Raw genomic sequence first — 72,089 nt, 5'->3', positions numbered from 1 at the left:
TTTGTGAAACTAAAAATACATTAAGAAATAAGAGCTGGAAAGAAAGGATAGAGAATGAACAAACAAAGTTTTTACGTGGTTGGGGCGTTAATGAGCCTTAGTCCATGAGTCTATTGTATTATATTTTAGAGAGCTTTTGACAATGGAGTTTTCTGCAAGTTTTAGCAGAGTAATTGCTTAAAAGAGAAAATCTAGATCCTCGCTACAGTGCACAACTGACCTTATTTATAGGAAGTCAGATGCAGTGGGCTTGGGCTGGACTAATCCGAACCCAATAGGGATATAATTACGGCCTGCTCACTAATGGAGTTTTAATACAAAGAATGATACATAATAAAATGTAATAATCTGGGACCATTGGGCTGACTTGGGCATAGCCAAGCCTTATAGTTGGCCATAGTACGTTAGCTCAGACTAGTCCACGTGGGTTTCTAAGGAGATCCTGGGGACAGGATCTGTCGGAGTAGTGGCAGTACTGCTTCCTAGGAATAGTGTATGTTTTATGTGTACCCTTTTCTGCAGGTTAGTTGAGGAAACCAACTTCTGTGTTTCTCGGGGACATGTCAGCATCAGGGAAGATAAGGCTTACACTATCTGGAAGTCTGGTCCGGGTTCGTTTACTAATATCCCAATTTATTTACCGGAGTCTTGGTTCGTTCACCAAGACTCAGGTTCGTTCACCAAGACAGACATTGTAACACTGAATATCTCCCCTAGATTCTTGACCAGGTCTATTTCCATCGACTAGTTAGTCTGCCACCTCTATTGGCATCTCGGAGGATACAGGTAGGTTGGGACTTCTTCCTTGGGGGCTATCAGGACTTCTTCCTGAGCACCCATCGAACGTTGTGGGGCTCGATGATGATTGGGCTATCAGGACTTCTTCTTTTCCCATTCATTGGGCTCAGGATGGGCCCATACCTCTTTAAGGGGGCCCGCGGACCCATTGAGTTAGGCCACATGTCACGGGTGGAAAATAGAGATAGCAATAGACATGTGACGACAAATGCAAATCTAATGTAAAATTATATTTTTTAAAAATACAATTTAATATAAATATTAATAAATTATAAAAATAAACATTATTTTACACACAAATAAATTATATATTTATTATTAAAATAATTTTATTTGAAACAATTATTAAAATAATTTATATATGTTAAAATATATAATTAAGTAAATAGTATGATAGGTCGGTTGTACAACCGACCTACCATATAATTTAGAAAATTAATATTGAAAATAGAGATATAATTTTCTTAAGTTTTTTTTTACTACTCAAATTGTAAATATTATATACATTTTATTAAATTCTTTTCATTTTTATTTAATATAAACATAAAATATATATTTTTTAAACTTATTTTTATTCATATATTTATTAAACTTAAAAAAATTACAATGTAATATTATATTTAAAAAAAAATACAAAGGTAATTAATAGATAATAATTAGTATACTTTTAAAAAAAACATATCAAGAAATATAGCATGGTATGTTGGTTTATAAAACCGACCTACTAAGTAGCATGGTAGGTCGGTTCTACATCCGACCTACTAAGTTGCATAATAGGTCGGTTATACAACCAACCTACCATGTCATTTAGAAAATTAATATTGAAATATAGATCTTATTAATTTTTCTTAAGTTTTTTTTTATTATTCGAACTGTAAATATTATATACATTTTATTAAATTCTTTTCATTTTTATTAAATATAAACATAAAATATATATTTTTTAAACTTATTTTTATTCATATATTTATTAAACATAAAAAAATTACAATGTATTATATTTTTGAAAGGATTACAATGTAATATTATATTTTTTAAAAAATACAATACAAGGTAATTAATAAATAATAATTAGAATACTTTCATAAAACATATCAAGAAAATAGCATGGTAGGTCGGTTCTACAACCGACCTACCATGTCATTTAGAAAATTAATATTGAAATATAGATATAATTAATTTTTCTTAAGTTTTTTTCGAATTGTAAATACTATTATATACATTTTATTAAATTATTTTTATTTTTATTAAATATAAATATAATATATATTTTTTAAACTTATTTTTATTCATATATTTATTAAACTTAAACAAATTACAATGTATGTAATAATAAATAATTAATATACTTTAAAAATATTATAAAGTAAATAGCACGGTAGGTCGATTCTATGTATATCAACCTACCATGCTTATCTTTGACTCACATGGAAGGTCGGTTCTGTGTACACCGACTGAGCATGTCTTCGACAAGCATGCTAGGTCGATTTGCGGGAAAACGACCTACCATATATGCATGGTAGGTCGGTTCCTTAAAAACCAACCTGCCATGCTTCTCTTTGACTAACATGATAGATCGGTTCCCTCAGTACCAACTTATGAACATATGTTAAGTCAGTTTCTGCAGAACCGACCTACCTTGACCGATGTTTGATGTCTAGATTGTAGTAGTGATTGAAGAAGGGAGAAGCTCAAGAGAATATTTGTGTAGAGTAAGTTTCGAAACCTCCTTCATCTTTTCTTCTCTTTTCATCTTCAAACCTGAAACCCTAAGGGTTTATTATGCATGCATGTTATCTAATAGTCATGCATGACATTGATCTTGTGTTCTAGGGTTCAAGAGAAGCTTGTACTAGTTGGATTTCAAGGATTTAACACTTTGGTGATCAAGTAAAAGTAAGGTAAGAGATCTTCGTAGTTTGCATGTTTTGTACCTCATCTAAGTCTTTCTACCCTAACTCTCTCTTAAAAATCTGCATGTGGGACTTTGGGGCTCTGTTTGAGAGTGTAGAGCACAAGGGGGAGTTTGAGAAGCTAAGGAAAAGCCATCTCCAAGCTAGAACTATCAAAAGGTAGAATTTTATGGTTGTTCTTGAGTTTTGTGATTTATGTTGGTAGATCTGGTTATATAGGTTATTTTAATGGTTTTTTTGAGTTTATTTTATGCTTAAGGTTGAGGTTGTGTGATTTGATCATTTGCATGCATGCATGTGGCTAGGGTTATGCTAGAAATGCTTATTGTTGTTAAGTTACGTAAAAATGCATGCTGCCAAAAATGGGTCAGATTGCCCTCTAATTCTTCTGTTTGTAAAAATAATGTGTAGTTGCATAGTTATTTGTGAGTACTTGATGATAGGCTTTGGAAAATCATAAAAATATATTTATAAACCCAAGTTATGTACTTTTTGGCATTGTGATGCAACTGTAGAAAATTCTGAGCAGCATGGACTTCCCATATTGTTTTGACTTTTTAATGGGTTTTCCTGAAACAAAAAGCTATGAAATTTGGTAGGGTGTTAGTATAAATATGTATAAGGGTCACTGTAAAATTTTAGAGGAAAATCTGTTATGGTATAAGAGATATGATTTTTCAAAGTTTACCCTAAAATCTAGAAACAAAACTTCTGGGCAGCAAACACTGCCCAGATTTCTTTAGACATTTTGATGAGTTTTATTATTCCAAAAATTATGAAATTTTGAAAAACTATTTTATACATGTGTAAAGATCTCTGTAAATTTTCAGAAAGAACTGGGCTACGGTGTAATAGAAATAAATTTTCAAAATTACCTCAAAATTTGGAAAAAACTTTTGGGCAGTAGGCACTGCCAAGATTTCTTTAGATATTTGAATGGGTTTTTCCATCCTGAAAAATTGTGAAATTTTGAAGGAAATTGGTTAAGATGTGTATAAGGACTCCTGTAAAATTTTAGAGAAAAAAATGTCACGGTTTAAGAGAAATAATTTTTCTAAGTTTTTCCTAAAAACTGAAATGTAGCAATTTTGAACCTTAACGAAAAGTGATTTTTGGGAGGTTAGTTCTCTTAACCTAAAACAAGTTTTGACGCGAGGCTTTCGCCTAGTTCCCGTCCTTATGACATAGAATACGTGAACGATAGTTTAAGGGTTTTTGCCAAAAACTCAACTTATGGCAAAAAGTTTAAAGATGAGACTTTACCACTTTAAATTTAAATAGTGGGAGTAAAGTTTTGGAAATGAAAAGAAATAATTCTTTGCAAAGATAACTAAGGATTTGGAGATTTTACCAATCCCAAATCAGCTTGAGTTAATTTAAAAGTTGATCTTTACCATTTTATAAGTTAAGGGTCCAATTGCCATTCTTTTCAAAAATAACATAAAAAGATATCCTAGGTTATGGATAAAAATGGTAAAAATGGGAGTTTGGGTTTTGTAGACCCTTTAAGAGAAAGGGGTAACGTTGGCAGATATTATTTGTAAAGGGTCAAAAAGTAGTATTTTGGTAAATGATAGCAAACGGTAAACTTTCGTAAGAGAGAGAAAATTTGGTATTTTTCTAAAGTTAAGAGTTGTTTAAAACTCCTTTTTTTAAATACCAAAATATGAGTATTCGATAAGAGAGTTCTTTAGTTAAAGAAAATTAAAATGCACAGCATGGAGAGCGTGTTACGGTGAGGCTGATTTTCTCATGATACCATAAAGACTGAAATGAAATCCAGCCTTATACATTGTAAGGTGTATAAGAGGCTATAGTATAGAGTCTCTAAGAGAACTTTATTGTATGTAGCTATCGTAGAATATTAGCAATAAGCGTATGTCATAGTTTAATCTGAGTACACTGTATTAATTACAGTAACCGCAAAAGGGAAAATAAATAGCAGTGTTAAAGATCCAGGTGGGAACTAAGGACTCAAAGTAAGTTAGCATTTCTTTTTCTTGGCTACAACATGAATATACTAGTGTGTGCTTGTAGTAGTAGTTTACACTAGTTTTGTTTGGGCCATTAAGACCAGGGTATGCTTAATGCCTACTCTTGCAATGCTTTTGCATTCTGCGGCTAAATGGTAAGAATGTTCGGGTTGGAGCCAGAACCCTAGCATAATATAGTTTGGTTTGGAGCGAGGATGTAATGTCCCAAATTAACTAATAAGGCTTAGACCTTGATTAGGGGCCAGAATGACAATATATGAAATTATATGCTTATATGATATATTTGTGTATGATTATGTGATTATGTGAGTTATATGATAATATAACTAGTTATGCCTGTTTAGGAGTATTAAATATGCATGTGAGCCCATTTCTTATTAGAAGGGAAATTTTCGTAATTTGGCCCATTATGGGCATAATTGTATATATGTGCATATATATGATATATGTGAGAGACCACATTATTATGTGGGTTTATCTGGGTTACTCGGCACATAACGATCCTAGGGAGCAAGTTAGCGAGAAAGTCACAACGAGAACCAATACCTGACTCGGGGCGAGTCAAGGGGTATTTTAGGTATTTAGCTCAGTATCGGGTAACATAAATGGAGTTAGTGAGATTGGGAGGGAATACCGGGGATTTTGACCATTTTACCCTCAGAGACGTTTTTGGTACCCCGAGCCTCAGGATTAGCTTAAGTAACTTAAGCCTTAAGGAAGCAAAACCAAACACAAAAACACACTCAAACACTCAGCTCCCAACTGATTCTTTCTTTCTCTCTCTCTCATTCTCTCTCATTTTCTCTAAGTGCAATACTTGAGGAAAACTAAGAAATTATTGGCTGAAGCTTAGGAGAATGAAGGCCTAAACTTAGGATTGGATTGGCTACAACCAAGGGGACTTAAATCACAGTTGGGGTAAGGTTCTAACCTCAATTTTTACTGAATTCTGTTAGATTTTTTGGGGTTATTGAGCTTGTAGCTCAAATGTTGAATTAATGAGTTTTGATGAGTTTTTCTTCCAGTTTTTAGTTGGGTTTTGTTGTTGGAAAGATATTAAATCTGTTATGAAGATTGAATTGTTGTTTTAGGGTGGATTTGGGGTGGTTTTGATTGAGTTTGTATGGGGAAAAATAGAGAAATTCCAGGTTCGCAGGGTCAGGTCGCGACCCTGTTCTTCAGGTGCTGCGACCCAACCGAACCCAGGGCCCTAGGGCCTTCTATCTGGGAGGCGTGCCTCGACCCTCAAGGGCAGGTCACGACCCGCCTGGGCAGTTTTGGTTGCTGTAGGATTTTAATGACGAGAATTTATTCCTAAGGGCTCGGGATCATTTCCACTACCCGGTTTAGCGGATTTCAACGTCCCGGAGGCTAGGACTCGGTCTGGAAGCCTTTATTTGCTCGTTATTGACAAAATCCTATATTATGGTTGTGACTAGGCTATCGTCAGGGGCTCAGAATCAGGATTGTGCTTGAGGTTCGTTCTTATTTTATGTCATACTCAAACCTGAGGTAAGAAAACTCCACCCAATACGTGATATATGTGATTAGGGCTTGGCCCAACTGTTAATTATAATTATGAATAGGGCTTGGGCTTGGGCCCCTGAGAATAAACATGATTAAGTTATCTTTTCGCTTGTCGATTAAATATACTTGAATATTCTGTACTTGATTAAGTGTTATATGTCTGTTCGCATGATTTGTGTAGCTAGGGCTTGGCCTCATTAAGGAGCATGGTTATTACTATGTTGGCAATCACTTGAGGATGTTATATGATGAATATGTATGCATACTTGTATTATCTGAAGTATGCTTATCGATATCTATTTTGTATCTCTATCTGAATACCTGGTTCAGGGCTTGACTTATTAGTTAAGGACGGCAGTAGCACGCTGCGTGCTGGTCAAAAGGCTGAGGCCCAAATCAGCAACGTACTATTACGTTAGTCGACCCAATGGTCATTGGAAAACAAAAGTGTTTGGCTAGCTCTAGGGCTAGTTACCCAGAGCTAAGGGCGAGGGCCCCAGGTGACTCTATGGCCACATAGCTAGGGCATAGGGCTCTGGGGTTGACTCTATGGTCAACTATTCAGGGCAGCGGCCCCAGAATGGTCCAATGACCATCTATTTGCAATTATATGCATTCATGAGTAGGTTATAACTGCTGGGCATGCTAGATAAGTATCTGGAAATCTGTATTTTCTGTTCATGCACATGTTTAAGTTTTCTTGTTGAGCCTTGGCTCACGGGTGCTATGTGGTGCAGGTAAGGGAAAAGAAAAGATTGACCAGCCATGAGTTGGAGAGCTTCGATGACGGCGTGTACATATGCAGCTGCTCGTCCACCACTACCAAGGATATCTTAGAAAAACTAGGGTTGTAGCCCTTATTTTGCCGCTTAGGTCGGCCGGTTGTAACTTTTGATGTATATACACCCTTTTAAACGTTGTTTGTAATATTTTGGGATCCCATGTATGTATGAAACTTTTTAAATAAAAGTCAACAGTTCCTTTTTAGCAAAAATTTTAACCCCAACCCTTGACGTTAACCCTAGTCATACGTTTATAACCAAATGACTTGATTAGCAAGTCTGACACAATTTAAAGTACATAGTCTAATGATCCTGGATTAGGAGGACGTTACATAGGACATGGTAAAAATATAGTCCGGGTTGGAGCTAGGACAATGGTAATATATTGTCCGGGTAAGAGCCAGAACATGGTAAAAATATAGTCCGAGTTGGAGCCAGGACAATGGTAATATAGTCTGGGTTGGAGCCAGGACATAAATGCTGGAACCCGTTGAGGCTTTTATCTCTTGCTGTTAATCTATTGATTAGTTATGACATATGTTATATATCTTGAATGTTCTGAGAATTTTCTGAGTGCAGGCTATTGAGATATGTGTGAACTTGGTTGTTAGAAACAACCAGAGTATTTATTTCGGATATGGTTATATATCTTGAATGTTTGGGATTTTCTTAAAGCGGGTTGTTTTGATATGTATGAAAATTGGTTGTTGGCGCAACCAATGTGCTTGATTTTTTGTTAGGGCTATTATTGAGAATTGTTTGATAGGGTTGGAACTTATCCAATACCCTAATGAGCGGTAGCGATATCTACCTTAGGTCAACTCGTTACTGGGTTTTAGTATACTTGTGTGTAAGGCTATTCTTACTAAGCGTTTTCACTTACCTAGTTGTTTCATGTTGTAGGTAAGTGCAAAAGCAAAGAGGGGCTGTGAGCGCTAGAATCTGCTTTCGGATATGTACATGTGGCCTGACTTGGGGAAGTTTTTGATGGAACACTAATTTGAAATGAATAAGCTGGGAGATTGTTATTTCTTTTATGACATTTGTTTTCCTATAGCTCTGTGGAAGGGTAGCTGTAATTCCATTTGATAAACTAAAAGTGTGCGCACACTACCTTTTTAAAAGTTTTTTTATATGGATTTTCGGTACAATGATTTAAAGTAAAAGTTTAGATTTCCGCATGTTTTTGGACTTATATCTCTTGAGGGTTGTTACACTCACGGTCCCATTATTGATGAGGATCCTGTTATTGAAGAAATTCCACATGCTTAAGATGTCATTCAAAATGACAATCATAAAACAACAACAATTCTATAATTACCTCTCAAAGAAGATCCCATTAGGGGAATTGAGAAGCAAGTCTGTATGACTCATGCAGAAAGTTTCAAGGAAAGTGGATATAAAAATTTTGGTTTGCAAATTAAAAAAGGTTAATTTATGGTCAACAAACATCTTGTCAATGGTACCGAAAGTTTGATAAAATTATGATCTCATTTGGTTTCACTAAAAACAATTTTGAATAGTGGCTTTATATAAAGATCAATGGGAGTCTTTATATTTCTTGGATTTTGGAGAGACATCTTTTGTCTAGGGGATTGAGATTCATTGTGATAAGGATTATTGGTTTGTCTCAAAAATTTTAACATGAACTTACGTAAATCTGGTTTGCTTTTATATTAGAAAGGAGATGTGTAGTGATAGAAAATTACAAAATAGAGTTAATATTCGCATATCCTCTAACCAAATAATTAGTGCTTCAGTGTTTAATAAATATATTGTTGATATGGACAATACAATTATAATGACCCAACTAATTCTAGACTTTGGACCATTAAAACTGTCTATACATAGACACTATTTTTAAAACATACATATGAAACATTCTTAACTTTATTAAAAACTATAAAGTAAAAGTTGAAATACACAAACGCGGGGTATGGGATCCCATTGTTTTAAAATTAAAACATAACTTAAATCTTAAATAAAGTTGTTACAAAACCAAGTGCGGAAAATACATATAAACATAATAAAAAAAACTGAAATCAACGTTGTCCTCGAATCGTTCACGCAGTCCACCGAATGCATTCTTCCTCAATACACAATCCCAAGCTGCCAAGAATCTTCCACTGCCATAACTATTTTCCTGCACATATAAACAAATAAAATAATGAGCCTAATGCCCAGCAAGGAAAATCTACTAAAAGCATAAAACATAAACATAAACATATGACTATAAAGACGTATACCATTTAGGACTACAATATTAATGGCCATTACGATATGTGATAAACCATCTATGTCCCCTGTCTAATATCTGAGGTAGGTTAGATCACATGGTAGTATATGATAACCCATCTAGGTCCCCTGTCTAATATCTGAGGTAGGGTAAATCATAACTTTAAACATAAAAATGATAAACACTAGGGCTTACTAACTAAACAACTATGAGCGCTAGATAAAAACATAACATAACATAAAATTATCATAACATATTATACATAAACATAACACATAAGCATATAGAAACTATCCAATTTTCCTTACCAATACCGGGATGTGAAAACAAGGACGGGATTTTGGAACACTCCTAAAAACCAACAATAGAAAGGTGAGTATTCTAAAGAAAAGAGAAGAAAAGGAATGAACTAAACCACCGAGAAGAAACTTACCGACAAGAAATCTTAAGTTCAAAGAGCTTAAATACGTAACCAAGATAATGAGAAACAGCAAGTTAGGATTTGAGTAGAGAAAACTATAAGAAACTAATGAAACATACAGTAATGACCTAGGAATAAGAATACCTTTGAATGCACTAGAATCGAACTACACCTTGATATCGAAACACACAGTATTAACATTACTTCCCAAGTGTTTAATAAGCTTAAGATGATAAAGTTTATAACCCCGGCCTAAGTATTTAACACTCTAAAGTAAACCTAGTAGCTTGAAGGCTCTGAACTCAGCTTGAAGAATGAAAGAAATGGCTGGGTGCTAGGTCCTATTTATAGAGTTCAAGGATGAAAATATCTTCTTTTAGCTTGAATAAAATAATGACTATTTAATTGAAAAACATTTGAATATTCGTTCAGCAGAGGCTTAAGACTCGGTCAAAAGATTCAGAGGCTTGCTTAGAGGTTAAGGATTAAAATGAGCTCAGTTTCAAAAATGTTTAAAAATCTTGCCCTAGAGCCGATATATCGCCCATGGTAGGCGATATATCGCCTGGGCTTGTATTCCTGAGGCTTGTCTAAACGTTCGTGCGAAGTTACGTGTTTTTCGTATTCCTTGTGTGGCGATATATTGCCCCTAGAGCTGCGATATATCGGCATATGCTGAAATGTTATACACGTAATTGCACTTTTTCAGCCTAATTTGAATTGAGTAAACAACTTTGACTGAGTCATATAACGATTTTAAAGCTGCTGGCGGATTCTGGGGTTTGCAAATATTTCTCTTATAAAACTATTCATGATCAGCTATATTAATCAAACCTTATGTTATAATTAATATTCTTAAACTCTAGGTTAAACTTATAAAATCTATAAGTGTTGCTACGAGTGTTCAACTAAGTCCCGGTTTGAACCAAAATCCATAGTCATAAATATACTATAACTACTACTAGCTATTACTACTACTAGTACTATCTCACTTGCTAAGTAAAGTTCTTTGACTCTACAACAATATCTTTTAGTCTTTTGGGTTAGTTAGGAGTTTATTAATCTATTTTGAGACTATTTTTATTTGCAGTTTTCTTGTTGATGTTATGAACTACATGGATTGTTTTGTGTTTCAATGATTTTGGTTATTGAATGTTTATGCTTTCATTTATATTTTGTTCTATTCTCCAAAAGGTTGAATTGAAAGCATGTGGTTCATATAATTGTCATTATTTGATCTTATTAGCTTGATGGCACAAATATCACACTGACTTATTTATTAAGCAGTGGTATGGTTATCACACTGGCTTGCTTGTTAAGAATCATGGAATCAGTGGTGTGAAATGTGATTTCACTGGCTTATTTATTTAGCATCACGATATCAGTGAAATTGAGAACTGATAAGACGTTTATGTTGGTATCAATTATTAAATTGGACCTGTTATTTGAGATGATATCAAATAACTATTGTTTCTGAAAAAGTGGCCAAATATATAGGGAAAGACTGTGGTATCACTACAACAATATAAGAGTTTTATGACTTTATTTAGGAGACATTAAAAGTCTACAATGTCTCCCGTTGGGGAAGACATCATAGGTGGAGTCATTGTAGGTGCACATTTCACGTCTCCCATTGGGAGAGGTGAGAGACATCCCATGTCTCCCAGTGGAAGACATTGAAAAATCTCTCATTTAAAAAAATCAATTAAATTAAAATTTATTTAATATTAATTAAAATGAATTTGATTTAATAATTAATTAAATTGAAATTAATATAATTAATTAAATTAAAATTTATATAATTAATTAAAATGAAATTACAAATCTTAATTAATGAAAATTTAGAATATTTAAAATTCCGTTTTTAATAATTACCAAATTAATTAAACCAAGTAAATTAATTAAGGTACGGAATGATAATTAAATGTTGAAACATATTTCAGATCTGTCGGGACAAAATACGAACTTGTCACGACAGAAACTGAACACAATAAAAAGACAGTGCAAAAACAATAAAGAACACAACGAATTTTTACAAGGTTCAGAAACCTTTTCGGATAACCTACTCCTTAGGACCACACCCAGAGAATAAAATCAATTAATAAAGAATCACAAGTACAAAATATTGAATTAAACAAAACAAGACTCCCTCTTGAGATTTGCAGCAACTTTGTTGTACTTCTCTTCACTAATCTGATCTTGATTGAAACGCTCAACCACTTGAACTCCTTTCAATGGTCAGTGAGTGCTTGCATCCTCCCGACGCAAGGCTTGGAAAAATCTTCTCTCGAAGTCTATAAGAATTGTGTTCAAATTACAACATGTATTCACTCATGAAAGTGGTATAAACTCACCACAAAACTAAACACTCATTTTACTACAAGATCACGTGAATACAATGATCTTGAATAAAAAAATATGAACTATTGCAAATATTACAATTCACTCACAAACTATGTACCAAAGAGTTCACTTTTTCTCAAGGCCCTAGAAGCCTATTTATAGAGACCATTTCGTGCTCAGAAAGGCTGAGAAATAATATCCTAATAAAAGCAAGAATATTTGAAAATATTCTTGATTAATGAAGATTTGCCACTTTTAGACAATTCTGATACGACAGACACGGATTTTGTGCGGATAGCTAATACCTGTGTCAGATCAAATTTATCAAGATAGAAATAACAATTAATTACTTCAAAGATTGTATTTCCTGAAGTTTATTACATTGAGCAGCATGAAAATCAAAAGACATATATTCCATAAATGAATTTGAGTAAGCACATAAAATTTTTTCTTATAAAACCAAGATACAAATTCATTTTATAAACATATTCTGTTAATATCATACTAAATAAGGAATTATTTGCAAACCTTACAAATTAATTCAAGATATTAAATATGAAAATCACAATAAAAGGAATTTAAAATCATCTTTGTTACACCCAGATTTCGAGGATGGGAACTTTGATCTCGAAATCCAGGTTTGTAAGGTGTGAGCTCGAAATAAGCAAGATCATTATATGGATCACCAGTTAGAGACCTCGCGAGCTTGAATAGTATGTAGCCTCGAAGGAGTTTCGAGCTTATAAAGTGAACTCGGGACCTCTCGCTACTCGAGATAAGTAAGGGTTCAAACACTTGTATAAGTTTCTTGATGCATCTATTGTCCTCAGACAAGATGGTTCGAGCTCGAAGGTGATGGCTTCGTCAATGGTTACTTGTTGGGAGCATAGGCGAAGTAAGATGACGGGCTCATGATAGACAAATAGTCTCGAAGGCATAATGGACCCAATGTCTAAGCTAGTCGGTTATGTGTGAACATACTTATTGTTGTAAAATCCCTATGTTTAAGGGATATGATGTAATTAGTTATCCAATCCCACATTCTATGGGATATTATCATGCATGTAGCAAATAATGCATTAATTGGCATTATATTATTTGATTTACTGAATATCTTCCCGAAATATGTGGGAATGAATTATGAAAATTTCTCTATAAATAGAGAAGTAAATTTCATTTGTAAAGGACCGAAACATTGAGGTTTGGAGAAAAATCTGGGCAACTATTCTCTGAAAGTTTCTAGAAAACTCTAAAGAACTAATAACATAGACTCCTGGACTAGGCATATTTTAACTGCTGAACCACGTAAAAAGATCCTATCTTCATTCTTATTATTCACTTCATTTGGTATATTATTGTTTAATTGCTCTTCTTTCTTAAGTTGACGAAAAACGGCGTCAACAGTTTGGTGCTTTCATTGAGAGCAATTAAACGGAGACGTGAGCCTGTTTAATCAAAGAGCCTCTCAGATCAGCAATGGCCGCAGCAAGCGATCCCAATATACCTGAGGAGGAAATTCTTCATGAAGAAGAATACCCCCGATGGCCTGGAAAGCAGCCTATGATGGATCATGATCCTGACTAAAGGAGTGACTCATCCAAATCCCGGGGACCACCTGCTCCCAGGGTCGACGAGGACATGTATTATAATCTCGAGAGATATGTTCCAATTGTGGAACTTGAGAATCGCCAACTGTGTAAACCGTTGGCGAAAGCCACAAAGCGCAATGAAGAGCTAGCCAGACTAGCTACTGAAGCACAGGCGCCTCTCTGAGACATTCAGGCCCCACCTCCTCGAGACACTCAGGCCCCACCTCGTAGGCCTAGGAGGCGCCCTCGTAAGAATGCGACTGCCAGAAGAGTGGAACAAGCACCACCATCAATGACCCATCCTGTTTCACTGAGACCTCGGAGGAGTAACCGGGCTGAGGGTGTTGCCAACCCGATTGCAGAGGCACAAACGGGAATGGGGAATAACCGAGCCCCCTCAGTGACTCAGACCCCAAATCCTAGTGCCACACAGAACGTCCCGGAACTTGATCGGGCGAATTCAGGACCCTCTAGGCCCCACAATGGGAGGCAGCCACCTTCTCCCATAAGGCACCCACCATCGCCAATAAGGCATCCCTCGCCAGTCCAGAGGGTTCCATGACCTATCCACCAAGATAGGGATCAGCGGGCTAGACTTAGACATGGAAATGAAGAGGCTCCTCGAGACCGCAGGGTTCCACAGCCTACGAGAAGCCAAATGTCACGATCACAAACTGTTGAGACAAGAAGGCCTGCAGGAAACCTATCTCGTAATAATCGAACAACGAGTTATGTCAGTGAAAGCTCGGATTACACTAGGTCCATGAGCATGTGCAATGCAGAACCAAGAAATGCCAAGAATCGAGGAGATCGCCCTGACCTACAGGAACATTTAAACCATAATCGGGGGCGTGATAATCCCCCGAACCCAGATCTGTGAGATCATCTGAATGGTAGCAAGCAACCAATTTACAATCCTGCACCAAGACAGGGAGCTGGGGTTGCTATCAACGATAACTAGCCCCCTCAGGTCCAGGCCAGGCCTCCGATAGATCCAGTCCAAGAAAGAATTGAACAGTTGGAGAGAGCATTCAGGCTCTTGCAAAATGAGCGTAGCCGAGAAAGGGATGAAGAGTTTGATGAAGAACTTGAGCTGTTTGCCCCGCATATCTCCAACACCCCTTTCCCTCAAGGGTTTAGGATTTCACATGTCCCGCCATTTGATGGAAATTCAGATCCCTACAGCCACTTGAGCACGTTCAATACAATTATGCGAGCTAGCAATGTAGGCTACGAGCTCAGATGTATGCTGTTCCCAGCTACTCTCACTGGGCCAGCAAAAAAACTAGTTTGAAAAGTTCAAAAGACATTTGATCGCATCCTGGGATTAATTGTCAAAGGACTTCAAGAAATAATTTAAAGCTATGGTCGACATTAGGCCCGAGGCTTCAGCCTTAACCAATGTCCGACAACAACCGAATGAGTCACTAAAAGGTTACCTTACAAGGTTTAACTTAGAAGTGGCTCGAGCTCGTGATGTCGATGATAGTGGCCATTTAATGGCTGTTCGAGCCAGAGTAATGCCTGGAAGTCCTCTCTGGGAAGATTTGCAAAGAAAGCCTGCAAGGTCCTTAACCGAGTTCAATCGAAGAGCTTAGAGGTTTGTTAATGTAGAGGAGGCGAGGTCAACATTGAATATGACCTCTCAGCCCATAACTACAACAACAAACACAAACTCTGCCTCGACCTCGGTGGATCCTACAACTTCAAAAACCCCCCGGGGACAACCCTTCTAAGAGAAAGAAAAATTAAGGGAATAACCCCAAGGCAGATGGGGGAAAGAAGAAGAAAGGGGAAAGATACTTCTCCGTATACAAAGTGTATACCGAGCTCAATGAGTCTCGGGAGAATATCTACCTGGCTAATGAAAACCAGGTCCTATTTAGACGACCTGATCCCATGAGGAACCAAAAGGCAAAAAGAGACTCCAGTAAGTATTGTAGATTCCACCTGGATATCGGACATACAACAGATGAATGTCGACAGTTAAAAGACAAGATCGAAGGATTGATCTTGAGGAGATATTTTAGGCAATATGTAAGAAACCGAAATCCCAGTTAGGCTTCCACCAACCAAAGGGCATCAACTAGACCACCTGCCCAAAATAATAACTCTCGAGCTCGGGAGGATGAACAACCCCCTCCGATTGATGGAGAAGATGTCATGACCATCTCGGGGGGACCCCATATCACAGGACCAGGCAAGAATGCCCAAAAAAGATATGTAAATGAGCTAAAACTGGTGACGATTCTCCCTACGAACCAGAACCAAGAGCTCCGAAACAACAAAGGGTTGAAACTCAACCCATAACTTTCACTGAAGAGGATGCATCTCACATCCAGTTTCCCCATAATGACCCCCTGGTCATAACCCTCCAGCTCGCAACACAAGAGGGTACACTAAGTCCTAATTGACAATGGAAGCTCAGAAAATATCCTATATAAAGCCACTCTAGAAAAGATGGGACTCACGCTTCGTGACCTAAAAGCCTGTGCAACCACGCTGTATGGCTTTTCAGGAGAAGGGATTGCCTGTGTGGGATTCATTGAACTCCCTGTGACCTTGGGAGATTACCCAGTCTCTGTAACCAAGATGATGGAGTTCATCGTAGTGGATCTTCCATCTACCTACAATGTATTACTCGGGAGACCCGCCTTAGTTGGGCTGGGGGCAGTTTCTTCTATTAGGCATTTGGCCATCAAGTTCCCGACTTCTAGTGGTGACGGGACTTTGAAAGGGGACCAGCTTGCGGGAAGGGAATGTTATAGCATTTCTGTTAGAGGGAAGAAACAAACAAGTGCACAGGGACTTGTCATAATTCAGAACAAGGACAGAACAGTCTTTGAAATAGATGAAGAGATCAACCCCAAAATAGAGGAAAAGGCTGACCTCGAGTCACTAGAAGAGCTCGAAGAGGTTAAGCTCGAAGAAGTCAATCCCACAAAGACTGTGAAGGTGGAGAAAAACCTTTCTGAAAAGGCGAAGTAGCAATTAATTTTCTTCTTAAAGAAGAACCAGGATGTTTTCACATGGTCGCATTCGAACATGGTAGGGATAAGTCCAAATGTGATAAGCCATGCGCTTAATATTGACAAGAGCTTCCCCCTGAAGTAGAAAAAATGAAGACTCCTGGACGATGATAGAAAGAAAGCCCTAAAAGAAGCAATCGACAGGTTAAAGGCAAATTGGTTCATACGAGATGCCTTCTATCCTGATTGGATCGCCAACCCAGTATTGGTTATGAAACCCAATGGAACGTGGCGAACCTACATCGACTACTCCAACCTCAACAAGGCATGCCACAAGGATTGTTTTCCCTTACCTCGGATCGATCAGCTCGTAGATGCCACAGTTGGGCATGGCCTTATGTCGTTCATGGACGCTTATTTTGGATATAACCAGATCGCCATGCACACACAGGACCAAGAGCTTACAAGCTTTGTGACTGATAAAGGGTTATACTGTTACAATGTCATGCCTTTCAGGCTTAAAAATGCTAGAGCAACGTACCAAAGACTTGTGAATAGAATGTTCTCCGAGCAGATAGGTAATAACATGGAATTTTATGTGGATGATATGTTAGTCAAGTCTAAACATAATGATAACCATGTAGATGACCTCGAAGAATGCTTTGTCGTATTACGGAAGTATAACATGAAACTCAATCCCCAAAAATGCTCTTTTGGAGTATCTTCGGGGAAGTTGCTAGGCTTTATAGTGAACGCGCGAGGAATAGAGGTTAATCCTGACAAGATCCAGGCATTAATTGATATGCCCTCACCTCGAAAGCATAAAGATGTCCAGAGTTTAACTGGACGGATGGCGACATTAAGTAGGTTTATTTCTAAATCCACAGACCGTTGTCTTCCATTCTTCAACCTTCTGAGAGGAGGCAAAAAGTTCGAGTGGATAGAGGAATGCGAGCTCGCATTCCAAGATTTAAAGAAACACCTCGCAGAACCTTCGATCTTATCAAAACCTATCACAGGAGAAGTCTTATACTTGTATCTCACTACTACCGAGCACGCCATTAGTGCTGTGCTCGTTCGAGAAGACAAGAAGGTACAAAAACCAGTGTACTATCTTAGCAAAAGGTTACTAGGGGTAGAATCGAGATACCCTTTAATGGAAAAACTAGCCCTCAGCTTGATCAATTCATCTCAAAAGCTCTTACCTTACTTCCAAGCGCACCCTATCCATGTGTTGACTGACCAACCACTGCGACAAGTTTTTCCCAAACCAGAGGCCTCGGGCAGATTGTTAAAATGGGTAGTTGAACTCGGATAGTTCGAGATCACTTATCACTCGAGAACAACCATAAATGGGCAAGCCCTGGCAGATTTCATCGTAGAATGTACTAGAGTATCCGACGACGAAGTTATAACCCCAGCCCGCGAGCTGTGGAAACTTTATGTCGACGGATATTCCAACGAAAATGGATCGGGGGCAGGAATCATACAAATCACTCCAGTAGGAATTCGATTTCATTCCGCCTTGAGGTTCAACTTTGAAGCATCTAATAACGAGGCTGAGTATGAAGCTTTATTGACTGGACTCCGAATAGCCAAAGAACTCAAGGCAAAGGCAATACACTGCTATAGTGATTCGCAATTGGTGGTCAACCAAATTTTAGGGGAATATCAAGCTCGAGGCATAAGAATGGCTGCGTATTTAGAAAAAGCCAAGGCTGCACTCGAACATTTTGAGTTCTACACCAAAGAGCAGGTTCCCCAAGAACAAAATTCAAATGCGGACGTCTTAGCCAGGCTTGCTACATCCAACGAGGCCGACACGCAAAACGTAGTCCCAATAGAGTTCCTGTCAACCCCCAGTATCAGCGAGCCTGAAGAGGAAGACGTATGCATGGTTGACTCCGAACCAACCTGGATGACCCCAATAGTTGATTACCTCGAAACTGACATTCTCCCAGTAGAATGGAACAAGGCTCAGAAATTGATGTATCATATTCTGAGATACACTATTGTGGAAGGAAGGTTATATCGAAGAGGATATTCTATGTCACTACTCCGCTGTGTGACTCTGTCCGAGGAAAATAAAATCCCACAAGAAATTCAAGAAGGATTTTGTGGAGACCACACCGGGGGGAATAGTCTGTCGAAGAAAATTATAAGACAAGGATACTTCTGGCCTACTGTCAAAGCAGATGCATTCGAATATGTCAATAAATGTGATAAATGCCAGCGATTCGCTACAATCCTGCGAGCTCCACCATCCGAGCTAACCATGATGACCTCCCCATGGCCATTTGCGGTATGGGGAATCGATCTCATAGGTTCGTTACCAACCGAAAAGGGTGGAGTAAGGTATGTTGTGGTTGTGGTTGATTATTTTACAAAATGGACCGAGGCCGAACCCCTGGCAACGATTACCTCGAAAAAAGTTATGGACTTTGTGGTAAAAAACATCATCTGCCGATACGGAATGCCTTGAAAAATAGTATCAGATAACGATACTCAATTCGACCGTGAATTATTTACCCATTTTTGTAAAAAGAATGAGATAATAAATAGATTCTCTTCCGTGGCCCTTTCCCAAGCAAATGGCTAGGTCGAAGCAGTCAACAAAACCCTCAAAAGCTCAATGAAGAAAAGGTTGGAAGAGGCTAAAGGAAAATGGCCCGAGGAGTTACCACAAGTTTTGTGGGCGTATCGAACCACAGCTCGCACTTCGACAGGGCATACCCCTTTCTCCCTGGCATATGGGTGCGAGGCCATGTTACCAATTGAGGTCGAAATACCCACAATTTGAAGCCATGCTTATGATCAAGCCTCAAACTGATCCCAGCTTGAAGTAAGTCTGGACCTTATTGAAGAAAGGCGCGATGAAGCTTAACTGAAAAGTGTGGCATATTAGCAGCGAGCTACCCGATATTTCAATAAAAAGGTTCGAGATAGAAAGTTCGGATTGAGAGACTTAGTATTAAGATGTGTATTCCTAGCTACAAGGGACCCGACTGCTGGAGTACTCCGACCTAATTAGGAAGGACCTTACCAAATCGAGTCCATTATTCAACCTGAAGTATATAAATTGGCCAGATTAAACGGAGAATTGGTACCACAAGCTTGGAATGGCGAACATCTATGACCTTACTATCAATAGTGTAGGAATGATGTCTCATTGTAACCAAGCATGTTTGTTTTTAAAAAATCTTTATTAATAAATTCGATTTTGATCAAAAGTCATTTTCTTTCTTATATGTTGTATTTTTTGCAAACTCTCATAATTCAATAACCTATGATCACACTTATAGGATATTAAGGGGGCATTAGTGGTATACAATGTGTTATCCAAGAAGTAGACATGGGTGACGTGGCAAACATTTTTAACATGTGGCTGACACCTGGCAGAAGTTCTGTTCGACCATCGACCAGTGAGATTCCCCTGACGTAACAATTGAAGTTTCTATATGACCAACCTGGTTGTATACTCCATATATTTTGAGATAATCTTGTACAATTGTAATCATATCCAAGATTTTCTCCCATGATCCATGATGATCCGATTATTTAGGAAAGAATATCTGTAACTAATTCGTGTAATCCTCCTTGAGCTTATAAATAGAGAGAAATAACTCAAGGAAGGGACTTTTTGGCTGATTTAAGTTTATACTTACAAGAGAATTAGAGCTATTATCTTACAATTGTATTAATCATCTCTCTCAGGCCTGCGAAACTCAGAGAACCCTAGTTCTTTGATCACTCATTTGAGAACTAATAGCAATAATAGCTTAAGTGGACGTAGGTCATTACCATTTCGTGGGGCCGAAACACTATAATTTGTTGTGTCGTTTACTGTTTTTTCCATTAGATCTATTTCAACAAATTTATTCACATCAAGCATTTGACTCCGTGTCAGTTGACCAAATTGAGGGTCAACACAATGATACCATGAGTTTTAAAAAATAAATAACGTAAAAAAAATGTCTGGATGGTTAACCCGACACGAAAATGTTGTATACACGAAAACTAGCAAATGTCTGGATCATTAACCCGACATAAAGGTTATAAGTGTATGCGCGAACTAAGATGATCTAGGCCATAACCAGATTATTAAAGTTATAAGTGTCTGGATATAACCCGATACGCGAGCTAAAATGATCTGGATAGAACAACATTATTTAAAATATATATATAAAAATAAATAAATACAAGTGTATGGATTACAAACCAAACACGACCTAAATAGGTTTGGAACAAACCAGCTAAAACTAATCGACAAAAGTTGGGAAAAAGATAAACCTACTTTGAGCTAAGTCGAGATCGAGGCTGGAATATTTTGCAAAAAAAAAATATATAGTTTCAACCTCATAACCTTAGGAGCTACTCAAGAAAGAGGAAAAATTACTAGTAAAGCAAGATATAACTAAATTACTTGTTTGACGTGCCACATAAATACTTTCGAGTGCGTGGTAAAAGTAAGGTCCGACCTTGACAAATAACAAGATCGGACATGGATATATCGAGCAAACTGTGTATAAATGCATTGAAACTCGAGCTTAAATCCAACATATGTTTGTATGAATAAGCAAACATAAAGGAAAAAATTTAATATAAGTTGCTCAAAATATTTCGACCTAGAAATGTGAAGCAAAAATATTAAAGTAAAGCTGAGCATAAAATTAAAAATATCAAATGTGAGTTTGGAAAAACAAAAAATAACTCTTATACGAGCTGTAAATTGTTTTTTCCCCGAGGGCATATATAAAAAACAAAGTTTAACTATTACAAAAATTTTAATGGGACGCAGCCCGTGATCTCGCTTCTCGGAAGCTAGAGCATCCCCCTCGGTGGCATCTGGCATCTCCTTAGCCTTTTCAGCCTCCTCCTCAGCTTCCTCTGCCTCCAATCGAGCTTGCCACCTCGCCAAGAACTCGTCCTTGAGGGTATCCAGGAAGCTTGTATTAAGGTCAGAATTGTTGGCCCAGATCCTGTACATGGCCGTTGTTGTGAAAATTGATTTGATTAAAATGTGCAAGTGTACACAGTCACAAAACAAGTAATAAAGTAGTAAGTATTCAAGATCGTCTCCACAGGGATTGCAAATTAAAACTAAATGCAAAAATTAATTACTAACAATTACACTAGTAAACAAATTGAATTTCTTTGATTTTCCAAATTAACCCAATAAAAAGAAATTAAAATTACTTAAAGTAAACTGAACAAGAACCTTGAGAGAAATATATGAATTTTAAAATGGACTTGAATCATTGAATCCCCCTATATTATTTTTCCTGAACACATTGCGAACGTATTGCTGCAGCAATTTTCTAGCAAAACTCCCATGATAACAAAAAGTTCATTTAACACACATAAAACTTTCCCAAATCTTATGACCTTAATTCTTCTACCTAATTAAACATATTCCTATGCAAAATCAGATTTCATAACGTAATCACAGTTCAATTCTCTTATATTACACAAGGTAATTAACATATCCCTATCTTAATTACTAACATAACCTAACCTAGATTATGACTTGTGTCATCCAAGTTTTTCCTATTACATTCAACCTTTCCAGCATTAAATGTAATTAAAATAACTTGCCATTGCTGGCCAAACAACAACAAGAAATTAATTTAAGCACACTTGAATGATCAAGGGAGATTTTACTAAAATAAAATGCAAGAAATGGATAGATTATAACATAGGGTTCATCAACAATTCAAGCCACCAAGAATTTAGTTCATGGCTGATTTTATAAACATTAATTCACAATCAAAATAGCCCATAATATTCAGTTTAGAAATCAACTCGGAAATTAATACAATAGAGTTTAGAAAGAAGAGAAAAAACAAATAAAAAATGATGCTTCAACTTCTTTGGTTGGCCTCCTTCTTCCTTAAATCTCTTTCTATTTCTTCCTGGCGTTTTTCTCTGTTTTCTCTCTGGTTTTTCTGCAGTAAACTTGTGGCTCCAGTCTAATCAAAATGGAGGCTGCTCCATCCTTAATTAGCTAGGGCACAGCCCTCCTCTTTTCCTTCTTTTAATTTCTCCATTTTGCCCTTTTTTTTTCTTTCTCTCACACGTGGCCCACTTACTAAAAAAAGTGCTGATTTAATATCTTTTCCCACTTTGCCACGTCAGTCTCCTTTACAGCTAGATAAATGATGCCACATGTCCTCCTCTTTGAGCTGTTGATTCTTCCTTCTTTTCCTATGAAAATGCTGCAGCAAAACGCTCCTGTCTTCAACAATCCTTATATTTTATCACAAGCAACACCTAAAAAAAATCTGTTTGCTTTTCTTGCTTTCTTCAGAGAGCACCATGCAAAAATTCTCTAAGTGCTATTAAATGTTCAGATATTTCAAAAAGACTAAAGGATAAGATAAGACCATCAAAAATGGATAATAAAATTAAATGAAAACATTAAAAAGTATCACTCAACTTATTCTTTTTGTTTATCATAAGCTTAAAAGTATGACAAATAACTCTTTATTCAAGAGTTATCAGCCGTGTCTACTACGCGATCCTTCTTTTGCTTGAATTCCTCGAGGAGGCGAGCCTTTTCACCCTCCATTATGTCGAAGGTGGCCTTTTTCTCCTCCTCGAGCTTAGCGTTTAACTTTTTGAGCTCCTTGGCTCTTGAGTTCTCATCCTCAAGCTCTTTGATTCTCGAGTTCTTCTCTTCGAGCTCGGCCTCCAGCTTTGGCTTGGAAATTTTGAACTCATCAGCGAGCTTGAGCTGGAGATTCTTCGACTCTTGAGCATAGGCCATGCTCAAATGAACCTCATTGTTCAGATTGTAATTCAGCTGAGCAAATGCACCAAGGGCCTATACATAAAAAACTTGGGTCAGAGCATATGCCAAGTAAAACCCAAACAAATAACAACAAAGTAAGAGAAAAATTACCGAGGAGATGAGCTCCATACCCTTGTCATAAAGGGCACTGGAGTCTCGCGCGTTGGTCAGGAACTGCCACTAAGGAGCCTCGAGATTGCTGAAGCTTTGACCCACTCGAGACATAATATCCGAGCCTAGAGTGGCTCCATGGGTCCCTGCATCATTATCGATAACATACTCATCAGAATGAGTCGAAATCGATAACAAGCGCTCCCGAGTGGGAACTGGCTTCTTCAAAGCTGGTGTGGTCGTCTGAAGGATTTGGGTGGTGGGAGGCAGAGAAGGAGCGACTTCGGCAGGTACCCCAACCTAGGGGTCTGTGGTCACAACTTGGCTAGGGCCTTGGGAACCCGGAGGAGGAGGAGTCACCTTAGCTCTTTTGGGGACCTTAGTAGGCCGTCCTGCTTTTTGTGACGCCCTCGGGCGTTTGCTTTGTTTGGCTCCTAAGCGAGGTTTGAGCATGTTATCGAGGTCAAAGTCCATATCGCCTATATAATCAAGTCACACATTAGTATACGAGCTCAAAATACTAAAGTAAATGTGAAGCAAACATTTAATGGAACACAAAGATTCAAGTAGCGAGAAACCTAATTGGAACTCTCCCCCGAGCTCGTGCTCGGTGACCAAGTAATCCCCCTTTCTTCAGAGGAGGTTAGGGGAGGCCCTTCCCTATATGTGGAAGTTAACCTCGAAAGGTCCCTATATTCATTTGTTCCATAGTGAACGACTATGCCATCCCAATCTTCGTTTAAACTATACATAGTTTAGAATTTCCCTAGCCAACTATTGAACCTATGAATCGTATCATCTACCCAAGACCATACATGGAAATTATCCCTGAAATCTGGGAATAGGATCAGGGTGTCGGGTTTATATTGTAGTAGGGAAGGGGACCACAAGGTCGAGCTAAGATGACTTTACCTATGTCACTCGAGCTCGAAGCCTCGTCGTTCGCATCATTTCCCGAACACAGACTCCTGCGGTGACGGGCTAGAGATTAGGCCCTCGAGCTCATTGACCTTTACCTCGGAGGAAGTTTGTCAGTAGGGAGTGGTACATGCTCCCACATGGTGTATTTTTGGTAGGTGGCATCGTCCATCAACTGGTCCTACTCCAGAAGGCTGCAGGCTCGAAGCTTATCTTTGTGAAGAAGATAGGATAGAGAACGCCTACCATATGGCAGTTGGAGCAAGGCTTCCTTATGCTCCCTCATTGTGTCAGTGGGGGTGGGACAGTGATAGTTGGCTGAAGAATTAGATACATTTCAATTAGTTCAAGCCTAAACATTAATTGAGCATGAAAAGAAAAGAGGATATATACTTACAGATTCGTTGGAATGAATAGAACTTCGAAGGAGCCAGCCATCTGTCCAAAAGAAGGCTAGCTTGAACTTGGGGGGATGGTTGGGCATGTCCTCAAAGATCTTATTCTCCTTGGGATAGCTTGACAAGAAGTAGAATCCATCTCCTCCCCGAGCTCGGGAGGGGTTGCTTTTCAGGCAAAAGAGATACAAGATCTCTCTTGACGAAGGTCCTTTCCACTTCAGTTCGTGGTACAGTGACCTTAGGGCTGACAAGACCCTGTATGAGTTGGTCTAGAGTTGGAAGGGCGTGAGCCCAAAAAAATCCAGAAAATCCTTAAAAAGGATTTCAAGGGCAGTAGAGCCAGTGCCTTCATATGCTCGCAACTCTATGCAGCGAGCTTAAGTTTATTGTCAAGATGCCCATCGCCCGGGGTGTAGCAGCTTCGTTCGTTGGAGGTAGGAGCTCGACACCTCAGCGAGCCTGAAAATCCTAAGTCGTGACGAGCCAGGATGTTGGAGATTTGTCCTAACAAAGTAACCGAGCTCCAATAGTGCTCAGCCTCGAAAAATTCCTCCCTTGACGTAGGAATGGCAGTCAGTTGTGAGGTGGATGGGCGGTTTGATGAATCCTCCATCAGCGAGAAAGTAAGATCACCAGGCTTGAAGGCGACTGTTACATTGAGCATGGGGTCAAGAGGGACCAGTCTAAGCTCGGGGTTTGGATAAATTGCGACTCGGAGTTTCCTCCTTTTCTTCTCTTCGACCTCGTCGATTTGGCACCGGAAGTGAGCTCTAATATCCTCCTGCTCGCGCCTCATTTCGTACTCGTGAATTAGCCGCTGGTTTTGAGTGAAGGGTGACTCTGGACTTGGGATTGTTGGAGAATAAGGAATTGCGAGCACTGACCCCCACCGTTTCTCAGAATTCTGCGACATCTAGCAAGAAAGAAAAGGGTGAGGGCTAGGCATACAAGAAATCTGAGGAAAATTTTAAGTGATTCGAGCTCGAAGGCTCGAAATCACAAAGTAGGCTCGATCGAGATCGAAGTCTCGAAAGAGCGGGTCGAATTTGAGGGAAAACTCCAAACCATTGTAAGGTTCGGGCTTTGAACATGTATTCAACACGAGGGAAGGAAAGGGCAGATTCATTCCAAGAATCCTGGATTTTCAGGGAAAAAGTTGACGATTACTCAAAAAGGTGATAATTTTGGGAAATGTGCAATTTAAAACCCTAATTCAGTACGCCGTTTCTTGGTCTACACGATACGTTACCCGTAGTCTAAAAAAACATACATTTACATCGTTTACACTAAATATGGGTTTGAAACCCACTGTATTAGGGATTTTGGATCCAAAGTTTATGTAAAATCATCTAAACTACATTTCTAAGGCAACCAGTCAGAATACATTCACACAATGCAAAAACACAAAGAAATAAAGATACGAGGGTTAAGAACAAGAAACTTACACATAGTCGCTTGCAGATACAGAGAGATTGACGATTGTAGGAGCGGTTGCAAGAAAGATTTCATGGAGTCGTAAATGCCAAGGGTGTTATGTTTCTTCGGTTTGGCGAACATGCAAAAATGGAATTGGAGTTTTCAGCTTTGGTTCTTTCGTTCCTCTTTGAAACTTGAAAATAAAAGTGAAGAAGAAGAGAAGGTGAGTCTATATATATGTAAATCCCAAAAGGAGGTCAGAGGTCGAGCTAATTTGGGCCATTGGTTGGATTCTATATTAGATCGGACGAATGGGTATAAACGTGATGATGGCGACATAAAGATGGCAAACGAATAGAGGTGGGCATGGTACAAAAGTACTCGAGTACTCTGGTTAAGCAACCAGTGGTTGACGCGTGTCTGAATCAGAGTATATTAAGTGGCTTAGTTTTCAAGAAAGGCAGTTCAAAAGTTTCCTTCTCATAGGATTTGAACTGATACTTTTGAGGGGGCAAAATGTTACACCCAGATTTCGAGGATGGGAACTTTGATCTTGAAATCCAGGTTCGTAAGGTGTGAGCTCGAAATAAGCAAGATCATTATATGGATCACCAGTCAGAGACCTCGCGAGCTTGAATAGTATGTCACCTCGAAGGAGTTTCGAGCTTATAAAGTGAACTTGAGACCTCTCGCTACTCGAGATAAGTAAGGGTTCAAACACTTGTATAAGTTTCTTGATGCACCTATTGTCCTCATACAAGATGGTTCGAGCTCGAGAAGTGTAAGCTCGAAGGCGATGACTTCTTCAATGGTTACTTGTTAGGAGAATAGGCGAAGTAAGATGACGAGCTCGTGATAGACAAATAGTCTCGAAAGCGTAATGGACCCAGTGTCTAAGCTAGTCGATTATGTGTGAACATACTTATTGTTGTAAAATCCCTATGTTTAAGGGATATGATGTAATTAGTTATCCAATCCCACATTCTATGGGATATTATCATGCATGTAACAAATAAAGCATTAATTGGAATTATATTATTTGATTTACTGAATATCTTCTTGAAATATGTGGGAATGAATTCTGAAACCTTCTCTACAAATAGAGAAGTAAATTTCATTTGTAAAGGACCAAAACATTGAGGTTTGGAGAAAACTCTGGGCAACTATTATCTGAAAGTTTCTAGAAAACTCTAAAGAACTAATAACATAGACTCGTGGACTAGGCAAATTTTAACTGCTGAACCATGTAAAAAGATCCTATCTTCATTCTTATTATTCACTTCCTTTGATATATTATTGTTTAATTGCTCTTCTTTCTTAAGTTTACGAAAAATGGCGTCAACAATCTTTTAAATAAAAAGATATTTCTATAAAATTTTCCAATTTTAGGATTTACAATATTATTTTACAAGATAAGCAATATTTGTTAGATATATGCAAAATTAACAAATATTGCACTATATATGAAGAAAGCAGTAACAAGTAATAAAACCTAATAACGAGGTTGGTAACTTTAGATTATCAGTAACACATTGTCGCCCATTCTTGTTGCAACTCATCAATTTGTGCCTCTGTATGTGACGTACTTGCTAGCTACAAAAAATATAAAGTAAAATATATTAATTAATTATTTGATTATAATTATATATATGGTTTCAAAAATAATTTGTAAATTTTAATTAATAATATCGTTCTCAAGTAATATCTTAGACTCGCATGTTCAATCAAATTCGTCAACATCCTCATCATGTAGTATCTACATGCCACATTGTTCGATTGGTGTGGACACTAATTATTTAAAAGTATAAGTAATTGATTTATTAATTGATACTTAGTAAAAGTTGCGTACATATTATTCTACTTAATAATTATAAAATTTCAATAGTTTAAGTTGCAATTACTTACTTGAGGTTGCTTAATGCGTATATTATCAGGGATCTCGACATTAGGAAGGTTCATAGGGAAAAAAGATTGAAAGCGTTGACGATAACTGATACAATCTCCTCACGGTTATTCTTATCTGAGTTCACCGGATCACAACAATCTTTTAAAATCGTTCAACCTATATTATTAACCTAACCATCTATCGATCAAGCAAGCACAACACAATTTAAATACAAGAAAAAATATATATAATCCTAGATAAAATCAGGCAACATTTTCCCTATAATAGTACCCTAATCATATGCATGTGAATATAAAAACATATAATTCAAACAACATACAATAAGTTCTTCCTTATAGCCTCGCAACACACAGCCAAATTTCCCATAACTGTAACGCCCTAATTTCTCATAGATTACCGAGAACACAACGTTGGGTTGTAATCGTAAATATTGCTCTTTTATTGAATAAAAAATTTTAAAAACTTGAAAATAAATACATGGCCATGGTTTTTTAAAAAATAACATAATTTTCTTTAACATAAAAATGAGCAATATTTAAATAAAACTTTTTAAAATAACATGTTTTGATAAAATAAAAAATAGTCTCGCTTGATCTTCCTCGACTATATGATCCCCAACAAATACATCACGAAGCTCTTAGGTCCCACTCGCCACCAGCCTTTCTATCCTTAACTTCCTGAAATAATAACATCATAAGGAGTGAGCTTCTAAGCCCAGTAAGGAAAATACAAACAAGGGTTAGTCATATAATCAAACATAACATAAATTCACAAAAGTCATACCAACACAAACCTCTAGATCATATCATAACTTAAGCCATACTTCTAAATCATAATCTAAGTCATAAGTCATAGATCATAGATCATAGATCATAAGTCATAAGTCATAACTATAGGTCATAGGTCATAAATCATAATCATAACTATAGGTCATATATCATAATCATAACTATAGGTCATATATCATAATCATAACTATAATAACAAGTCAGATATAATAAAAAGAGAAGTGTTTATACAAGGGTGGCGATTAAGCCCCGGACAAAAGTCCGTCATACACCGGACATAGGTCTGTCATACACCGGACATAAGTCCGTCATAAAGTTTTGGCAACCAAGCCTACCAGACATAGTCCCCCATACATCATTGGACACCTTAGGTCCAGAAACACTTACCCCTTTATTGTACCTGAAACGTTAGATCATACAAACATACACCATATCATAACTAGATCCTAATACTAAACTACCTAATTTTCCTTACCAAAAACCGGAATATTGGAAACAAGAGTGGGATTGGAACTCCGAGAAGAACCTTAAATTAAAGAACTCAAACACCTTGGATAAACTAGAACCGTTCTACACCTCGATATTGAAATCACATTATATCTCACTGCCCAAGTGTTTACAAAGCTTAAGATGGTAAAGCTTTTATCCCAAAACCCTAGTGTTTCTCTCAAGAATAATCTAAGCAGCTTGGAGGCTCTGAACTGTGCTTGAAGAATAAATAAAATGACTGAGTGAAGGGTCCTATTTATAGAGTTTGAGGAGTGAAACTATCCTATTAAAAAAAATACTTTATTCCTTAAATAAACATAATTATGACAAGTTCATGCTCTTAATGGTTCTGGAAGGTTCTAGAGTTTCTAGATCTTTATTTTATTTATACTTAATTAATTTCATTCTAATTATTATCCAAATTTAAATTTAAATAAAATAGAATCCTAAATTCTGTAGAAAATATCTCTAAATTATCTTATTAATATTTTTATTAAATAATTGAGGAATAATCTAACATAAAAAAATATCCCAACCTCTAACTTCCTAAATCTCGTAACTCTAAACTCACCTGTAGTAAAATCTACATAACTAGAGCTGTAAAATTCTAATTTAGACCATCTTTATACCGTTAAAAAGCTAATTCAATTATCTAAAACTTTATAGAAATACTACTTTTCAAAATTAATAATATAGCTGGGTCAAAAATAGATCGGAAGTTACAGTATCCTAAAGTTACGAAAAATCTATTTAATTATCTAAATAACAACCTAATCCACAAATATCTTAACTAACCATAAAATAACAAACTCTAATTCCCTAGGCTGATTTCAAATTTACTAAGCCCAAAATCTTATTGGGCTTTTGGGCTTTATGTAGGCTCGATCCATAGCACTTTTTAATAATATCATATTTAATTTATTCTTATGCAATCACACCCTTTTCCACAAACAATGCTACTAATATCATAAACCTATACTATACTATAATAATCATAACTACTAAAAAAAAATTAAACCTTATGTTATAATTAATATTTCTAAACTATAAGTTAAACTTATAAAATCCATAACTATTGCTATGAGTATCCAACTAAATCCCGGCTTGAACCAATATCTGCTAAAACTAACATACTATAAGCTATTACTACCTACTACTACTACTATCTAACTAAGTAAAATTTTGAGATGCTACAATAACCTACTTCACTAAAACACACAAGTTCTCAACCTTCTGTTATCATCGCAACACACAAATTTAACCTCAGAACCTACTTCACTATGGATGAATATTTATGTTATTCAAACTCCTCTAACATTTGTTTAATAGTATTAAAAGTAGAAGTAAGAGAATATATATGTACCTCTTGCAATTAATAATCAAAGCTAGCAAAATTACTTTACTTAGCAATCCACTTTGCTATTAAATCTACAACCGAAAAAATTAAATTAAAATTTAATAAATAAAATATCACTAAATATCTAACAATATATAACTTATTCTTGTAATTTTAGATACTTAATTACCTCAAATGTGTTGAAATAGAAATTTTGAGGCAAAAAATACCCTAAAATCTCACTCCAACAATACCACAACCTACAAAATTAAATTAATTAATATATAAAAGATTACTAAATAAATATCATTAAACATATCTAACAATAACCTATTCTTGTAATTTTAGAAACTTAATTACCTCAAATGTGTGTTTGAAATAGAAATTTTGAGGCAAACATCACTATAAAATCTCACTCCAACAAAATCTCAACCTACAAAATTAAAATTAATTAATAAATAAATGATTACTAAACAAATAAAAAAAATTCCAATGAATCACTAATTAACCTAAACAAAAAATATGGTATATATAGAGCTCAAACTTATAAACTCTAACAAGTAAGTCACTAAAAATTCAATAATCAACAAAAAAACATATAACTTTTCATATATCTCTAATTTTTAAAATTATTTAAAAAAATAATTTTAACATAACTATACATAATCAACTAATTTTTGAATTAAATAATAATAAAAATTAAAAAAAATCATAAACATATATACTCGAATCAAATCTATACAATGTGATATGTAAAATTAAAATTATTTTCTACATTTTCAACAAAGTTATTTTCTTAGAAACCTACTCAAAATCTACTAATAATCAAAACTAATAAAGTAAAATCACACTAAATGTCATTTTAACAATGATTGATACTTATAATTTTAAAAACTTACCTCAAATGTGTGTTTGAAATAGAAATTTTTAGTCAAAATCTCAAGTTCCCACCTTATATTCTTACTCCAAGAAAATCCTACAAATCCATTGAAAAAACTCATAATCATAAAAAAAACTAGCACAAAATGGCATATATATATATCATCTTAATACTAAACCCATAAATTTTTTCAAGAAAATTTACATCAAAAGCTTGAAAATGGAGAGATTCCTGTAGCTTTCAAGCCCTAGAAATCGCCAGAAATATTTGTCCCAAATCGCCTTTGTGTAATTGCACAAAGAAGAGAATATGAGATCAAGTATATTTCAGTGAGGGGATCCAATATCTCTCACTGGGAGACGTGGGACACGTGGCACGTCTCCCAGTGGGAGATGTTGGATGTCCTCCTTTGATAGGTGTTAGACCCCCATTTTTCAACATCTTCCCACTGTTTTAATGTCTTCCAATTTTAGTCATTAATAAAAAATTTCAATGTCTCCCAACATAAGACATTAAAAACCCCTCATAATTTTTAATGTCTTACACCAATTGTGTAAGACATTGTAGGGGGTTATTGAAAGTAGAACTTGTTGTAGTGTATGATCTTTTTTTTGGACGCACTGGTACGTCTTTTATCTATTTTTTATACATAGATGTTGCACCCTAATTTTAGCCCGAGTTCATTCACTCAGCTCAGGTACTGCTGGCAAATAAATATACGGAGAAATAACCAAGAGAATGATATCTACTTATTATCCACGTGGGAAACTCGAGTTTCATGTGGTCACGCATGGTGTTAGGTGTCCTGGGTTTAACCCGAGCTAGGGATACGAAGGCTGTGAAGCGCGAGCTTGGAGATGATATCTAGCTCGTGGTAGTTCTAGTATATTGCATACCCATGGATCCCCAGAGATTCGGGATCGCTTTATACGTATATTTATGACCAGACTGTCATATTTAATATCCTAGATATTAGGAGTACATTTACCTTGTGATCAAATCATATCCCAATATAAATGGGAATTATTTGTATTAAATGTAATAATTATGTAAATGCATGATTGACTCACACGTTTACCCAAAAATGTCCATGAAATTCCCTTATAAATACTGGGAATATTGGACAGGAAATGGGACCATTATTTTGTAATACCAAAACTCTGCCAAATAGAGAGAGTGAAACAACAATAATATAGACTTGTGGACTAGGTGGATTTTAATCACTGAACCACGTAAAAATTATGTGTTCTTGAGTGAATTCATTTATTTTTCATTACGATTTATTAAGCATTAATCTACCTCATTATTTCATAATACACTATTGGCGAAAAACCACGTCAACAATTTGGTGCTTTCATTGAGAGGGAAATTAGTGCTTCACCAAGATCCCAGTCGATTCTCATCATGGTGCTCACTCGCTCAATCCACGATAATGAGATAGAACAGCCTGGTGGGCAGGAGGCCCATCATACCGCTGTTTCGAACGAACATGGCCCTGAGATCCAACAGCATCTGGGAAAACAAACGTCGGGTCATGGCGACACTGGGAGTTCGGCGCCATTGCCACCAAATCCAAATCCAAACTACCCAACTACCGTCGAATTGGAAAACATGCAATTGAGAAGCCATCTTGCTAAGGCAAACAGGCAGATTGAGGAAGTTTTGGCTTGGTAACCCCCTCTTGCAACCAACGTTAATGTCGGAAAGAGGCAAAGTGGGTCTCACAAGTCCCACAAGAATAATCGATCTAAACCAAGTCAATCAGTTAGGACTGCCACCCCAAATTTTGTACCTACAGGGTGTGATCGCTAGAATGCTCAACCCATTGGCCCTCATAGGGGTCATCAGCATGTCAGTCGGTCAGTTAGAACTGCAACCCCAAGTTCGGTGCCTCTTTCACAGGTCCCTTGAAATGCCCCTGGCAATCCATGAGGAGGGACTGGGATAGGCTCACAAAGACAAAATATTCCAACAAACCCTCCTACATCACGATCGAACCGTCAGACGCAGAGAACTAGAGACAATGGAGTAGAACATAGGCGGGCTAATTTAGTCCGCCATGATGGAACACGGATTGCCTCACCAATATGGCATCCCCTGTCACCTATAAGGCACTCGACACCACCTCATCCTACACAAGACATTCCAACTTATGGAGCAGTAGGAGAAATCCTCCCCCAATACTTACATCCCACGAACACATGTTGAAAATCCAGACCCTCGGCCCCAACCGTGAGCTGTAAGCTTCGCAAATGGGAGTTACTGGACCGAAAGTCGTCGTAATGGTAGGTCCGAGGGTGACCTAAGAAATCAGTTGAGTTCAGTACAAAGCCCTCGATACGAGTCACAGCCCGATTTCCGTGATTGTTTGAATTCGTCGGGAAGGAATCCAGCTACGAATGAAGATGTTAGGTATACTCGATGAGAGGGAGGTCCATCCATAGTACGTGATAATGGGTATGCCCCACCAAACCAAGCTTGAGCTTGGAGGGACAATAATCCATCAAACGCATACGATAGGATGGGAGCTGTCGAACAGCCCCCGAGCAACCTACGGACCAGAGACCAAACCCTCGAGAGGCTAGCTCTGATGGAAGAGCAAATGAAGAGGCTTTTATCTTGAAAAGACAAAGATGATTATGACTTAGAGGATGAGCTCAAGCCTTTCCCTTCAAATATTTTGGCAGCCATATATCCAGCAGGCTTCAGAATGCCACGCTTGTCAAAATTTGATGGAGATGGAGATCCGTCAGACCACCTAGGAATGTTTAACACCATGATGATGGCCCACAATGTTAGACTCTATCTAAGGTGTATTTTATTCCCTGCAACACTGGTCGGGCCAGCCAGACAATGGTTTAAGCAATACAAGGGACATTCCATAAGCTCGTGGAAGAAGTTTTCCTCTGAGTTCAAAAAAGCATTATGAACTTCACAGGCAGCTCGGGTTGTAATGATTAATTAGCCAATGTAAAGTAGCAATCTGGTGAGACATTAAAGGCATATCTAAGTCAGTTTGTCAATGTTGCTGCACGGGCTAGGGATGCTGATGATAACTCCAAGCTCATGGCATTGAGGACAGGAATCCTTGTCGGGGGTGACCTATGGCAAGAACTCCAAAGGAAAGGAGTTAAGAGTGTGGATGAATTCTTGACCCGAGCTCAAGAGTGGATTAATCTAGAAGAGGGGTGAGCTTCCGTCGCAGGAACCAGCTAGCTCCCTGCCCAACCCGTTGGAGCGGTAACGGACGTTGCAGCTATGGCTCAAACCGTTACCCAGAATAAGCAAGGGGGGAATAATAAAAGGAAGGGAAATGGTGAGGGAGATCAAAGCGGAATGAAGAAAAATAAGTATGGGGAGAAATTCCTACCTGTTTACGCTACTTATACCGACCTAACGGACACTAGGGAGCACATCTTCCTGGAAAATTCTACTCGCCTTCCGTGGAAGAAGCCAGAACCGTTGAAGAACTAGAGGGTGAAGAGAGATTCTTCAAAGTTCTGCCAATTCCATAATGATATCGGTCATAACACTGATGACTGTAAACAGCTAAAGGATGAGATCGAAACTCTCATTAGAGCGGGACCTTTGGCCCAGTACGCCCAAAATCGGGTGGTCCCTAATCAGCCCGCTGGACAAAACCCTCCATCAGTCCCCGAAACTCCAGTAAGTCAAACCGGAGCTCAAACGAATCAGGACGACCCTGCTCCGATAGTAGGGGAGATATAGTCACTGATAACTTTACAAAATAGAGTTATTTTACCATATTTTATATGCTAATTGTTGCTTAGTTCTTGAGTTTTTAATTGATTTGTTAAGTTATTAAGTAATTTTGAATTTATTGGGTATATTTTGATTTTATATATTTTTGTGTGTTTTTATAGTTATTTTGTTGTAAAATGTTGTAGTTAATTATTTGAACTATTATTGTTTAGTTTGAGGCAAAAAAATATTGCATTATTGAACTTAAATGTTAAATATAAATTAAGTTATAATTAATATTTTCAAAGAATTAACTTGATTTATTTTATAGTGAAAATATTTTATTATGATTTATTTTATGTTTATTTTTTTAGGGAATTTGTTGCATTTTTGTGCTTGAAAAACAAGAAAGGATAGAAAGCTAAAAAAGAAAGGAAGAATGGTGGAATTTCTGAAGAGCCAAGCCCAACCCGTGCATCTGCCTCTCCCAGCCCTTGCGCCCGTCTGCCCCACTCGGCCCAACACTCCTGCTACACCCCCACGGGCCTGCTCCTTCAGCAGCCCAGGCCCACCTGAAGCCTTCCCCTTCAGCAGCCCCAAGGCCCAACACGCCTCCAGCCCACGCCTGGCCCCATGCTCCAACCGCCTGCCACAACCCACCAAGCCACCTTTCTCACACTTCTTGAACCCATTTTTTCCCCTTGTCCCCTTGTCCCTAAAATGCCATTTTTTACCCAATTTTTCTACACATTTCACTACAAAATTCATCATAACACCCTAGAATTTACCCCTACTTACCATATTATTATTAATTTAATTAATCTAATCAATTTAATTAATTTTTATTGATTATTTTAATGCTCTCATTTTGGCTATAAATATGAAATTTCAAGACCATTTTTGGGGTGCTTAATTTTGGGGGTAACCATCATCTTTTCTACCATTTTCTCTCTACAATTCTCTCTTCCATTTTGGTGTTTTTCAAGAGCATTTTCAAGTATGAATTTTATTTATTTTGTAATTTCTATTCTAGTTATGTGCTTCTAATATTTTTCATAAGATTATTAAGATCATGATGAAGCAACTTGTAACTAGATAATATTTATGTTGTATGTTGATTTCCCTTGTAATGCATCAAAGTTTATGATTTTTTCTTCTTCATATATGCCTTTCTTCTTTAATATCTTATATTTTGGATTGTTAGATAATATTACTTTGTTCTTCATTTTACAAAACATAATATTCTTTGTGTAAGATGTGTCATTAAATTGTACACATCCAATGCTTAGAATAAAAATATTATGTTTTGCCTAGTAAATAATGTTATTTGATTTTTTATTGTTTCATTAGGTTGATTCACATTAAATACTTTGAAATTATACTCTTTTTTTGAAAAGTGAAGAAAAATCCTATCTTTTTAGAAATAGTTTGTGCTTAAAATTATAAATCTATTTGGAAAATGATTGTTTGACTTATTTTAACTATCACTAAAATTTGGGAATCAATATACTAATAAGTATTATTAAACTTACATTTTGTGGATTCTAGTATCTTAATAATCTTTCTTTTACAACTTATTTTCAAATCATAATTGGTTTATTTTTATTCTCTTAAATAGCTTTACTTTAAATATTTTATTTTATGTTCATGACATTAAATTTCATCAATCTTTGGAGCTAGGTTGTTTTCTTTTTTATTTTAGACAACTCCTTTGGGTTTGTTCTCGTGCTTACATGAACACTATACTTCATATACGATTCGTGTACTTGCGAGTTATAAATATTTAAAACATACTCGTTTTGGGTCCATCAAGTTTTTGGCGCCACTGCCGGGGAGTTGCAAGAAAAGAAACGAAATTTATCTCAAGGATAGTGAATTCTTCTACTAGTTATTTTAATTTGTGCACTTAAAAAAAACTATATATACAAAAATATAAAAAAAATATATATTTATATAAAAACTAAAAAAAAATATAAAAATAAAATTTGGGACGGTTCTACCACCCATAAAAAAACTTACTTATATAGTTATATTTATTATTTTTGTAGTTGACGGTACTTGTGCCTCCTAATTTTGTTGTAATTTTCTTTATTTATCTTTGCGTTATTTTTATTTTATTTTTTTTGCAATTTACTAGTTGATGACAATTTTGCCTCCTAGCTAGTTGATGGCAATTTTGCCTCCTAATTTTTTTCTTATGTTTTAGTTGATGGCACTTGTGCCTCCTAATTTTTACCTTATTTTTGTTATTGTTGATGGCATGCTATGCCTCCCTACTCTTGTCTAATTTTTGATAGTCTTACTTAATTTTAACTTATTTTTCTTAGTCTTTTATTATATTATTGTGCAATTGTGAAAAAAATACTTGAAAAAAAAAACATAAATCTTGTCCTTTCACCATAAGAAATTTTTGCTTAAAGGAAATTTGAACAAAATTTCCAATCTGTCTCTACTAATTAACCTCGGGAAGTTGTTAGTAGTGTGCGGGTAAGTGGAATCAAATAGGCTTGTGGACAAGTAAACCATAAAATTATATTGTTGTGAAATCTCTTATAATTCTAAGTATGCTCTGTGGTTGCGGTTTTAACTGATCTTCCACATCAGAAAATTGTTTGTTTGAGATCATCTTTGTTGTCTTGTTTGTGAAAATTATATGCATCATTGGGAACGTAACTCTAAAAATCGATTAGTAAAAAGACGTTTATCTTTGTTTGAAATTGAAAGTGTTAGTAAAATTTTTAGCATCATGGAACCAATTGCTAATATTACTGGAAATCCTGTTGATGAAAATGTTTTGCCTAAAAAAACATTGCTTGAGTATTTTGCACTTATTTCATCTAATGCTCCTTCATGTATTATTCTTCCAACCACTTATGCTACCCATTTTGAGCTTAAACCATAAATCATTCAATTGTTGCCATCTTTTTATGGGTTAGATAGAGATGATCCTTACATACATGTCAAAGATTTCTTAGAAATTTGCTCAACATTTAAATTTCAAAACTTTTCTGATGAGTCGATCAAACTAAGATTGTTCCATTTTTCATTAAAAGACAAATCAAAAGCTTAGTTAAATTCCCTTCCCACGGGGTCTATAACTACATGGGATTAACTTTATAATAAATTATTGCTGAAATTTTTTCCTATGTCTAAAACTGATAGTCTAAGGAGAGAAATCTCCGAGTTTTTTCATAAAGATAATGAAGAGTTTTATGAATGTTGGGAAAAAATTAAAGATTTATTATTAAAATGTCCTCATCATGGTTTTGAAAAATGGAGACTTGTAAAATATTTTTATGATGGTTTGACTCCCTCTAATCGTCAAATGATTCAATCTATGCATACCGGAAATTTTTTTAAATTTCAAGGACAAGAGGCTTGGGACGCCCTTGAAGATTTATCTGTCAATTCACAATAATGGGATTATTTTGATTCTAGGTCTAGGTCAACTAATTCACCAAAAAGAGGAGGAAGGTACGAAGTAAAAGATGAATTAGACTTAAGAACTTCCTTAGAAAAATTAGCGAGAAAAGTAGAAGCTTTAGCCATAAGCCAAACTATAAATTCTCCAATACAACCAAGAAAAGATGTTTGTTCTATATGTTCTAGTCCTTGCCATAATACCCAATCATGTCCTTCCTACCAAGAAGCCTTTTCTGAGGAGGCCAATTGTCAGGTCCCGACCAGTGACCCTCGACCAGAGGGCGCGCATCCTGCGCACGGACTCGTACGGACGAGTGGGCCGAGTAATGTCACGACCAGTGACGCGGCCCACTAAGGGCCCATGGGGCTTGGGCGGTTTAGGGATTACTTAGCATGGATGTACTCCTCCTTCTTAAGTAACTTAGCATGGTGGGTTTACTCCCTTAATGGGCAAGCCATTTAGTTTATGGGCTTGTCCACATGCTTTAGATAGATATTTTAAGGGAAATGGATGGTGGGGAGCTTGCCACTTGTCGGCCTAGGGTGTTCTCTAGTTGCCTATATATATGGCAATGCCCACACATGTTTAGGGGCTGCCATTACATTTCTCTATACTTGTAAACACATTTGTTATCAATACAAAGCACGGATTCTTTGTACCTTGTTGCCTTGTTCCTTCCATTAAGTTGCTTACACTCTTTCGGAGTGGTTTTCCATACCCACTCATTTAGGCTGACTTTGCCGACGGACTGGTGAAGTGTCGCACTCCCTAACCTCGGTGGGTTCGGAGCGTGTCAGGTGGTATCAGAGCTGATTATGTGGAGAAAGAGTAGAACTAATGACGGATCAACCAATGGTGGAAGCCACGAAGCAAGTGTCTAAAAAGAAATCTGATCTTAAAGAAGTAGTAACTGAACTAGAAAAACGTCTCGAAACGAACGTTTACCTTGTCCATGCCATGGATTCACGAATTGGAGGCCTTGAATAAAAGTGCAATGATCTAGAAGCAGAAGATGCTCCTATACACGGCTCCATTTCGGATGCACTTCAAATGCAGGCCGAAAGTCTGCGAGATGAAGTTGGAACCATGAGGGATTTGCTGCTCGCAGAAGTAAATTCCATACGAGCTCGGCTCGATGTCATGGAGGTAAATGAAAGAGAGAGAGACGCAGAGCATCGAGAGATGCTCAACCAGCAGGAGGAGGCGAATACAGCCACCATGGCCAAGCTTGAAGAAATCCAAGCCGATTGGGCCATGTGTAGAAGAGCTGCGTCCGGAGGTGGAGTTTCCACCCCCTCGGTTCACAAAATCGAAATACCAAAGCCAAAGTCATTTGGTGGGGCCCGAAATGCCAAGGAAGTTGACAACTTCATATGGGGCCTGTCTCAGTATTTCGAAGCTACCAACATCACCGATGAGGCAGTAAAAATCCGAACCTCGGCTATGTACTTATCCGATACTGCCATGTTATGGTGGCGCCGGAGGCATGGCGAGATTGGAAGACAACTCTGCGTGATGGACTCTTTTGAAGATTTCAAAAGGGAGCTAAAGAAGCAGTTCTACCCCGAGAACGCACTAGATGATGCGAAGGGCCAGTTGAGACGGCTTAAACAAACTGGCGGGATCCGAGAGTATGTAAGAGATTTTACAACTTTGATCCTAGAAGTCCCGAGCACTACCGAAGAAGACTCATTGTTTAACTTCATTGATGGGTTACAACAGTGGGCTAAAGTTGAGTTAAGGCGGAGGAATGTTCAAGATCTTTCTTCGGCCATTGCAGTGGCCGAGAGCTTAACCGACTATACTTCTAAAGAATCCTCCAAACCGAAGGAAACAAAGACGTTTGTTAACCCGAGGAGCGGAGGAGGAGAACGGTGGAAGGCTAGAGGGACGATCGATGCTAGTACGAGTCAAAAGGGGAAGACTAAGGAAATGGCCACACGAGACACTGTTCGATGCTTTGTCTGTGCTGGGCCACATTGGGCACGGGAATGTCCACAAAAACGGCTGTTGAATGCTCAAGCAGTCGTTAAGCAAAGGGAGCTCGAGGAACAACGAAGACTCGAGGAGCAAGGAGCCAGATGCGGCTCGATGAAATTGTTGAAAGCCCTGAAAGCCAGGCCACGAACAAGAGCAGATGGCCAGATGTTCGTGGATATCATCCTCAACGGAACGAAGATGACGGCGCTGGTCGATACAGGTGCGTCTCATAATTTCTTGTCACCCTTTGGAGTGAGGAGCGTTGGGGTAAAGCCTGCTCATGAAGGCGGGGCACTGAAGACGGTAAATTCGGTGCCTATCCCAATAACCGGCGTTGAAACCAGTCTTGGTGAATGGACTGGTTGGACTAATTGGTCGATAGTGAACATGGACGACTACAACGTTGTCCTAGGGATGGAATTCTTTGATCAGACAAAGGCCATCCTCATTCCCTACGCCAATCAGGTTTGCGTCTCTGATGATGCCGATCCATGTGTTGTTTCTACCCGAACAGGCGTGGAAATTGAAGAGCGAGCGTTGTCCGCCCTTCAATTCAAGCGAGGAATGCACCAGGAGGGTGTGAGTTACCTTGCTATACTGAAGGAGTTTGATGATGAGGTATTATCAGCCCCGACAGTGGAACTCGATGAAGTACAAAGTGTACTGAATGAGTTTGAGGAACTAATGCCGGATACCTTGCCTACGCAGCTACCCCCTCGACGTGGTGTGGACCACGAGATCGAGCTAGAAGCTGGTGCCAAGCCTCCCGCAATGTGTCCTTATCGGATGGCTCCGCCGGAGTTAGCCGAGCTGCGTAGTCAGTTGAGAGAGTTACTCGTCGCTGGCTTAATCAGACCCTCTAAGGCACCCTTTGGGGCGCCTGTGTTATTCCAGAAGAAGAAGGACGGGAGCCTTCGGATGTGCATCGACTATCGGGCACTAAACAAGATTACCATAAAAAATAAGTACCCGATACCGCTGATCGCGGATTTGTTCGACCAGTTAGGAACTGCTCGATACTTTACCAAGCTTGATCTTCGCTCCGGCTACTATCAAGTGAGGATCAAAGAGGGAGACGAGCCGAAGACCACGTGCGTGACTCGATACGGCTCGTATGAATACTTGGTGATGCCCTTCGGCCTTACCAATGCCCCCGCGACGTTCTGCACATTAATGAATAAGGTATTTCAAGATTACCTTGATAAATTCATTGTTGTCTATTTGGACGATATTGTCATATATAGCAACACCCTGGAAGAACACCTCGACCACTTGAAGTTAGCTTTTGCGTTGCTAAGGGAAAATCAACTCTTTGTTAAAAGAGAGAAGTGCACCTTTGCGAACAAGGAAGTAATGTTCTTGGGTCACAAAATCAGAGACGGACTTCTGATGATGGATGGGGCCAAGGTGGTGGCCATCCAAGATTGGGAACCCCCGAAGAAAGTCCCCGAACTAAGGTCCTTCCTTGGTTTGGTGAACTACTATCGACGGTTCATCAAAAGCTACTCTGCCCGAACAGCTAAACTGACCGACATGCTCAAAAAAAAACAAACCTTGGGTATCGGACGATGCTTGCCAAAGCACATTCGATGACTTGAAGGACGCGGTTGCTGTTGAACCTTTGTTGGTCCTGCCTGACTGCGCAAAGACCTTTGAGGTGCACACCGATGCATCCGACTTTGCCATTGGAGGAGTCCTAATGCAAGACAACAGACCGGTTGCCTTCGAGAGCCGCAAGCTCAACGAGACCGAGCGGCGGTATACGGTCCAAGAAAAGGAGATGACGACTGTGGTTCATTGTCTGAGAGTATGGCGCCATTATCTCCTCGGATCCTTCTTTGTTGTCATGACTGACAACATAGCCACAAGTTACTTTCAAACTCAGAAGAAGCTGAGCGAGAAGCAGGCTCGATGGCAAGACTTCCTTGCTGAGTTTCACTACTCGCTAGAGTACCGACCAGGGAAAGTAAACGTGGTCGCAGATGCACTGAGTAGGAAGGCATCTCTTGCTGCACTTAGTCGACCACTGGGCACTCTTGTGGCGCGGATTAAAGAAGGATTGGCACACGATCCTTTGGCCAAAAGTTTAATCACTATGGTCGAGGAAAAGAAGACGCGGAAATTCTGGCTGGTCGATGGTTTACTCTATGCCAAGAGTCATCGAATATATGTGCCTAAATTTGCTAGTCTTCGAAAGGAGCTCATTAAGGAATGCCACGACTCCTTATGGGCTGGGCATCCGGGAATGAAGCGCACTCTGGCGCTCATAAAGGCGATTTACTATTGGCCTCAACTTCGTGATGATGTTGAAGCCTATATCCGCACCTGTCTTGTCTGCCAACAAGACAAACCAGAACAGCGCTCACCAGGCGGGTTGCTGGTCCCTTTGCCCATTCCTGATAAACCATGGGAAAGTTTATCTATGGATTTTATTACTGGCTTTCCAAAGTCAGATGGTTGCGTGAGCATAATGGTGGTTGTTGATCGATTCAGCAAGTATGCAACCTTTATCCCGGCCCCGACCGAATGTACGGCAGAAGTAACAGCGAGACTCTTTCTGAAACACGTTGTGAAGTTTTGGGGAATACCCTCAAGTATCATAAGTGATCGAGATCCTCGTTTTACTGGTCGCTTTTGGACCGAGTTGTTTAAACTCCTTGGTACGGAATTAAACTTCTCAACTTCGTTCCACCCTCAAACCGACGGACAGACTGAGAGGGTGAATGCGCTGGTCGAGTTATATCTGAGGCACTATGTTAGTGCGAATTAGAAAAATTGGGCAAGTCTGCTTGACGTTGCCCAGTTTTCATACAACCTTCAGCGAAGCGAGTCCACGAGCAAGAGCCCGTTTGAGCTGGTCGTGGGAATGCAACCTCAGACGCCTCACGCGCTGGTCGCGAATTACGACGGACAGAGTCCCACGGCATTTAGGTTTGCGAAAAATTGGAGTGAACAGGCCGAGTTAGCCAGGGCTCATTTGATGCGAGCCCAGAAACGGATGAAGAAGTGGACGGATAAGAAGAGAAGGCAAGTCGAATTCCAAGAAGGTGATCTTGTCTTGGTGAAGATGTTGCCTCAGCAGTTCAAAGCCTTGCGGAGATTCCACAAAGCTTTGGTTCGGAAATACGAAAGCCCATTCCCGGTGCTCCGGAGAGTAGGCCAGGTCGCCTACAAACTTCAGCTGCCTCCACAGTTGAAGATTCATCCAGTATTCCACGTGAGTATGCTGAAGCCTTATCATGGTGATGAAGAAGACCCCGAGCGGGGAGTGTCTAAACGAGCCCCTACGGCCATGACTACTTCTTATGATAAGGAAGTCGAGTGTATTCTGGCCGATAGAGAGATTCGGAAGAAGAGGATCCCTAGATACACGGAATACTTAGTTAAGTGGAAAGGTTTGCCAGACGAAGAGGCTAGTTGGGAACCAGAATCCCTTCTCTGGCAATTCAGAGATCACATCCTACGTTACAAGGATGGTGATGCGACGGGGACGTCGCGAGCTTAAGTGGGGGAGGGTGTCAGGTCCCGACCAGTGACCCTCGACCAGAGGGCGCGCATCCTGCGCACGGACTCGTACAGACGAGTGGGCCGAGTAATGTCACGACCAGTGACGCGGCCCACTAAGGGCCCATGGGGCTTGGGCGGTTTAGGGATTACTTAGCATGGATGTACTCCTCCTTCTTAAGTAACTTAGCATGGTGGGTTTACTCCCTTAATGGGCCGGCCATTTAGTTTATGGGCTTGTCCACATGCTTTAGATAGATATTTTAAGGGAAATGGATGGTGGGGAGCTTGCCACTTGTCGGCCTAGGGTGTTCTCTAGTTGCCTATATATATGGCAATGCCCACACATGTTTAGGGGCTGCCATTACATTTCTCTATACTTGTAAACACATTTGTTATCAATACAAAGCACGGATTCTTTGTACCTTGTTGCCTTGTTCCTTCCATTAAGTTGCTTACACTCTTTCGGAGTGGTTTTCCATACCCACTCTTTTAGGCTGACTTTGCCGACGGACTGGTGAAGTGCCGCACTCCCTAACCTCGGTGGGTTCGGAGCGTGTCACAATGCTCTTCATGCTTATGGGAAACCAAATGATTGCCCATTTTCATCCACTTATAATCCAAATTGGAGAAACCATCCAAACTTTTCTTGGAGACAAAACCAACCTCAAATGAATCAAGGACACCGATACAACACGCAAAACCAAACTCATGCCCCACAAAATCAACCATATCCTCCACAAAGGAAACCTTCCTTAGAAGATACTTTACAACAATTTATGCAACCCACTCAACAAAAACTACAAAATCAGTCTTAATCAATTACCAAACTCGAGACAAGTAGGACAACTCGCTACTACTTTAGTTGATAGAGAAAAAGGAACATTCCCTAGTCAACCTATCTCAAATCCAAAAGGTCAATATGAGATAGGAAAGTCTAGTCATAATGGAGAAGTCAAATAAATTTCCACTCTTAGGTCCAGAAAGAACATTGTCAAACCCGATTACATACCGCGGGTTGAAAAAGAAAAAGGAAAGAGCCAGCCTTCTAGTTCTAATGCCAATGACTCTTCAAACAAGGAAACTCCAATCCATCCTTTCATTCCAACAGCCCCATTCCCACAAAGATTACTTCCAATTAAAAAAGGCAGCCAATATAATGACATCTTAGAAGTTTTTAAACAAGTTAGTATCAATATCCCTTTCTTAGATGCCATTAAAAAAATTCTTGCCTACTCTAAATTTTTAAATGATCTTTGTACTTTTAAAAGAAACACTAATGTTCCTAAAAAAGTGTTTTTAACTGAACAAGCTAGTTCCATTATTCAATATAAGAGTCTTGTTAAATATAAAGATCCTGGTTGTCCCACAATTTCATGCATTATTGGTGATCATTTTATTAACAAGGCTTTACTTGATTTGGGTTCTAGTGTGAATTTATTGCCTTATTCCGTTTATAAGCAACTTGGTCTTGGTGAACTAAAACCTACTTCTATAACTCTTTAATTAGCTGATCGTTCTGTGAAAATTTCTAGAGGCATTATAGAGGATGTTTTGATAAAAGTTGATAAATTTTATTTTCCTGTTGACTTCATTGTTCTTGATACTCAACCTGTGGAAAATGTGCATGCTCAAATTCCTATCATTTTAGGTAGACCATTCTTAGCTACATATAATGCAATCATTAATTGTCGTAATGGTATTTTGAAATTATCTTTTGGAAATATGACTGTTGAATTGAATGTTTTTAATGTTGCTAAATCTATTGAGTGTGAGAAAGTGCATGAAGTTAACATGATAAATAGTATTTGTGAAAATGATTGAAATGACTTACTTGACTTTTGTGAAAAATACTTTGGTATGAACTTGCATGTTGACGATTCTAATGGTGATGAGAATTCTTTGCTAGAGCCTATACCCTTAGATGAAACCAAAGTTGAACCTTTTTCACCCTTAGATCACGTTCAATCAATTTCCGAGTCTCCAAAGTTAGACCTTAAACCTTTGCCAGAAAATTTAAAATATGCTTTTCTAGGAGAGTCTGAAACCTTACCTGTTATCATAGCATCCGCCTTAAATAAAGAACAAGAAGATAAATTGTTAGATGTCCTTAGAAAACATAAAAAGGCCATAGGTTGGGCCATTAGAGACATTAAAGGAATTAGCCCATCCATATGTATGCATAGAATCCATCTAGATTAGAATCCTAAAACCTCTCGGGAATGCCAAGAAGGCTGAATCCAAATATGAAAGAAGTAGTTAGAGAAGAGTTCATAAAATTATTAGTCGTAGGTATCATTTACCCTATTTATGATAGTCAATGGGTTAGTCCAGTTCAAGTTGTGCCTAAAAAGTCTGGGATCACAGTTGTTGAAAATGAGAAAAATGAATTAATCCCTGCTATAGTACAAACGGGGTGGAGAGTGTGCATAGACTATCGAAAGCTAAATAATGTTACTAGAAAAGACCATTTTCCATTACCATTTATTGATCAAATGCTTGAACGTTTAGCTGGCCATGCATATTATTGCTTTCTTAATGGGTATTCGGGATATAACCAAATCCCCATTGCCCCAGAAGATCAAGAAAATACTACATTTACATGCCCTTTCTTGACTTTTGCCTATCGTCGCATGCCTTTTGGATTATGCAATGCACCTACGACTTTTCAAAGGTGTATGATTTCAATTTTTTCTGACATGGTTGAAAGATTTCTTGAAGTGTTTATGGATGATTTTTGGTGTTTAATTCTTCCTTTGATGAATGCTTGCACCATCTTTCACTTGTTTTGATTCGTTGCAAAGAGAAAAACCTTGTACTTAACTGGGAAAAATGTCATTTTATGGTTAAAAAAGGAATTGTTTTAGGTCATGTAATCTCATATGAAGGAATAGAAGTTGATAAAGCTAAAGTTGATCTTATTTCAAAACTTCTCCCACCTAAAACTGTGAAAGAAATTAGATCATTCTTAGGCCATGCCAGTTTCTATAGGAGATTTATAAAAGACTTTAGCAAAATTTCTCGGCCTTTATGCCATTTACTTGGAAAAGAAAATGCTTTTGTCTTTGATAATAATTGCCATGTTTCCTTTGAAAAATTGAAGAATTTATTGACTACTGAACCCATTATTCAACCCCCTGATTGGAAAATACATTTTGAAATAATGTGTGATGCTTCTGATTATGCTATAGGTGTTGTCTTAGGACAGAGAGGTGAAAAAAATATCTCATGTAATTTACTATGCTAGCGAAACTTTAAATGATGCTCAATTAAATTATTCCACAACCAAGAAAGAATTTCTTGCTGTTGTTTTTGTATTGGAGAAATTTAGGTCTTATCTGCTAGGATCTAAAATTATTGTCTATTCTGATCATGCTGCATTAAAATATCTCTTGTCGAAAAAAGATGCTAATTCTCGTTTGATCCATTGGATCCTATTTTTACAAGAATTTGACTTAGAAATACGTGATAAAAAGGGATATCAAAATGTTGTTGCTGATCATTTATCTAGACTAGTTGTTGAAACTATACATGACTCCACTCCTATCACTGAAACTTTTCCTGATGAACAATTGATATATCTTTCTTCCTTGCCTTGGTATGCTAATATTGTTAATTATTTGGTCACTAAAGAAATACCATCTCATTGGTCTAAGCATGACAAATCTAAATTTTATTCTGAGGTGAAATTTTTTATTTGGGATGATCCTTACTTATTTAAATACTACCATAATCAAATAATTAGAAGATGCATTCCAAATTGTGACCAATCTAAAATTATATCTTTTTGTCATGATCATGCATGTGGAGGACATTTTAGTGGTAAGAAAACAACTGCTAAAGTTTTACAATGTGGTTTTATTGGCCTGCTATTTTTCGTGACACTTATGTGTACTGTAAAGCTTGTGAACGTTGCCAAAAGTTAGGAAGTTTAACTAGACGAAACATGATGCCTTTGAATGCTATTCTTATAATTGACATATTTTATGTTTGGGACATTGATTTTATGGGACCATTTCCTAACTCTTTTGGTAATCTTTATATTCTTGTTTGAGTTGATTATGTGTCTAAATGGGTCGAGGCTATTGCATGCCACACTAATGACCACAAAGTTGTGTTTCGATTTTTGAAAGAAAATATATGTTCCCAATTTGGTTCACCACGTGCTATCATTAGTGATAATGGTACTACTTTAGTAATAAACCATTTGAACATTTGATGAAACAATATGGCATTACACATAAAGTTTCAACACCATATCACCCACAAACTAGTGGTCAAGTCGAAGTGTCTAATAGGGAAGTTAAGCACATTTTAGAAAAAACTGTGAATCCAACTAGGAAAGATTGGTCCTTAAGACTCACTGATGCATTATGGGCTTATCGTACTGCGTACAAAATGCCCATTGGAATGTCACCCTACAGACTTGTGCATGGGAAGGCGTGCCACTTACCTATTGAGTTAGAACATAGAGCCTTTTGGGCAATTAAGCAGTTAAACTTTTCTTTAGACAAGGCAGGCGAGAAAAGAAAACTTCAATTGAATTAGCTAGACGAAATTAGGAATGATGCATATGACTATTCGAAAAAATATAAGGATCGTATGAAATTTTACCATGACAAAAATATTTTGAGAAAAGATTTTTCTCCAGATCAAAAATTCCTTTTATACAACTCTCGTTTGCAATTATTCCCGGGAAAATTACGCTCTAGGTGGACCGGTCTTTAAATTGTTCGAGCTGTTTTTCCACATGGAGCTATCGAAATTGAAAATCTTAACGATGGTGATATTTTTAAAGTTAATGGACAAAAATTAAAACAATTTTTAGAATTACAAACCGATGAAGTTGATGAAATCCTCCTTGAGGTTCCTATTTACCACGTTATTTGATTGCTTGCAATTACTCTTGGTAACTTGTGTTTATGTGTTTTGTGTGTTTTTGTGTGCTTGTTTTCGTGTTTCCTCTTGTGTTATACTCTTGTTAAGTGTTTCTTGCTCTCTTGACGTTGCACCACGATGAGGTACGACCATTCTAAACTCTATCCTCTTGTAAATTGTCATTAATATTTATATTTTGACACATTGAGGACAATGTTTAAATTAAGTTTAGGGTATTAAGTTTATATGGTTATTATCATTAGGAGAGTATGTTTTATTATTTTTATGTTTTGTGTTAATTTTTGTTTTATTGTGTTTGTGTAGTTTGTTTGAAAAATAAAAATAAAAACATAAAAAGTCAAAAAAAAAAAAAATTGGTGATATTTTTCATTTTCAATAATAAAAATCTTGATTGAGTTTGAATTTAATTATCTTAAAAATATGAAGAATTTTTAAGCTTTATCTTTAATTATTGGGTCAATTTTGCTTGTAACAAAAATTACATTTTTCACAACAATAACACTTTTATTTCCTATAAGTTTAAGTGAAAAATAATTTTAATGAAAACCTCTTTTTAAAAGCAAAATTGACAAGTTAATTAATTACTTAAGCTAAACTTTTATTCATAATAATTTTTGAGAAATATTTTCATTGTGCAATTTTTGAGAAAATCCTTTTTATATCACCAATAAAAAATAATTGCGTTTAAATTTCTTTTGCTTGAGTACTAGCAAAACTTCAAGTTTGGGGGTGTGATAAATCTACAAAATAGAGTTATTTTACCATATTTTATATGATAATTGTTGCTTTGTTCTTGAGTTTTTAATTGATTTGTTAAGTTTTTAAGTAATTTTGAATTTATTGAGTTTATTTTTATTTTCTATATTTTTGTGTGCTTTTATAGTTATTTTATTGTAAAATGTTGTAGTTAATTATTTGAATTATTATTGTTTAGTTTGAGGTAAAAAAATATTGTATTATTGAACTTAAATATTAAATATAAATTAAGTTATAATTAATATTTTCAAAAAATTAACTTGATTGATTTTATAGTGAAAATATTTTATTATGATTTATTTTATGTTTATTTTGTTAGGGAATTTGTTGCATTTTTGTGATTGAAAAACAAGAAACGATAGAAAGCTGAAAAAGAAAGGAAAAAATGTGGCATTTCTGAAAAGCCAGGCCCAACCCGTGCACCTGCCTCTCCCAGCCCTTGGGCCCGCCTGCCCCACTCGGCCCAACACTCCTGCTGCACCCCTGGGCCTGCCCCTTCAGCAGCCACTCGGCCCAACACTCTTGCTGCACCCCCACGGGCCTGCCCCTTCAGCAGCCTAGGCCCACCCGAAGCTTGCCCCTTCAGCAACCCCTGGGCCCAACACGCCTCCAGCCCACTTGGCCCCTTACTCCAGCCGCCTGCCACAACCCACCAAGCCACCTTTCTCACACTTCTTGAGCCCATTTTGTCCCCTTGTCCCTAAAATGACAATTTTTACCTTTTTTTTTTTTTTTTACACATTTCACTACAAAATTCATCATAACACCCTAGATTTTACCCCTACTTACCATATTATTATTAATTTAATTAATCTAATCAATTTAATTCATTTTAATTGATTATTTTAATGCTTTCATTTTGGCTATAAATATGGAATTTCAAGACCATTTTTGGGGTGCTTAATTTTGGGGGGAACAATCATCTTTTCTACCATTTTCTCTCTACCATTCTCTCTTCTAGTTTAGTATTTTTCAAGAGCATTTTCAAGTATGTATTTTATTTATTTTGTAATTTCTATTGTAGTTATGTGCTTCTAATATTTTTCATAAGATTATTAAGATCATGATGAAGCAACTTGTAACTAGATAATATTTATGTTGTATATTGATTTCCCTTGTAATGCATCAAAGTTTATGGATTTTTCTTTTTCATATAGTCTTTTCATCTTTAATATCTTATATTTTGGATTGTTAGATAATATTGCTTTGTTCTTCATTTTGCAAAACATAATATTCTTTGTGTAAGATGTGTCATTAAATTGTACACATCCAATACTTAGAACAAAAATATTATGTTTTTCCTTATAAATAATATTATTTGATTTTTTGTTGTTTCATTAAGTTGATTCACATTAAATACTTTGAAATTATACTATTTTTGAAGAGTGAAGAAAAATCCTATCTTATTAGAAATAGTTTGTGCTTAAAATTATAAATCTATTTGGAAAATGATAGTTTGACTTATTTTAACTATCACTAAAACTTGGGAATCAATATACTAATAAGTATTATTAAACTTATATTTTGTAAATTCTAGTATCTTAATAATCTTTCTTTTACAACTTATTTTCAAATCATAATTGGTTTATTTATATTCTCTTAAATAGCTTTACTTTAAATCTTTTATTTTTTGTTCATGACATTAAATCTCATCATTCTTTGGAACTAGGTTAGAATTTATTAATTTTGGTTTAAAATAGTTTTCTTTTTTATTTTAGACAACTCCTTTGGGTTCGATCTCATGCTTACACAAACACTATACTTCATATATGATTTGTGCGCTTGCGAGTTATAAATATTTAAAACATACCCATTTTGGGTCCATCAGCCACCATTTCGGGAGGACCTCATCTGGCAAGCACGAGCGGCGAGGCTCAGAAAAGGTACATTAACAAACTGAAATCCCATAACGGATTGGAGTTCGTCCTGGAACAGCGATTATCGAAACAACAATGATTGGAAAAATAACAAATCATTTTTACATAAGAGGATGCTAGCCACGTCCAATTCCCACATAATGATCCCTTGGTCATAACCGTTCGGCTCACCAATCGGAGGGTTCTGTGAATCTACTTTTCAGATCCACCTTGGAAAAATTGGGTTGTCAGTAACTGACCTGAAGGTGACCTCAATGACTCTGTATGGGTTTTCTGGTGAAGGGTCAGCAACCATCGGGACGATCGAATTGGTGGTGACATTGGGAGAAGACTCACGAACTGTTTCCAAGTTACTTGAGTTCATGGTAATCGACTGCCCAGCTGCATACAATGTGATTTTGGGTCGACCAGCGCTGATGACATTTGAAGCCATAACCTCTATCCACCACCTAGTAATAAAAATCCCCTCAGCTGCGGGAATATGCATCGTCAAAAGTGATCAACTCACTGCCATAGAATGCTATATCGTTTCTATGAAGGGAAAATCACAACCCTGGCAGCAAGCTATGGTCGTAAATGACGGAGGTGAGGAGTCTTGGGAAGTAGAAATTACTTGCGGGATGGAAGAACCTCAGCAAAAATAGGACAGTAACGGCGCCCAACGCGATGACATTGACCCACGGATAGGGGAAGACAGGTCAGAACTCCAAGCTATAGAGGAGCTCGAGGAGGTAAACTTTGACCCCAATGAAGCTTTAAGAGTCGTAAAGATTAGGAAGAATCTTAATGATAAAAGGAAGAAGGAGTCGATCAATTTCTTACAAGAGAATCTGGACGTTTTCGCCTGGTCACATGAAGATATGGTGGGAATAAGCCCGAGTGTAATCATGCACACTTTAAATTTGGATAGGAACATGCCTGAAAAATCCAAAAAATGGAGACACTAGGGAATAGTCCGAGCTGAGGCTCTTGATGAAGAAGTAGCTTGACTACTAAAGTGCGGGTTTATTCGTCAAGCAAAATACCTGATCTGGGTCGCCAATCCCGTGCTAGTCCCAAAGCCAAACGGGAAATGGAGGACCTGCATCGACTTCTCGGAACTGAACAAAGCATGTCCCAAGGATTTCTTTCCACTAACAAGGATTGATCAGTTGGTAGATGCCACGTCAGGTCACGAGCTCATGTCCTTGATGGATGCGTATTCTAGATATAACCAGATCACAATGAATCCTGCAGACCAGGAACATACTAGCTTCATGACCCCAAATAATGTATATTGTTATAAAGTCATGCCCTTCAGGCTAAAGAATGCCGGAGCTACATATCAACACTTAGTCAACAAAATGTTTGCTAATCAGATTGAGAGAAGTATGGAAATGTATGTAGAATGATATGCTTGTCAAATCAAAGACTGCCGATAATCATGTATCCAATCTAGAAGAATGTTTTGGAATCTTAAATGAGGTATGACATGAAGCTGAATCCTCAGAAGTGCACGTTTGGAGTGGCATCTGGAAATTTTTTGGGTTTCATAGTCAACACGAGGGGAATAAAGGCAAATCCTAAGAAAATCAGATTGTTGTTAGAAATGCCCTAGCCCAGGTCACGTAAAAAAGTTCAAAGGCTGACTAGAAAGGTGGCAGCTTTGAATAATTTTATTTCAAAATCCACTAACAAGTGTCTGCCATTCTACAACTTGCTCAGGGGAAACAAAAAAATTGAGGGGACTGAGGAGTGCAAACATGCATTACTCGACCTAAAAACGCACCTGGCTGACCCCCCAGTGTTGTCTAAGCCTATGTCTGGAGAACCTCTGTTCCTTTATTTGGTCATGACAGAAAATTCAGTCAGTGCCGTATTAGTTTGAGAAGAAGATCATTCTCAAAAACTAGTATATTAAATAAGCAAGAGACTTATCAGAGTTGAATCACGATATCCATTGATAGAGAAACTAACATTCAGTTTGATATTGGCTTCCAGGAAGCTCCGACCATATTTCCAGTCCCATTCAATCAACGTCATGACCGGCCAACCTTTAAGGCAGGTTTTGCAAAAACCTAAAACGTCAGGACGTCTGTTAAAATGGACTATCAAACTTAGCCAGTTTTAGTTATTGTATGTACCACAGACCTCAATCAAAAGTCAGGCCCTTGCTGATTTTATGGCCGAATGCACCAGATTTCAAGAGGAGCTCCCGAAGGAGTCGGTGCAGGAGTTATGGAAAATTTTCGTGGATGGATCATCAAACAAGAATGGATCAGGAGCTGGAATCATCCTATTCTCCCCAGAAGGGCATCAATTTCATACAACTTTGAGATTCGGATTTAAGGCATCCAACAAGAAGCCGAATATGAGGCTTTATTAGCTGGGCTGAGAGTGGCAAGGGAGCTCAAGGCAAAAGCCGTCCAAATTCTATAGTGATTCTCAACTCGTGATCAATCAGGTATTAGGAGAATATCAAGCTCGAGGTACCAAGATGGCGGCCTACCTAGCTAAGGTGAAGGGAGAACTGTCTGAATTTGAGTACAGTTATGTTGAACAGATACCTCGCGAGAAAAATTCAAATGCTGACGCCTTGGCACGAATTGCCACCACAAAAGAAGCTGAGACATTGAATGTAGTGCAACTGGAGTTCTTGGAAAATCCAAGTGTAACAGAAATGATAGAAGTCGAAATGATCGACACAAGACCAACCTGGATGACTCCCATAATGGAATACCTCACAACAGGAAGGCTACCTAACGACAGAAAGGATGCAAGAAAAATACTTTATCAAGCTCCGCGGTATGTGATAGTGGATGGGACCTTGTATCGACGTGGTCATTCATTGCCTCTCCTACGATGTGTTCTGGCCGAGGAAGCTAAAGCTATTTTACAAGAAGTGCACGAAGACATTTGTGGAGATCATGCTGGGGGGCAAAACCTAGCACTGAAAATACTGAGGCAGGGCTATTTTTGGCCCACTCTTACAAAAGACTCAATCTCGTATGTTCAGAAGTGCAAAAAATGCCAGCGTTTCTCCATAGTTGCCCGAGCTGCTCCCGTTGAGCTAACGATGATCTCATCCCCATGGCCATTCGCGGTATGGGGAATCGACCTAATAGGGTCCTTACCTACGGGAAATGGAGGAGTTCGTTATGCAGTGGTGGCCATCGACTATTTCATGAAGTGGGTAGAAGCCGAACCTCTGGCAACCATCACTTCAAAAATAGTTCTAGACTACGTGGTGAAGAGTATTATATGTCGATTTGGTCTTTCTAAAAATATCATGCCAGTCAAGGGGACACAATTTGATAGCGATCTCTTTACTGATTTCTGTGAAAAATATGGCATTATGAAGAGTTTCTCCTCAGTAGCATATCTACACGCCAATAGGCAAGTCGAGGCTGTGAACAAAACCTTAAAGGCAAGCCTTGGATTGGTCGATCTGGTTCTCCGAAGGGTATTTCTAGCAAATAAGGATCCCAAGGACGATGTTTTAGGCCCGAATTGGGAGGGACCATATTAGGTCGTTGGGATTTTGCGTGAAGGAACTTTCAAGATAGCTCGGCTGAATGGGGAAGTAGTCCCACGGACCTGGAATGCCCTTCATTTGAAAAAATATTATCAGTAGTAGCACCATAAATGTAAGGATTATTTATAAAAGCCATTTGATTAAATAAAAGATGGATTATTAAATAATTTCCTTTTTAGATTGTATTAGTTCGTGTTTTAATGTTTGTAAAAGCAACCAAGAAAGTTTCTACATTCTGGTTACTTGGGGGGCACATAACCCGAGGTTGACAAAATTAAGCCTACTCGATAAGATTAACAAACTTAGAGCTTAGAAAAATTGATTATTCGATGGCTTTTTAAGAGCTTGAGTTTTCAGTAAACCTAGCGTGAACTAAGTATAAATCATTTAAAATCCTGGACGTAACCAGGTCCGAAATTTAGAAGCTTGGAAATATTGATTATTCAATGGCTTTTTAAAGTTCGAATTTTCAATAAACCTAGCACGAACTAAATTTAAAATCATTTAAAATCCTGGACGTAACCAGGTCCAAAATTTAGAAGCTTGGAAATATTTATTATTCAATGGATTTTTAAAGTTCGAATTTTCAATAAACCTAGCACGAACTAAATTTTAAATCATTTAAAGTCCTGGACGTAACCAGGTCCAAAATTTAGAAGCTTGGAAATATTGATTATTCAATGGCTTTTTAAAGTTCAAATTTTCAATAAACTTAGCGCAAACTAAATTTAAAATCATTTAAAATCATTTAAAATCCTGAACATAACTAGGTCCGAAACTTAGAAGTTTGGAAAAAATTGATTACTCAACGACTTCTTAAAGCTCACGTTTCAATCGACCTAATGTGAACTAAGTTTAAAACATTAAAAACCCTAGATATGACCAGGTTTGAGGCCTGATTCTTGACAGGTAGGGTACAAATAACCAAACAAAAACTTGGATATAACCAAGCTCGATAAAATCTATCTCGATCTAAAAATCGATTCCTAAAATCTCGAATGTACAAGTCTAAGGATTCACAAGCATGAGAGATAATAAAGGAAAGATAAGTGGAACAAAAGATGGATATATATCGAAATAATGCCAATAAATTACACGAGGTGAAAAACCCTCGAACTGAGCCCGAAGGAAATTGTTTAATATAAAAAAAATTGTTAAATGATTACAAAGAAAAACAAATACAAAGGAGATTAGTGGGTTCCATCAGCTCGCCCCGAAGATGTGACCTCCTCGCCATCTCCCTCCGCCATTCCGGATGCATCGCCAGTCTCGACGGTTCTTGCAAGAGCTGAGCCTTAAATTTTGCAAGGTACGAATCCCACAGCCTGAGTCCCATGAAAGAGAAGTTCCCATCCAGATTGAAGGCCCAACAGTGGTACAACATCTCTTCCATGGCCGACGATGAGGTTGCCTTTTCTTCTTTGAATGCAGCTTTGGCCTCAAGCAGTTTTGCTTTGGCTTCATCAACCTCGCCCTGAAGTTGTGCAGTTTGAGCCTGGGAGGTAGACAATGCAGTCTTTGCAGCCTTTTCGCTTTCCGTGGACGAGGCGAGAGCAACCTTGGCATCAAGCTCATTCTTCTGAGCAGCCACCGAGGCAGCTTTGGAGGCCTGCTCAGCTTCTTGAGCCGCGGTCATGGTGGTTTGAGCAGCACTCAGATTCAGCTCGGAGCTCATCATTTCTAGCCCTAGCACGAGCTATGCTGTGATACTAGGCCAGGGCAGACTACAAAAGAACAAAAGTCAAAGATATACACCCAGTAAAAAAAATTCACTAAGGAAAGAGAACTTATAGTGAGGTTCATCCCCATAGCTGATTCCATAACGTTCTCCGTGCTACGCTCCTCGATGGTCCTCAGATCCCTTGAGCTGGCCTTATAGGCGTGCCCCACCATATGGCTCGCAGTCACATAATAGATACCCTGAAAGGCTTCAGGGATCTTCTCCAGGTCCTAAGGATCTACTGGTATTCGGACGGTGGGGGCTGGGGCCTCGGTCTGTATAACTTGAGGGGCCATGAAGCGAGGTGGGGGAGGAGGAAGTTGCTCGGTAGTGACCGTAGTCACCGGAGCTGGATCCCGAGTTGAGCTCGTCTCCTTATTTTTGACGGGGGATTTTGAGGTGTTTCCCGCTGCAGGGGGGGCCTTCTTCGTAAACCTGGGCCTCTTCACAACGGGGTCCAAGCCAACCTTCTTAGCTTGGAAAGCAGTTTGGAGGTCGGGAGCTCCGGGTTGTTCCATCTCTTCGCCTAAAAAGCACAAAGGGAGTTTGTTCACAAAATAAAGTTGTCAAAAACATATATAAAGAAAGAAAATAAAGATCCTACCCTCCAGGCTAGGGGATGAGTCTATTATCACCAGCTCGGGTGTTTTGACCGGGATAGGCACGGCCTCCGGCCTTGGAACTAATGGAAGAGAAGGGGAGTCTATAGTTAATATTTATGGGATCCTAAGGGGTTTAGGTTCAGGTCCTTCCTCGAGGCTGGATTCCTCTACGTACCATCTAAATCTAGGGGCAAATGCATCCTGGAGTAGAGAAGGTCAGGTCCTACGGTTCGTCCCATATTCCTAAAAAATGGCGGATCTAAAGTTTAAGGTGTTATCAACTACGACTTTGCCCTTAGGATAACTACTGTCATGGTGTACCAATAAGTGGTCAACGCACTAGAGCAGGGTTATATTTTGATCCGGGTTATAAGGATGACGGTGGGCAAGCTGATTTGGATTAAAATGAACTAACCTAAAATTGGCAACAACCATATCTAATTCCCTAAAGGGGTATGGGTTACCTTGGCCAGAAGGGCTGGCTGCTGCCCCTGACACGACTCTTTCTAGATCGGGTTCCCGGTCAGCCTCGGGAGCCCGTATTTTCGCACTAGAGGCACCTCGTCCTCTTCATCCTTCTCGTCCTTAATGGCTGGGAAGGCCTCTTGAGAGGATGGGAGATCGGAGATCGCCGGAAGGGTAGCCCGGGTCCTCAAGGCCAGTGTTTGACCTTCGCCAATCAACTGGAAAGCCAGCATCATGATGTCATTCATGACCTGGCGGTAGTCTTTCTCACTGTGGGGAAGCCCAGATAACTTCTCATACTGACCCCCGAGGGTCACGGACTTTGTCGTCCTCGCAAATATGGCTAAATGAGAAAAAAAATTCAGTTAAGACATGTAAATATATATATATCTTAAGGAATAAAAATTCACGAGCGGAATTCATAAGAATGGAAGACTTACAAGGTCAGTTGAAGTAGCGGTGTTCGCAGTTCCAGAATCCATTCGACATAAAGAACAGGTCTTTGTAGTCATTTGGATGACTGGGAAGCTCGATGACGGAGGCCGAGTTAGGGAATCGCGTGAAGTAGTAGAATCTGTCACTGCGTCCCCTCTGGTCGGGGCTTGCCTTGAGGCAGAAGAAATAAAGAATGTCTGCCAGAGTAGAGACCTCCCACTCGTGTTTCAAGAACAAATACTTCAGCCTCGCCAAAAGTCTATACGAATTTGGGGGGAGCTGAAATGGAGCCAACTTCACGTAATTTAAAAAATCTGTGAAGTACTAGTCCAAAGGGAGGAAGGCCTCAGCCTTCAGATGCTCGTCACTCCAAGTCGCAAAGTCATCTTGAAGAGGGGAGCAACTCCGTTCCCCTTCAAACGCAGGTCAGACGAGTAGAGTTCCAATTCCGACCTCTATATTGTGGCTCAACATGATCTTGTTTACTCTCCCCTGAGTCATGATCTTTGAAATGATATGCTTAGCCTCAAAGTATGCGTTGGGATCGACCACGATATCCTTCTCCACCACCGGACCGAAGTGCGGGATGGGAGATTCTGGGGCTATCTACTTCCCTTTGTTCTTTTGTTGAGAGGACGAGCTCATGGCATTCTTTTTTTGAGGAGCCATCAGATCGCCTAACGACAAAATGACCTAGTTAGCAGGCAACCTAAGAGTATCTAATACTATGACATGAGAGTACAAAGGAAACGATTTACTTTTGTTACACGAGCTAAGGTTAGCCTCAACCCCATCACGTGATACCACGTGATATCCTAAGCTACGCACCTTGATTTCCTAATAGACCCCTGATATTTAGGGATCCGTGTGTCAGAATGTCAGACCACTACTTTTCTTGGGAGGTGGTTTAGTGCAAAACCACCCAAGAAAATGTAACCTCTAAGCTATCTGGTTCTAAACCTAAAAACCCTTCATTTCCTTTACCCTGAATGGATGTTCTTTAAATTAATTCACCATTAGAGTTGCCCAGACTTACCCAGAAAATTTCCCAGTTTTATGAACATCTTATTTCTAAAACATTTTTGGACTCACCCGTTGAACCTAAGTCAAAACCTAACCCCTAAGAACATTTAGAAATATCCTAACAGTAACTACAATGAATGTTGTGGATGAGCATGGTGAAGAACGGAAATTCCATTGGATAAAAAAAAAACTTTTAAAACCAAAGGATGAGATACTTACAGGAAAGTACAACTCACATACTGGAAGGCATAGACTCGGCAACGGGAAGCTCCTGGAAAGCTTCTGAATATCTGGTCACGAAGAGCGATTTTTGAGATTTTTGGGAGAGAAGAGAGGCTTGGTAGTACAGAAAAGGAAATTTTTTAAATGAAAGGTGGTGCAGTTTGAAGTTTGGCCATCCTACTTATACGTAAATTGTGTAAATTAATCTGGGTCATCCAATTGGATTAGTTTAAGATCCAAGGGCTAAGATTACATAGACCAAACGACGACAAAAAAGTGACAAGACAATTATTGCAGTCCTCAAAACCCAAACAGACGCCAATTGCAGTACACCACGTGTCCAGTACTCAAGTAGTAGGCATGTGTGGTTTTATGTAACAGAAGTCTAAAAGCCCCTACTGTGCAGGTCAGAAAGTGACGACATCATACACGAGCAGGAGCTTGGAGGGCAAATGTTGTACCCTAATTTTAGCCCGAGTTCATTCACCCAGCTCGGGTACAGCTGGCAAATAAATATATGGAGAAATAACCAAGGGAATGATATCTACTTATTATCCACGTGATCACGCGTGGTGTTAGGTGTCTTGGGTTTAACCTGAGCTAGGGATACGAAGGTCGTGAAGCGCAAGCTCATAATATTAAAACAGCTGTCGAAGCACGAGCTTGGAGGAGATATCCATCTCGTGGTAGTTCTAGTATATTGCATACCCACGGATCCCCAGAGATTCAGGATCCCTTTATACGTATATTTATGACCAGACTGTCATATTTAATATCCCAGATATTAGGAGTACATTTACCTTGTGATCAAATCATATCCCAATATAAATGCGAATTATTTGTATTAAATGTAATAATTATGTAAATGCGTGATTGACTCACGCGGTTACCCAAACATGTCCATGAAATTCCCTTATAAATATTGGGAATATTGGACAGGAGAGTGGCCATTATTCTGTAATACCGAAACTCTGCCAAAATAGAGAGAGTGAAACAACAATAATATAGACTCGTGGACTATGTGGATTTTAACCACTGAACCACGTAAAAATTATGTGTTCTTAGGTGAATTCATTTATTTTTCATTATGGTTTATTAAGCCCTATTCTACCTCATTATTTCTTAATACACTGTTGGCAAAAAACTGCGTCAACAATAGATAAGTTGTGAGTCCAATTTTTTTATATGACGATTTGCATTGTAGTTGATTAGGATATCTTGTAAATTTTCAGAAAATTCTGAATAATTTAGGGTGCTGAAATCCATATTCAAATAGTATGTTGCACTCGTGTCTGTTTTTTATATACACGTGTGAAATAGGTTGTTTGAAATTCTCATTTCGGCATCTTAAATTATCCAGAATTTCCTGAAAATTTGCAGGATAGCCTAAATAACTACAATGTACACCATCATATAAACAAATTGAGATTACAACTTATCTATGTATCAAAAATATAAAAAAGACGTACAAGTATGTAAAAAAAAAGAACATATCACAGCCACTCCTATTAAAAATTAATGTTGCCTGAGTGAGAGAGTGTTAGAATTTTATATGGGCTTACATTAACATTTTAAATTGTTTTATTAAAACATGGGTTGATGAATAGTTCTTTGTTGCTTTAGCCCATAGCTTCTCTGTGAAGTCTAGTTGGAGCATAAGTGTGAGCTTTATAGTTAACTGAAACATTTGATAAGGAGACTCAATCAAACTATAATTTTATAGTTAAGTCTCCCCCTAACTCTATAAATACTTATAAATACTTATTATCTCATCACAAGTGTATTCTTTGATAATCTGTTTTAGAATAGAGATCTAGAGAGGAAGACTTAGTAGGTTAGTATTGTACAACCAAATTACATTATCTCAATTGATCAATCAAGTATGTCTTCTATATCATTCAATTATTCATAGTGTATTATAGTTTTCCTAAATTATATACAATATATTGAATCTGTAATCTATGAAATATCTAACAATACATACATTATTTTATTTTATTCATTATAGAAACAAAGTTATATTATTTATTTATTCAAGTAAAACAAAAGTGTGTATTGTGTACATATGCATTACAATGTTCATATCTACACTCACACACACACTAAAACTAATGAATAGCGCTTATCATATTTAGTTAATCAAATAGTAGAAGTAAAACATGATTTTCTCAAAGAACGAGGTGGATCAGAGAAATCCCCAGTTACTATTCTGTCAAACACAAACCTATTAGCAGCCTCAGTGTAATGAACTCCATCCCAAATAACTCTATTAGAAGGTTGTTGACATGAGCCAACACATATTTTGGTTCCATTGGCTGTAGTTGTTCCTCCACAAGTAACATTATTGTCATAGTTGTACTCCCCTCCTCCATAGCCACAGCAAGTCACAAATGGGTGATCAAATCCTACCAACTCAAAAATAATAATTACTACACTTAAATATTTCATTAAAATTAGTGTAATTATATTAAGAGAAAGTATTGTAGCGAAAATTAGAAAGTATTTTGAAAGTTTGCATTTGAGTTTCTAATATGTAAGTAATGTGAAATATTGTAGTTAAGTCACTATGTAACATAGTAATTTTTTTGGCGGCAAAAGTCATATTAGTGTGTTCGTCAATAAGATGATATATGTGATAATTTATTTGTTACCATATTTGTGAGGGTGTGCAAACAAAGAGTATTTGACGGAGTACACGTCTACGTAAGTGATAGCAGCGGAAGGGAATTGGTTGGAGAGATTAAGAGTGGCTTGCTTCAAAACAGAGTTGAAATATTGAGCTACTTCATTGAAAGGCTTAGCACAACCAGCCTCATCTTTCTCAATGGTCGATGGAAGAAGACTCAAAATCACCGGAAGACATCCTATTGGCCCTGTGTTGTGTATCCAAAATGTTTTTCCTCCAGAAATGTTATATATGTCCTACATCAGTGAAACTTGATCATGATTCTTTTTGTAAGCATATCTACAAGCTTTAGTACTTATATTATAATCTTGTAATAAAAATCGAAAAATAAAATGCATAATTTTATGAAACATAAAAAAGATATATGATATTGGCAGGATGAATTAAAATGAGATCATAAATGAGACCTATATGAGAATGAGACACATAATATTTACACACAAATGTGCATATAATGATATATGGTATAATATTGATAACCACTCATTGAAATAACATGGTCAAGTGCTAAATAAATTATACTGTTGAAAAATTAACTGTGTAAAATGAGTATGAATTATTACATGTTTCATGTATAAGAATCATTATTACAAAAATAATTAATGTGTGTTTTTAGCTGAAGTGCACGATTCTCTAAAATTAATAGTTTAATAGATAGAGCTTTCAAACATTCATATAATCTGGTCAAAATTAATTTTAAATAACCAAAGAATACTTTAAACACAATTAAATTAGCACACGTGTGTCTACATTAATTGTATACTTTGGTGTAAAAGTCACCTGAAAGTTTCGTGCAAAGTTTTGGACAATGTCTGGAACAGACTCAATAACTTTGTCTAAGGACAAAGTCTCAAGGAAAACAGCGTTAAGATCGTTTTGACCAATGTCAAATGTGTACAGAGCCTTCTTAAAATCCTTATCTTTGGGTGTTATTGCATACCCACTTCTCCCTACAAAATTAAGCCAACATACAGAATCAACCCCAAAATCATTCTATACAAAAAAATAAAAAATAAAACTACATTTTTGTTAATTAATGACTCTTACAATGTATTTATTTTATGATAAATTCAGGAAGCATATACCTCTTAGGGCTAGTAGGATTTCAATTGAAAAAAATGTAAATTTAAAATGATAAGAATATATATATTTTTTACCGACTCAATCGTTTACATTTCTAATCATTTTCACTTATTTTCTCTAATTTAATTTGATTTTCTTTTTTCTTCTTAAGTTTCTATAATAAATTAATAATACTTTAACTATAGTTATGATATGGAGATGTAGCTATTAATTTGTTAAAAAGAAAAAAACTAACGTCGTCTCTCTGTCACAAAATATCTTCAAATGAATGTATCAAAATTTGTAGAGAGTGAAGAGTTGTTAATTACCTCTTTTTTTGGCCTTTTGGGAAGTGAATTTTAGTCTAACGAATTGTGTGAATTGGGCATCAAGAAAGAAGGGACTAAACTGACCACTTGGTATAATATTGGTGTAAAGCAGTCTGATGGTTGAGCCTGCCGTCGCAAAATTCGCACCCTTCACGAATTTGTTCCCAAGAGAATCCAGATATGGACTCAAAAATGGGAGGCCTAAACTCTTGGCTAAATCAATCATATTACAAGTTATATATCTCTTGATGAGTTTTTTTTTCCATGCATAACACAAATTCACATTAAAAAAAAAAAGAGATTATACATAAATAAAAGATGTACCTATGAAATCAATGATGAGTCGTCCATCTGAAAATCTTCCAGCAGGCTCACCAAAAAAAGTCTCCCCATATGGGGGGCTCAAGGCTGTTGGAAAGCCAGCGGCCAATCCGCCGGTGTCCGAATTCGAGTCTCCGAAGTTGAAGATAGCCGGAAAATCACAGAAGCATTTTTGTTTGGAAGCAAAGACTGGATCATATAACATAGTAGTAACACACCATGAAACAATGCATAATTGGGCGATTATCGCAGAGAGACCCATCTAGGACTGGTTATTAGACAAAGGACCTTGTTAAAGTGTACTATACTATATTGTCCCTATTTTATATAAATATGTAGCATACCATGCTAGTTTGTCCTAAAAATATATTTTTTTAACTCAAACATCTTTGAAAGTAACGATTTTTTTATTTTTTTAAAAACAAATGTTGTACTATATATTTTATGTTATCATTTCGACCATGTACATAATCACTGAATCAAATTTTAGGTAGCAATAATATTTAATTTGTAAAGAGCAATTAAAATTAGGAGGTATATATTAATGGAGGGAGGAGAGAAGGGGAAGACATGACAACCTTGTAACTCCATGTGTGTCCTAATGGATGCTTCCACTCAAACATGTATTAAAAATAGATCACATTAACTAGCCATGCAGAATCTTATTTTTCTAGAGCAGATTTCAGTTTGGAAATTGTGATATACACAAAGCTTAAAAGAGAATTTGTTGTTTTGTATATAGGATTTGTGCTTTAAAATTAAAAAATCGATTTTAAAATTTTACTAGAAATATGAGATTGTAATTATAAGGGAGAGAATACTGAGAAGTGTAGCCTCCTAATTTGTTATATTTCCCATAGTGTGAGTTGTGTGAATTTAATTTTTTTTTTGATAAAATCTCTATCTGTTTGCACTTCTTTTATTTTTAATATTTTCATTTTTTTCGTCTTTTGAAAATAATTTAAATTCCCATAATGGTTTAAATTTAAATAAAGCTCATACAAAAAAAATATAATAAATACACAAAATAAAGATGGCACTTTACTAGGTACTATGAAAGCTCAAAATATGTGATGAAAATTTATCAATTGTTTAATTAATTTGGGTAGTGAATATGATAACTCTACAATTTATATTTGTTTTGGTCATACACTTCACACAAGCCCATATGTCCCATAAATTGTGGGTATACAGTTATACCGACGTGTGTTGGCATGGCTTTCATGTTCCTAATTATTCTATTTTAAGAGTGAGGGATGTGCTCCAACCAAACTTATTAGATTTTAGAGTTCATTATAAGTGTTTAATGCATGTTGACCACTCATATGTGTATAATATAATATATTTGAATCATTCACTTAAAGCATGTAACATCATTATGTATTTAACCATTTAATTTCAAAGTCCAGATTGGCATCAAATGGTAATTTTTATTCAAAATCAGATAAATAATTTTTTTTGTGAATTATTTAGTGAGGCAATAGTTTATTCTTCTTTTTAGTTCATTTGTTCGTACTATAGGAAACTTCTATTACCCGTTTTTATAAATGACTTCTCTAATTTCCTTATTTCTATTTGTGAGTAGATTAGGTGACTCAATTTGCTATTGATTGATTTTTATTGGTAACTCTACTGATCCTATTTCTATTGAGATAAAATTTTCTCATTTACTAACATTAATTATGCACATTTCGTACGCCATATTGTATTGTATAGTATTATTTTTGGTATTCACTTGTATTAAATTATATTATGTTTGATACGCAATTAAATTATATTGTATTAATTAAAAGCAAATAAAATAAATATTTTTAAACGATATCATAGGTGATACTACCCCAACCTCTGGCCCCGACCCCAGACCCCAGCCCCTGACCTCGACCCCTAACCCCGATCCCGAACACCGCCCTGGCCCCGACCTTGACCCTGGCCTTGAACCCCAAACTCGGCCCTGACCCTGACCTCGGACTCGGACCTCAACCCCCGACTCCGGCTGCGCACCAGCCCCCGACCCCAACCCCGGGCCCCGGCCCCGAACCCTTGACCTCGGCCCCGGCCCTCGACTGCGACCCTGACCCCGGCCCTGGCCTTGGACCCAGACCCCAAACCCCGGCTCCGGCATTGACCCCAACCCTTGACCTTAACCTCGACCCGGACCTTACCACAATACAACTTTGTTTATCCAAAAAAACAGTTGTGGATGACGTGGTAAGAGTTTTCAACACGTGGCCGACACGTGGCAGAGATGCTGCTCGCCTATTGACCAGAGATGCTTCCATATGCAGGGTTCAAGTTTTATATACAACCAACCTAGACGTATACTCCGTTTATTTATGTGTAAATTTGTATAGTTGTAATGATAACTGAGAATATCTCTTCATTATAACCTGAATATCCGTTTATTAAGGAAAGATATGATTAATTGACTCATGTAACCCTCCTTGAGCCTATAAATATACAAGAAATAGCTCAAGGGGGGGATCTTTTGATCTTTTTCGAATCCTCTTTTCTGATCTGAGAAGAAGAGAATTGTATTGCTATTATCCATCGTCTGTATTGTTTCTCCTTCTAAGGTTTGTGAAACTCAAGAACCCTAATTCTTTGATCACGCCTTTGAAGCTCAACATTAATAATAGTATCAAGTGGACGTAGGTCATTACCAATCTTTGGGGTCGAACCACTATAATTCTTGGTGTTCTTTACTTTCCATTATATTGTATTCTCAAGCATCGTACTATTTTCCTGTCGTATATTTGACTCCGCGTCGTTGGCTAATTTGAGGGTCAACATTCTGGTGCTATCATTGAGAGCTTGTGAAAGAATCTAATGGCAAAAACTTCCAAGAAGACCGGACAAGCTGCTACCGCTGCATCATCCCAACCTCCTCCCCCAAATGTGGCTGAAGACGAACCACATTTGAAGTTTGATGAGGAGGAGTTAGATTCGGAGACCCTGAAGGCAACACTGGGGGTGTTGCAGGATGAATTGGTCAATCTGAGGGCCAATCAAGAGAATTCTGCCGAGATAATGGTGTCACGACAAAGAGAAATAGAGCGCCAGCGCCAGGAGCTGAGCCAGCGGCAGGCTGAGATGGACCGTCGCCAGAGGGTTGCCATGGCCGCCCTTGAATCAGCCATCCAACTGGCTAGGAATCAGGCTGCGCCAGCCTCCCAGCCAGATCAGCCACCAAACGGGCCACCTCAAAAGGGTCCCAATCCTAGTCCTCCGCTCCAGCCAGTGAGCCCTCAGAGGCCGGAGCAGCCACCTATTTCTCAAGATGATGTCCCACCTAGGGATCCTGAGCAACAGCCTCCGTCTCAGGCTGGTTGAGGCAATCCCCCACGCCCGAGGCAAAATAGGGTCGGGCAACCGCCCCGCAGCCCTAGACGCCCAGGGGATGAAGTGTCGCATCCACCGACCAGGGGGCAGCGTCCTTCTACCAACAGGAGGAACTCAGAGACAGGCTTTGCGGTCAGGGGCCCCCCACGGCATAACAATGCACGGGGACCCACCGACCAGCGCAGGCCTCCCCTTAACGCTCGGGAAATGCCAGCCCAAGGAGGCAACAGAGGGAATAGTCGGTCGCACCATAGCCAGCCACGATTCAGAGATGGCCACGGCTACAATGAAGCCGACTCTGGAAGAGGAAATGCTTGTCGGAGGAACGAAGAGAGAGGTGGAGGCAGGATCCCCCCACCTAGAGAACACCGACCAGCGGGCCATGATGTTGGGGGGCAGCCCAGGCAGAATAACGTCTTTAGTCGGCTCGGAGCCAGTGAGAAGCGGCGAAGAGACGATGATTTGAGGGACGTACTTAACGACCGCTGAAAAAGGCACGATGAGAGCATTCCCCTGGCACCAGAGGCCCCAACAATCCCATAAGTTGTTCAGGCTCAGATTGATGCCCTGAACCAGGCAGTGCAGCTGCTGGTTGGGGGGCGAACACCTCACATTGAGTAGGATCGGAGGAGAGGCACCCCCTTCGTACAAAGGATTGTTGTGGCTGAAACCCTCACTAAGTTCAAGATGCCAACACTGCCAAATTTTGACGGGTATGGAGACCCGATATCTCACGTTAATAAGTTTGAGATACAAATGGATATACAAAAGGTGTCAGAAGATGGCCGCTACCGCATCTTCCCAGAAACACTGTCTGACACTGCCCAGGAGTGGTTCTTTAAGTTCCCTCTTGCCAGTATAGTATCATGGGAAATGTTCGTAAAGGAGTTTTACTGATAGTTCTATGCGGGTCGTGTGCACCCCACTGAGGCGAACCAACTGGTCGAGATACGCCAGAAAGAGGGGGAGCCCTTGAAGGAATATGTTCAACGCTTCATGCGAGCTGCTGCTAGAGCCAAGACTGTGGGCGATGAAGGTAAGATGAAGGCCCTAACTGCTGGGGTTAGATGCCATTCACCCTTCTGGAGCAGCCTCAGAAAGAATGGGGAAAGAAGCACCCACAAAGGTAATCGATATGAATCGAGATTCACCAACTACACTGCCCTTGTTGAAAGTCGAGCTGAGGTCTACCAGGAGACCAGCTCAAGCGTGCCCTACAAACGACCCGCACCTATAAGGAAAGATATCTCAAAGAGAGATGCAACAAAGTTCTGTCATTTTCACAACGATTACGGGCACGACACTAATGAGTGTAACCAGCTGAAGGACGAAATTGAGTTCTTGATAAGGCAGGGACATTTAAGAAGATTTGTACGAGCCATGGGAGGTTCTCAACAAGAGGCCCAAGGTGGCAACGAGTCGGCGCCCGCATACCAACGCTCGCCACCTTTACAGCCAGCTCCTGTGGCAGGTACCCTACTCACCATCTGCGGAGGCTTACATCTTGCAGGAGATAGTGGAAAAGCAAGGGAATGATATGCTCGAACCCTGCGCCACGACCAGAACATCGAGATGATGAGTGTTGAGGATCGAGCACCGAAAAAGGCTCGAACAGAGGAGGAACTAATCACCTTCTCTGACAACGACGCCCAGAACATGCGATTCCCACACTCCGATCCACTGGTTGTGGACGTACAGATCGCAAACATGATGGTGAAAAGGGTGTTGGTCGATACAGGAAGTTCGGTCAACATCCTATACAAGTCTTCGCTGGAAAGGATGAAGTTGTCCATAAAAGACCTGGAGCCATACAACCAAACCATTTATAGTTTTTCCGGAGAAGGGCTCGCCCCAACAGAGTCGATTAGACTCCCAGTCACAGCAGGCACTGCTCCTGCTAATAGGACATTAGTCACTACTTTTATAGTAGTTGATTGTCCTTCGGCGTACAACGCTGTGATAGAGAGACCAATTTTGGTCGACCTGCGAGCCGTCACCTCTATATGGCACCTCGCTATGAAATTCCCAACGGACGCAGGGATAGGATGCATGTTGGCAAACCAGAGGGAAGCAAGGGAGTGCTACAATGCCTCGATCACCAAGGCAAAGAAAGGTGTATCGAGAGATGCCACCTGAAAGGAGTTGCAAATGACGACTAATGTTCAGGCCCACTCAGGTGATAATCTCACCAAATAGGGCGTTGCCCAAAGTGAGGATAGAGACTTAGATCCTCGCTTTGGGGATTTTGAAGAAGAAGTGGGACCCATCAAGGACCTTGAAGAGGTCCAACTCGATGAGGAAAATCCGACCAGAGTTGTGAAAGTCGGTAAAAACTTAGAGACAACAACAAAACAAGCACTGGTGGAGTTCTTAAGGAGGAACCAGGAGGTCTTTGCCTGGTCGCACAAAGACATGGCCGGGATAGATCCTGCAGTCATCAGCCATGTCCTGAACATCGAAAAAAGCTTTCCACCAAGAAGGCTGCTTGACAAAGATATATCAAAGGCCTTGAAAGCGGAAGTCGAGAAGCTGAAGGAGAATGGGTTCATCAGGGTGGCGTTTTATCCATCATGGGTATCTAATCCCGTACTAGTGCCCAAGCCGAATGGCAAGTGGCGTACGTGAGTGGATTTTACAGACCTAAATAAAGCCTGCCCCAAAGATTGTTTCCCACTCCCAAGGATCGACCAGCTGGTTGATGCCACGGCAGGGCATGAGATCCTCTCATTCATGGATGCATACTCCGGGTATAATCAAATCAGTATGCATCCCCCTGATGAGGATCACACTAGCTTTTGGACTGATACAGGGCTCTACTATTACAAGGTGATGCCCTTCGGTTTGAAAAACGTTGGTGCGACTTACCAGAGACTTGTCAACCACATATTCAAGGAGTTGATCAGCACGAACATGGAGGTCTATGTCGATGACATGCTGGTCAAGTCAAAGAAAGCAGAAAGACATATAAGGGATTTGCAGGAATGCTTCAACGTCCTGAATAAATATCGGATGAAGTTAAATCCCCTTAAATGCTCATTCGGAGTAGGATCAGGGAAGTTTTTGGGATTTATAGTTAACTCAAGAGGAATTGAAGCCAATCTCGAGAAAATAAAAGCCCTGATCGAGATGAAATTGCCAGTAAAGATTAAAGATGTCCAAAGCCTAACCGGGAGGATTGCTGTTATCAGTAGATTCATTTCGAAATCTACAGACAAGTGTGTTCCATTTTTCAATCTACTAAGAGGCAATAACAAATTTAAATGGATAGATGAGTGCGAACAGGCCTTTCAAGCACTAAAAACACATATGGCACAACCACCCATCCTATCAAAGCCGGTCAATAAAGAAACTTTGTTCATCTACCTAGCGATCACGGAATACGCTGCTAGTGCTGTTCTAGTAAGAGAAGAAGAAGGCGTGCAAAAGGCTGTCTAATACGTGAGCAAAAGGCTGATTGGAGCAGAACAGCGGTACCCGCCCATCGAGAAGCTAGCCTACTGCCTAGTTTTGGCCTCTAGGAAACTGCGGCCTTACTTCCAAGCTCATCCAATTACGGTCTTGACCGACCAGCCTCTTCGACAAGTCCTGCAAAAGCCATAGGCTACAGGTAGATTGCTAAAGTGGGCAGTCGAACTCGGGCAGTTCGACATATCTTACTTGCCGCGAGCAGCGATAAAAGGACAAGCCTTGGCTGACTTCATCGCAGAATTCACAGTGCTCACAAGTGGCGAGCAGACGGAAGAGCCCAGCGAACCTGAATGTCAAATCCAAGCTCCCACGTGGAAATTGTTCACAGGCGGTTCATCCAATGAATCCCACGCAGGAGCAGGAGTGATATTGATAACACCGGAAGGGCATCGATTTCATTGCGCAATCAGATTTGACTTCACTGCTTCTAACAATGAGGCCGAATATGAAGCACTACTCGCTGGATTACGGTTAGCCAATGATATGAACATAAAAGCACTTGACATATATAGTGATTCTCAGCTGGTGGTGAATCAGGTCCTAGGAGAGTACCAGGTGCGAGGCTTAAAGATGGTTGCCTATCTGAACAAAGCAAAGGATCTATTAGCCCAGTTCGACAAATATAGTCTCCAGCAAGTACCTCGCGATCAGAATTCCAACGCGGACTCTTTGGAAAAGTTGGCAAGTGCGAAGGATGCTGAGACTCTGAACATAGTGCCAGTAGAACGACTATCGGTACTAAGCATCCAAGCGGCAGAAACCACTCTAGTAATCCAAATGGCGGATACGTGGATGGCACCGTATGTAGAGTATCTGTCAAGTGGCGTGCTACCAGCGGACAGAAACAAAGCTAGGGCCCGTCAACGGCAAGCTGCTAGGTATATCCTGGTTGATGGAATCCTGTACCGAAGGGGATACTCACTGCCACTCCTCGGATGTATTACAAAGGAGAAAGCCAAAGAGTTGATGAAAGAGGTGCACGAAGGTTTTTACGGGGACCACACTGGGGGGCAAAGTTTGTCAAAAAAGATCCTGAGGCAAGGATATTTCTGGTCAACCATGAATGAAGACTCAATGGAGTTCATGCGGAGATGTGACAAGTGTCAGAGATTTTCCAAAATCCCACGAGCAGCCCCTAATGAGTTAAAGCAAATGTA

General features: G+C 38.5%; 1 protein-coding gene and 1 non-coding gene across 2 annotated transcripts; both read right to left on the bottom strand.

Moving 5' to 3' along the window:
- Window positions 1–38,466: 38,466 nt before the first annotated feature.
- LOC133807716 (small nucleolar RNA R71) lies at window positions 38,467–38,573 on the bottom strand. The gene has a single exon (XR_009879614.1). It is a non-coding gene; the product is annotated as a small nucleolar RNA R71 (small nucleolar RNA).
- Window positions 38,574–61,747: 23,174 nt separating this feature from the next.
- On the bottom strand, window positions 61,748–64,623 carry LOC133803829 (GDSL esterase/lipase ENOD8-like). Its single transcript, XM_062241959.1, has 5 exons — window positions 64,129–64,623; window positions 63,805–64,017; window positions 63,194–63,363; window positions 62,379–62,649; window positions 61,748–62,132 (listed from the first exon to the last, which is right to left on the bottom strand). Exons 1-5 carry the CDS (start codon window positions 64,385–64,387, stop codon window positions 61,867–61,869), a joined length of 1,179 nt encoding a protein of 392 aa, XP_062097943.1. The 5' UTR covers window positions 64,388–64,623; the 3' UTR covers window positions 61,748–61,866.
- Between the last annotated feature and the right edge of the window lie 7,466 nt (window positions 64,624–72,089).

The sequence above is a fragment of the Humulus lupulus genome, chromosome X, assembly GCF_963169125.1.
Source record: "Humulus lupulus chromosome X, drHumLupu1.1, whole genome shotgun sequence".
NCBI lineage: Eukaryota > Viridiplantae > Streptophyta > Magnoliopsida > Rosales > Cannabaceae > Humulus > Humulus lupulus.
This window is presented reverse-complemented; position numbering and strand designations above follow the sequence as displayed.

Excerpts from the sequence above, each read along its gene's own strand:
- LOC133803829 (XM_062241959.1), bottom strand. The coding sequence starts at position 64,387 with ATGGGTCTCTCTGCGATAATCGCCCAATTATGCATTGTTTCATGGTGT. Across the intron at positions 64,018-64,128 it reads ACTCATCATTGATTTCATAG|CCAAGAGTTTAGGCCTCCCA; the intron begins GTACATCTTTTA and ends TGATTGATTTAG. Across the intron at positions 62,650-63,193 it reads ACTTTGCACGAAACTTTCAG|GACATATATAACATTTCTGG; the intron begins GTGACTTTTACA and ends TCACTGATGTAG.